Below are 72,089 nucleotides of genomic sequence, written 5' to 3' on the forward strand. Positions count from 1 at the left end.
TTGTGGTTGCACTACAAAATTACTTTTATTGACCCAAAATTTGACTGGATCTTGGGAAATATATCAAATCCTCCACTACCTGCACCATCTCCAAGCCAACCATCAAGAGGCAAGGCTTGTACACTCCTCTGCCTACTCTGAGCCAGCCGTGGGAATCCATCTCCATGGAGTATATGTTTGGCCTCCCTTCTACTAAGCATGGTAATGACTGTGTATTTGTGGTCATGGATAGATTTTCTAAGATGGCTATATTGGTGGCCTACAAGAAGAGTATCACAACAGAGGAAACTACCAAACTCTTCTTTGAACGAGTATGGGTACATTTTGAGATCCCGCAGACCATATATCATATCAAGATAACAAGTTCCTGAGCACATTTTGGTCAAGCCTATGGAAATTATTGGACAACAAGCTCACCAAGTCGACTACATTCCGTCCCCAGACTGATGGTGAGATGAAGGTCGTCAATAGGATGATAGTCCACATACTCCGAATGTACAACTCCAAGCTTCCACGAACCTGGGATGAGAGTCTTCCCTATGTGTAGCATAGTTATAATACATCTCTCCATAGCTCGACTGGTCGCAATCCCTTTCAAGTGGGTTTAGGATTTCAACCATTATTTCTGATTGATGTTTTCATGCCTCATGTGACAACATAGACAGAATCCACACATGTATTGTCTGAGGTTGACAAAGCGACGAAATTTATTGAATGCATCCAACACATCCACCAACAGGTTTACGAAATCGTGGAGAAGTCAAATTCCAAGTACAAGTAGCGACATGATCAACATTAGGTGCCACAAAAGTTTCAGGTGGGCAACAAAGTTTGGTTGCATTTGCAAAAATAACGCCTTACCAGAGCCCATCAGAAGCTCAAACCAATCCAATACACTCCTTACACCATTACCAAAGATATGGGAGATAATGATTTTGAGCTCAGTATTCCCCCATTCCTTATCCTGCACCTAGTGTTCAATGTGGACTGCCTCCAACCATACTTCCCACCATTACTAAACACATCAGACCTTGTAGAACAACTCACACCAATAGAATTAAACCCAGAACGCGTGGAACTAGCCACAACTAATCGGATTATGAACAAACATGTCAAGAACACTCGCTAGCAGAAGATCCAACTATATCAGGTTTTTAAAGATGGTCAACTCCGGCACTAAGGCAAGTGGTTCACTAGGGACCAAGTTCAGCAAAAGTTTCTCCATCTCATGGAGGTACTCAATGCAATGGGGACCATTGCTTCCTAAGGGGGGAGGACTAATCCAGGTGGATGTTAGTGGCCACCCGCCTATTCCACTTGGACACCCACCAATGTCTCTTTTAGTTTTTTAGTTTCCTTAATCATAACACAGTTTTTCAGAGCCTGAACTTCTGAAGTCATTTTGAGACCCTAAACGACATTTTTTAGGAAAACTGAGGTCAACATATGTCTTCGACTAATTGTTAAGTCCCTATATTACTAGTGTAGCCCATATTGTTATTAGTGCAACCCCCTTATTGTATTTTTGTGCCCATGTAGTCCCCATGTTGTTATTATTGTGCCCCATAGAAGCCCACAATTGTTATTAATGTGCCCTGCAATATTATTTTTATATAGGCTCTAATTATATTGGGACCATTTTTATCATCGAAGAAATGTTCATTTGTGTAATGTAAAGAAGGTTTCCCCCTTGAAGAGGCTATTTTGAGGTTATTGATCTATCTCTTATTCTATTTTGTGAGTTCGTTTCATAAAATTTGGTATCAGAGCTTTGGATTCTAGGGTTTCACTTCTCCAAACAAGTCATCATGGAATTTTCGCAATAAATTTTTTCTACTATGTTTCAAAAACTAAAATTAAAACCCATCTGAACTGAAAGCTTGATAAAGCTTGGGTCTGAACTGTAGATCTTGTCTCGCAATATTTTTGGAGATATGATCCAAGGAAGTTATGGTTTTTTCAGGCTCCTGAATTACCTCCAAAAAAGGTGCCCTTGGGAAAATCATCATAAATTTATTTCTGAGCATTGGACTAAATTTTCGTCAGAAGTTACAGAAATAGGACAAAATATACTTTTCTTTGTATCGTTTTCAGGTCCGAAGGTCGAAACAGTGACACGTGACATTTAGTACAAGTTCGTTCTACTGAAAAAAGTATATAATCATGTCATCTTGGGAGATTGGGCATAACTCTTTCTTGGATGATCCAATTTCGATCAAAATGGTGGCGTTATAAAGAGTAAATAAAGGGTTACCATAGGTTTTAATTTCAGACCTTGGAGATCTGAAATTGCAGAGATACAACAGATTCAGGATTGAGCTCCTAAAAGAAAGAAAGAGAATGACTCGAATCAAGAAAATAAAAACACCTAGTAAGAAAAATTGGAGGGATGGCATAAATAATGTGATCGAAGATATGATCAATAAGATAAATGGTATAGAAGAAAAATTTAATGGCAACATGGAATATTTGAAGAAATACATGGAAGTTTTGAAGGAAGGTGGGACAAAGTCACTACAAGAAAGGCTTCCTAATGTCGAAAAGGTAGTAGAGGAAACTCATGATGAGAACAAAAGAAACGTTAATCATGATTTCATAGACTCTAATGTTGGATTGAAGACCCACCATATTTCAAATATAGATATGAGGAAATTTGATGGCAAGGATCTAGTAACTTGGATACTATGGATGGAGCAATACTTTGATCTACATGATGTGAAACCGCCACAAAAGGTACGTATTGCTTCTTTATATTTAGAACCGAATTAGTTTTTATAGTATAGATGGATTTGTTCTCATAAACCACTTGTCACCTAATCAATTTTCATGGAGGAAATGATAGTACATTATGAGGATACAAAGAGCAACACCTTCTTTAGCCAATTGATAAATTTCAAACAAAAGGGTTCAATGATAGAGCACATTGAGGACTTCCAAAAATTGAATATAAGGGTAAATGATATTCCAGAGAAGCATAGGATTGAAGTCTTCATAGGGACTTTAATTGATAACATCCAAATGGAAGTTCGCCTTTGGGAACCTGATTCATTAGAGAAGGCATATAGGTTGGAAAGAAAAATTTAAAGCAAAATTATGGCAACAAGGAAGCTTGCCACTCATAACTATAAAGATGGAAGTGTTGCTACTCCTAGCCTTTCACTACTTACAAGGTTGACACCACAACAATTGGAAGGAAAATTAGCAAAAGGGCTTTGTTACAATTGTGATAGAAAATACACTAAAGGTCATAAGTGTGCTGAGAAGAAATTAATTTACATAGATGGGGAAGAGGAGCATCAAAAGGAACAAGAAATGTCAAAAGAAGAGGATACACTAGGAACCAATCCCAAAGAAAGAAGAAATGAATTTGACCATATCTTGTAGTGCATTGACAAGAATGACCACTCCTCAAACTCTCAAGATAGAAGGGAATATCAAGAAGAAAAAGGTGATAGTTTTGATTGAATGGGTAGTACCCATAATTTTATTCATTGTAAGATAGCCAAGGAATTGAATTGCTTCCTATATCCATCACCAGAGTGTCAAGTAATTGTTGCAAATTGAGGAACCATAAATTTCTCTAGAAAGTTCCATAATATCAAGCTATCCATGGGAGAGTATTTCTTGAATAGTCCAATGCTTTCCATTTCAATGGGTGGTGTTGATGTTTTACTAGGAGTCTAATGGTTACAGTCTTTGGGGACAATAAATTTCAATTTTCAAGAACATTCCTTGAAAAAAAATTTGAAGGAAAGGAAGTTGAATTACAAGGTATCACAGGGAAAACAAGAAAGATAATCATATCTAATGGCATGAAAAAGATTCTAAAGAGAGAACAACAGGGCGTAATTGTGCAATTATGTTCGCTAGAGGTTCAAACAGTGAAATCATATGTTTCTCCTAATCTCCAAAAATTATTGGACAATAATTCTAAGGTTCAAGTAGTGGAAGATCACACTGAGCATCAACCACAATTTCTCCAACTTTTAAAGGATAACCTTACTTTGGCGCAGAATCAAATGAAACAACAAAGCAGTGAAAGAAGTTTTGATGTAGGTGACTGGGTATTTTTATGGCTACAACCATACAAACAAATGTCCCTTAAGCAACCTAAGAAGGATAATAAATTATAACCAAATTACTATGGTCCTTACAAGGTGTTGCAAAAGATTGGTACTATGGCATATAGATTGGAGCTTCATGCATCTTCTGGAGTAGCCCCAGTTCTCCATGTTTCATGCTTAAAGAAGGTTATAGGTGACAAGCTCCCAGTTTAAACAATATTGTCAGAACTTGACAAGGAAGGAAAAATCATATTGGAACCGGAAGTAGTCATGGAAACCAAAACCTGACAGCTATGAAATCGATCAATTTCAGAGTATCTCATCAAGTGGAAGAACTTACCCCCTGAAGATCCCGCATGGGAGGATGAGAATTTTATACAAAAGCGTCCAGAACTACTCAAGCGTTGAGGACAACACTTTTTGAAGGAGAGGGGAATTTTAGGTCCCTATATTACTAGCGTAGCCCCTTATTGTTACCAGTGCAACTCCCTTATTGTATTTTTTTACCCATGTAGTACGCATGTTGTTATTATTGCTCCCCATAGAAGACCATTATTGTTATTATTGTGCCCCTACAATATTATTGTAATGTAGGCTCTGATTATATTGGGACCACTTAGACTCCTATATATAGAAAGGAGGTATTTTCATTTGTATCATCGAAGAATTGTTCATTTGTGTGATGTAAAGGAGGTTTCCCCCTAGAAGAGGCTATTTTGAAGTCATTGATTTATCTCTTATTCTATTTTGTGATCTGGTTTCATAACATCGATGTTGGGCACTCAGAATTTGTAATCCTCGGATAGATATTTCTAACAAGATATTGTGCACGTCAAATGGAGATCGTATTCCAAAGTCACAACCCTGGGAAGTTAATGTACCAATTTACCCAAACGGGGCCCATAGTTTTGATACTTGATCTCCTAGGGTTAGTTTTTGGATGTTTAGGGTTTTCCATTGTTTCTCAATAATAAATAGGCCTTCGAGCCTCGTTGTAACATAGTTCAGAGGCATGTATCCACCACATCTCTTCTCAGAGATAAGCTACCATCGCCTGAACTAGTCTTATTTCCATTCTGTTTGTAAGCATATTTCAGTTTTGATATTAATGAAATAAAGTGTTATTTTTGTTGCATCTCTGTATTTATGGTTATATATGTAATTTTTTGTGTTCATGTTTAATTTCAGATCAATTATAAAGCAAAAGGATATCAAGTGTTTATGGAGGAGAGGATCTTGAACCCTTAATGGTGGTGGAAACACTTGTGGAAAGATTAAGGTGCCACCTAAAATCATCATCTTAATGTGTTTAGTACTCAATGGGAATATTGTGACTTGTGATGTTATCCAAAGGAAGAACTAGGAGGGTCTAGGAATATGTTTTCTTTGCAAAGAAAATAACAAGGACAATTAAAACCTCTTCATTTGATGCAAATTCTTCTTGGTAGTATAGTATGAGATGTAAAAATTCCTCAATATTTAAGGAACATGGAATAAAGAGGGTGTAGCACTTTGTTTCTAAGATTAGTGTTCTAACTGTAATTTGAAATCCTTCTATACTCTTCCTTTATTAGTAATCTAGAGCATGTGGCCTGCAATTCCACTATATTTGAAGAGCATTTTTTATTTCTTGAGATAATGAAACCCTAAAAGATGTTTCATCCTTTTTTTCATACACCTACATCTAGATCATCCATAGTTGGACACGTGATGGCTCTGACTTTTAATTGACAACAACCATGGGCATATTTTGATTGTTCGTTCCAAGGAATCAAACATATGGGGATTGTGGTTTGTTTTGTATGTCATTAAACATTTCTACTATACTTTCAAAGGTAATGTTGTAATGGGACCAACAATAAAACATAATAACTTTTTCTGCTCTTGCCACTAAAATTTGCAAAGATAAAAAATATACAGTTTACACCATTAATAAGAAACTCCCTCCTAATGATCTAGTGGATGAAGAATTCACTTCATGTTCATAATATAAATCTTATATAACTAACCCCATAGTAAAATAAATCTCCAATAAAAATTCAAGCATTTTATCAACATATATTCTTGTATTTCTATCCAATGGCAAACATTTTTCCAAAGGAAGGCCTCTTGTTACCAACTAGGTCTGATCACTTTACTAGATATGAAAACTCTAAAACTTCCTTCTATGCAAGGTAGTCGTATACATCAATTTAATTTAATGTAAGCATAACTTTTATATATATATATATAGATATATATATATATACTAAGACATAATAAAATGAATTAAATCTTTGCCTAGAAAATTTATGGCTGGATACTACCTTCAAAAGTTAAATTTATATCTAAGTGGCTATTTTATCGTAGTTTTAGTATTGATTCAATATGCAGTTTCTTTATTTATGCATATGAGTCCTTGTTTTAAAGAGAGAGTGTGTATGATGCTGCCATTATTTCCTGATGGTTTTTTATATATGAATCTTTTGTTACTTTTTTATATATAAAAAATGTTTTATTTTAAAAAATGTTTTGGAGATTGTTAATATAATTGTGTATTGATTGATGTATTTATATAACTATATAAATTAAATTATTATTTATGTGGGTCTTTGTTATTATTTTTGCGACCTCTGCTTAAGTAATGTGGCCTCGGCGGCCTCGCTTCAATACTTAATGCAGCGTCGTTTAATACTTTTGCGGCGTCGTTCAATACTTCTATGTAAAATTATATTCATGTAATAGAATTCTGCAGCATCGCTCAATCTTCTGCGAACTCGCTCGGTATTCTGCTCGGTTTCTTCGGCCTCACTCGGGTCATCTGTTGCCTCTACTCTGTTTCTTCTTGTCGAGGTCTGTATCTTTTGGGCTGGGTTTTGTGCGGATGATTTGAGTTTTATTTTATCATAGAATTCGAACAAAAGTATGGTCAAAAACCATAAAAGGCCCAACCAAATGTTTAATACAGTTGAGCCATCAATAACGCTCTCACATGTTTTTCAATGTCCAATGCCGGTGCAACATTCAGTAATTAATACCAATATCACTCAAATTCAAGTTTTTTGTCGAAGTCTGTATGATTGCCGAGGTCTTTCTGCCTATGATTTTTTAAACAACGAAAAGAATATCCTAGGTCTGTATTATTGTTGAGGTATGTATCTTTTGGGCTGGGTTTTATATCCAAGGTCTGTATTATTGGGAAAGCTTCTCGGAACTATGAGATTTGCCGAGAAATTTTGTCGAACGGATTATGGGGGAAGTCTCCCTGTTATGCTGACAGATCTGCTAGAGATTTCCATCGTTGAATAGACAGAAAAATTATTGTCAACTTCCCCATCACCAGGTTCATTTGTTGATATGAGAGAAGATAAATCTTTATCGTTGACAAGAACAACAATATCGTGCTCCTAGGGTTTCTGCAACCGACGTAGGGTTTCCGCATAATTTTGGAAGATCTGTTAAAGTGGATCAAAGAGGACTACAACAAACATTCCATATACACCGCTCCAGACAACTCTGACAGGTGCATACATTCCCACTTACTCTCCTCTTGTTAAGTTTTTCTTATTTCCACTATGAGTACTTCTCCTCACCTTTCTAAACCCCCCTCTAGCAAAGGGAGACCAAGTAAGATTACCCTAGAGAGTCTTTATGAGTACATTGAATCTTTAGAAAGATGAAGAGAAGAAAGAGGGGTTCCATTTTAAACTAGAATTAACTACAATGCTTGACAATAACCAAAAATCGTTAGAAAATAAAATACTCTCACTCGAGACTGAACTCCAAGGAATGAAAGGTAGAATTCAATAAATTGAACATAGCAAACAAGCAATGGTTAAAGAAAATGACACTTTGAAAAGCGAGATTAAAAATCTAAAAGAACAACTACATAATAACTCAGCCCTAAATAACACAAAGAATAAATTAGATATTAAACCCATAAAAGAAGAAATTAATAAACTAATTGTACTCGACCATGAGCACCACAAAAGAGCCTTACACTTTATAATTGTTGGTATAGAAGAACAAGACAATGAAGACACATTAGAACTAGTTAAAGAACAATTAAAGACAAAATATCAAATCCAAACAACTTATTTCACTGAAGCAATAAGGGTAGAAAAGATACTTGAGCATAAACATATACTAGTCTGTGTCAAGGTCATTTCTAATGACCATAAATTAGATATACTTAGGAAATCCCCAAACCTAAAAGGAACATGAATCTTTATAAATTAAGATCTCATTCCAGAAGGCCAGGCTGAACTTAGGAAAGAAGTACAAAAGGTCAAGGAAAGAAGGGAAATAGGAAATCATTAGGAATCACATAGTTATTATTAGAAACAGAGTCCCAAACACGAGTGATAAATAGGGAATAGCATCACTTTGGATCCTCTTTGGGAATTGTCATGGTTTTCCATGGTGTAAAGTCCATATTCTAAGTTGGATCCCGAGTGATATTGATCTTATTATTTTAGTTGAAACTTGGGAGCATGACAAATCTAGGGTCCCTCACCTTGGCAGGTTCACTCTTTGGTCTGCCTAGAATAAGAAATCCTCCAGGAGAGGTTTTGGTGGTATAGTCTGTTATATTAGGGACAATGTTTCCTCTCACATCCGACTTCATAAAACTAACCCCTTCAATCAGTACATTTGGATCGAGATCTCTGATTCTACAACCAATAGGATCTTTCTTGCAATTTGTTATTTCACCCCTATCAACTCTACATCTTATAAAAAAAACAACCTGGATAATAATTGTCCTTTCAATACCTTAGCATCACCCGATGCAATGAGTGCTAAGTGAACTATTCAAAAATCATGAGAAATTAGTCAGTTACGACTACCTCTCATGGAAATGGTCACACGTTTGAATGACTTACTTAACGCAGTTGAATCCCAAAAAATTCCCACTTCTTCACCCCTGTGAGCATCACCCGATGCAATGAGTGCTAAGTGAACTATTCAAAAATCATGAGAAATTAGTCAGTTACGACTACCTCTCATGGAAATGGTCATACGTTTGAATGACTTACTTAACGCAGTTGAATCCCAAAAAATGATATCTAATATAATGCACTGCGTAAATCCCCCATACTAAAAATCCCCCATACTTAAGACATCTATAACCTAAGGAATGAAGGCAATATCATTTTTCTTGGGGACTTTAATGCTCGAACTGCTACTAACCAAGCTATTATGTTAAGTAACAACTCTAACCCCAACACCTTGTGGCTTGATGAGGATGGTAACTTAGCGAATAGATTGAAGAGAAAATCTGAAGACATAATCGAGAACTTATTCAGCATCAAGCTCCTCAAACTTTGTAGTTCCCAAGACCTAATCATTTGTAATGGTATTAATAAATGGCCTGTCTCTAGTCAGATGACATGCTTCCATGGACTATGTAGCAACATCTTGGATTATGCGATTTCTGACGTCCATGTCCACAACCATATTACAAACTTTGAGCTTCTTAACGAGTACGATCTTGACTCTGACCACATTCCTTTGTCTTTATCCCTCAACCTTTCTATACATACCACCCACATGCAGGAGAACAGTGAAAGAAAAGTTCACATTCACTTCGATAGAAGTAATTTCGACCTTTTCTTAAGGGATGTGGAAAGGCATTTAAGCTCCATGTCTTATAATAACAACATTGATAAAATCTATTACCATTTTACTACCCTTTCCACCACCATTAGCAAATTCTCTACTAAGACTTCGTATAAGAAAAATAATAGAACTTCCAATCCTTGGTATGGCAAAGACTTTAAACTTTCGACGAAAGCAATTAGAGACGCCCTTAATAAAATCATTAAGCTCCAAAATATAAGTGTATACAAAGCTCTCATTAAGAGGAAGAAGAGTTCATATATTAATAAAAGACAGGAGCATCTTCTCCACCTTTCTAAATTTGTGCCCAAAACGTTTTGGCAGAATGTGCTTATTTGTAAAACTAAAGATAATCATTTTAACCCCCTAGAAAATTGGGATAACTATCTTAAGAAGTTGTATGACTCTTAAGACACCATGGACACCATATTAAAGACTCGTATTAAGGATGATATTTTTTCTTTGGAAGACAATGAGTCTAGGATTAACAAGCTCGCTAATGGGAAAGCTAAAGATGTCGAATGTTACCAAGCTGAGATCTTTAAAATGGGAGAATATATCCTCATCCATCATCTACAAAAGCTTCTCAATTTGGCTGTGAAACATGGCTTCCCTAAGCTTTGCACGCAAATCCTTATTGTGCCTATCTTCAAAAATGGTGACAAAAGTGTTCCCTCTAACTACAAGACCATTATGATTAGCCATATCCTAACCAAGCTTTGTGCACTTATTTTGGAAAAAAGCTTAGCCATTGGCTTGAGAACCAGGGTAAAAGAGCTAAAGGGAAAGTTGGTTTTAGGAGACATCACTCGACCATCGACCACCTTGTAACCCTTTAAGATCATTGCAGAGGAATGTCGTAATAGTAAAACTGATCTCTTATGTTGTCTTTTGGACTTTAGAAAATATTTTGACATTGTCCCTCGAGATATGTTATGGGAGAGGCTTGAAGAGATCATGGTTCCTCCTAAGCTAAGGAGTGTTGTGATCAGCCTCTACGAGACTGTCATTTCCAAGCTTAATACCAACGAAGGATGGTCTAAAGATATTAAATGTAATATCGGGGTTAAGCAAGGTTGTCCCCTTTCCCCTACCCTTTTTGGTATTTACATCAATAAACTCGAGGAGTGTCTAGAAATTTCGGACTGCAAAAGCACCGAACTTGCTAGTATTATCATTACTCTTCTCCTTTATGCTGATTATATCATTCTTCTTGCAAGGAGCAATAGAATGATGATCTAACGAGAAACTTAAGACCCTTAACGTCTACAGCTCCAAGATGGGTATGGTTGTTAATACCAACAAGACTAAAGTCATGATCATTAAATCCAAAAAGATCACCCATGGCAGTTTAATTTATGATAACCATTGCCTTGAGCAAGTTCCTTCTTATAAATATTTGGGTATTGACTTTCCTCATCAAATCAACTGGAATTATAGCATCGAGAACATAATTACTCGAGGTTGGAAAGTTTATTATGAGCTTGAAAACAATTGTAAGTCAGTCGATCTTTACATTTGGAGTAAAAAAAAGGTTCCTATTTGAGACACTCGTCACCCCTGTCATCTTATACGGATGTGAAGTTTGGGGGTGCAGTATATCTATGGAGTCATGGAGAAAGGTTGAGATAATCCAAAAGAAATTCATAACCTATAACCTTAAGATCAAGGGAAATACTCCCTACCCTATCCTCTTGATCAAAGTTCACCTGTACCCCATTGAAAGTGTGGCTATGTTTAGATATCTAATGTATAAGAAAAAGCTTCACAATATGGAATCCAAGAGGCTCCCAAAAATTGCTTTTAACTTTAGTCAAAACCCCCACTTGCGCCTCAAGCGCGAGTGGCATCAGGATGCTCAGTCTCGGCTCAACCTTTGGGGGATTAAGGAGGAGATCACCATGGGAATCAAGGACAATATCAAAGATACTATCACCTCCAATTTTAAGGACAAGATGTGGGCTACTAAGGAGCTGGAGGGTAAAAAGAAGCTAAGGTACTATAAGGAGGCGATCAACCCCACCCGTGATAACCAGAATTATCTCTCTATGTTGATTAGCACTAAGAATAAAATGAACATCACTAGGATTATAACCAAATCTCATGATATTTGTAGTGATAGCGGGTGGTGGTCTACTCCCAAGATTCCTTGGGATGACATAATTTGTTAGCTTTGTGATACTAGGAAGGTGGAAGATGAAAAACACTTCCTTTTAGACTACCCAGCTCTTGCCCACATCCGCTCTCAATTCCCTATCATCAGCCACACCTCCAATCTTCTTGACTTATTATGCCATCCCAACTATAGCGATCTTGGAACGCTTCTTTCCCTGCTCCTTGATCACAGAAACAAGATTTTGAAGAATGGCACTTAGACTCTCTTTTCTTGAGGTCCGATAGACCACATTGGTCTTAGTGGATATTAATCATCATTATTATTAAATTATTATTAAAAAAAATACTATATAAGTTGAACATATATACAGTTAAAACAACATGTAACAAGTTTCTTAAAAATCTATGTGCGTTTTCATGGATATTATTAACTTGTAAATAGGTTTTGTTACAATATCATCGGTTGAATATTGTGGCTTATTAATACTACATGCCTAAAAAAGCCATAACTTATTAGTCTCTGAGAAAGCAGCTTGTTGACCAATTAGTTTAGCAATGACCAATGCAACTTATAATGTTTAACTTTGAAAAATAAATATTTATTTTTCAATATTATTAAAAAAACTAAATTTTCAAACATTTGATTGGACCACAAAGTGAAGGTCTTATTCCAGCCTTTGCAAAAGGTAATGCCATGTTTATAATTGCCTCACATATTTAATGGATATATTTGTAATATTCATGAATTATTTATAGATAGTTATACATAGTGTTTTTTTATTCTTATGATTAGAAGGAAGTAAATAAATATATTTACTAGGAGTTACTTCTCACCATTATTTATGTTTTCTTCACACTTATGTACGAGTAAAACTATAAATGTGTAGACTTACTAGTGTTTGCTACCCACTAAAATTTATGGAATTCCATGTACATAAACAAACAATTAATTTATCTACTTCCCATCTCAATTTATTAGTTCCTCCCAAAGGAAGACTATAACATTCAATTTTCCTATTAACCACTATTAAAAGTTTATCTACCGTTGACCAATGTAGGTTATAATTTTTTATACAATTTTTACAATATATTAACATACTTTTTAACTTAGGTGGAGCCACTTGTTTCATATGTCACTTGTTTATATGCCATTTTTTTTAATTTATCAATTTAATTAAAAGGGTAAAAAGTACATAATTACTTTCAAGATAAATCTCAACCTTTGATTTATGACTACTGCTATGAATATTTTAGAATATTATGTGAAGGTTAAATACTTGTAACCTATCATCCACCTAAAAATTATTGGTAATTAAATTAGTGGAGCGAAATAAATCAAATGGTTGGTAAATGACAATGGATTAATCCATGATCAACGGCATCATATGACATCTTTTTTATAAATGGTAGAAAGAGCATAGCTACTTTGGAGATAAATCTCAATCTTTGATATGTGACTATTAAGAATATTCTGTGAAATTAAATCCTTACCATCTACTCAATAATTAGTATTGATATCTCGGATGCAGGTGACAATTAATGACAGTAAGGTGGCCGCCAACTGGGTTGGCATGTGGCGGAAACCACATGGCTTCCCGCAAGTTTGCACAATGGTCCAAAAATGGCATTTACAACCACCATAAATGCACCTTATGTGAGCACTGCCTCCAATCTGTTAACTGCCATCTACCTTGGCTCACTGCAAACATGAATTCCTAGGAAAATTTCACCTCTGCTACTGCCTATCAACCTCTACTGCTGCATTGCCTCTGCCCTCCAACCGTGACTGCACCCAGCTCACGCACAACCACAGGGAGACGTTGCAACCTCCTGTGTTGTATTGATTTCGGCTTGGGCATCCACTTCACCCATAGCCTAGACTATCATTTTATCTTCCCTTCGGTCCTCGTTGCTCATCCCTCTGCTGAGAAGCCTGCAAGCTCCATTGTGACATTTTACCCCATTGTGCCCAATTCTGGACGAAATTCGCATAGGCTTGCAGACAGCATGGTGTGACATTGTATGTGCAGCCGCAGGGGTGGGAGCCGAGGGCGCCTGAGTCGCCCCCAACGATCTCTTGCTTCGGATACCACTTCCTCTCTGGCTAAGCAAATCCCAAGTCGTTACCCAAATACACGCAGTCGAAGAGGTATCCTTCACTCAGTGGCCTCTACCTTGCCTCCCAGCAGCTTCCCCTCCATGTCTGCCCCGTCTCCCAGAATCACTCCACCCACTCCTCAACTGCATTCCCAGAATACCCAATTCTCCTTCCACTCCGCCCTAAACAAGCCCCTCATCAAGGCCACCATAACCATTCACTTTTACGAGGAAGAGCAGAGCTCTGAGGAACAAGCCACCGAGGCTGGTGGATGCTCCAATGAAATTGAGGAGCAAGTAACAGTGAGGGGTAGCAGCACCAGGACAATTGGGATTTTGAACATTGCTGTTGGTGGGCGTACCACAGCAGGGTGTAGCCACACCAAAGCTAAACCAAAACTGGCTCAGACAAGCATTCAAGGAGCAGGGGAGTAGAGCGGAGCCAGGAGCAGCATACCAGACATGCAGGGAAGGAGGTGAACGAGGCTCCGCATACAAACTGGGTAATGGATGAATATTGTTGTCTCGTCGAGGAAGAACACTCGACATTGCAATCGAGCAACACGGAGACATCACTGCTAGCAAGTGGCAACATGGACGAGTATAGGTGCTTCATCGTGGAGGAACAACCTTTGTCGCCGCCACATCTCTAGCCTGCCACCTCGATGCCGCGTGTCCACCTCATTGTCTGCCACCTTGCTGCCACTCAGTCTGCCACTCAACATGCCACTTAGCATGCTACGTGTCTCAGGTTTTTTGGGACCCTGTTTTTTAGCTTTCTGTTTTCAATGGGGTTTTGGTGAAAAAAAAACTAGGAGTTTTTTGACTCTTTAGCTAGTTTTTTCTATTTTTGTCTCATTAGATACAATGATACAAAATTGGAGGCTTTGCTGGTTTCCCCTGCATGAGCAGCAAGATAATTATCTGAACTCTTTTCTGTTACAGACTGGTTTCCCTTCTGGGCAGTTCAGATCTAAACTCTGTTGGTTGATGCCATTACTCTGGCATGATTAAGTACAAGCTTCGGCCTTAGTGTATGATATCTCTTTTTTTATTAATAGAATTAGTATAACTTAGAAAAATAAAAATAAAAAAAAAATATTATTGATAATTAAATTAAAATTCTAAAAAGTCTATTCCAAAATAAACGTACTTATTAAATTAATTCATCAATTTATATTATAATATTTTATAAATTATGCTAAATAAAAAATATACAATAATTTAATTATTTATATTTGAAATTATATATTAAATAAAAGATAATCCAATTAAACTTAAAATTAACTATATTATAAATATAATCTTAACAATAAAAAAATTAAAATATATAGAGTTTATTATTTATATAATTAAAATAATTTTATAAAAGGAACAATTTTAAAATAGGTATAATTTTAATAATAAATTATATATTTATGAAATTATTATAATTTTGCCCACTGGGCTTTGGATTGATGGTGAATGGGTTCGCTGTTAAGGCACTCCTTGTGATAGGTCACCAGTTCAAATCCCCGTGGGTACTTAGGTTAGTCTTATCTAGAAAAAAAAAAAATATTATAATTTTAATAATAAATTATATTATTTTAAAAATTATTTTTAACTTAAAATTATTAGAAAAAATTATGCAATAAAATCAAGAAGATGTGTTAAAAAAAATCTTATATCAAAGAATCAAGAAGATGAACTTAATGTTAAAAAAAAATCTTGTATCAAATGGTTTTTTTCTATATTTATATGTACTAAATGTTTCTTAATATTTCTTAGTGAAGATTCACAATTGACGATATGATGATGAGAGTTTATGAAATACACATCATTATTAACCGATTCTTGATTGAGAATATTAATGCACTTCATACACCATGTTATGTTTCGTTACTTCAAGGACTTAAATACTTCATCATTTATGATCGTGATCCTAACCAGCATGGTCCACATAAAGTCTTCCCCTTTTATCAGACGGCAGCCAAACTGCCAACTCAAACCAACAACTACTTTACGTAGCCTACTACGAAACCAACTACACGTGGGATGACCCTTACAAGCACATGGACAATGTGAATATGAGATTTATGGCTTAGATATCACGAAATTTTCAAATTAAATCTGTAATTCATATTTATAATATTGATTTTTTAATATTTTAAATTCATAAAATTAGACTTTCTTTTTTCAGAGGGAAAATCATCATGTATATTATATTAAGAAAATATAATGAGCTGTTACATAAAAGGCCATAAACATTTCGGCCGACTGATCCTGATGATAATGCTGTAGATGATAGTAGATGGGGACATATAGATGAAGTTGTTCAGAGCAGATAAAAAGATTTGATCTGATACAAAAGAGGTCCAAAAGACCATAACATAAATCAAAACATGTTCATGATAACCATCCAAAAAAGAAGAGATGATTCCTATGAGAGAAGTTCCACATAGACCATAAGAAAAACCGGAGAGAGAAGAAAACTTATCAATCCGTAACAACCAAAGCAGATATATAAACCAGCACAGAGGCAATTGGAGCCTTGGACTCCTGGAAGATGCGGGCATTCCTCCATTTCCAGAGAAACCAACACGTGAAGATAAATAACGATCTCCATGCTGGACGTTGGTCACTCCACCACTTGAAGCCGTCCTGAACAGAGGAGAAAACTTGGTGAGGAAAACCATGAGATAAGGAGAGATCATACCAGATTTGGGCCGATGCCGGACATTGAAAAAACATGTGGACATTTGATTCGGACGCCTGACAACACATGACACATCTACCTGGACCCATCCATCCTTTTCTTTGAAGGACCTCCCATGTGAGATTCCTATTGGAAAAAACCAACCAAGAGAATAAAATTGCCTTGAGCGGGCATGTTGCTTTCCAGAGCTTGGAAGGAAAGATGGGCGTGGGAAGCGGCGGAAGAATAGTCGATGCAGCTGCATACAAATCTTTTACACTAACAGGCTGTGAGGAGTTCGGCTTCGACCATACCAATTCATCGTTGATACCTGACTGTTTAATACCTTTATCAGCGAAACTCTTTACCGCGGACACCCATATATGTCGCAGAGAGGGAGGCATACCGAGATCCTCTGCATCCTTCCAGGTTGGCGTCGTTGAGGACCATGACTGAATCAGTTTATTCCATGTGAAGAGACCTCGTGTGTGCAGGAATGAAATTAGTTCGGGAGTGAGAGAATCTTCCAAAACAAGAACGGTTGATTCCAGACCGATAAGGATACTCGAGCCAGAATTGAAGCGCCATCTAAGAAAATCGAAGAAGAGATCCTGAATCTTTCTGAAGCCGAGCCATATAGCAAAACCCCTTGAAGAGCCCAGAGACTTCCTCCTGTACCAGTATACCACAGACCTTCCTTTCAGATATTTTTGATTGATAATGGAACTCCATTTGCCAACACCGAAGATGCCACGATGAAGAGAATTACAGAGGAGGGCCTTGCCGAAAGATCTCATATGTAAAAGACCCCATCCGCCAGACCTCTTTGATCTAGAGATTGAATCCATCTTTACTAAGTGAATCTTAGAAAGATGAGATCTGCCACCCCATAGAAAATTAGCAGATAAAGAAACCATTTTGCTAACAATAGAAGAAGGAAGATAATAAAGGTGAGCCCAGTATACCGCAAGCTGAGATAGGACAGACTGAACCAGGATAAATCTGCCACCTAGCGATAGGAAACGCATCTCCCATCTTGAAATTTTTTTGTTTGTAAAAACGGTCAATCAACCACATTTGTTTGAAATATATATATATATATATATAGTTAATCAAGACGATTCTATGTATGTATATATGAATTGCTTAAAAAGCGTAGTATGAAGGTACACTTGAGGAAGAATAGATGATTGACATAATAGGGAGGTACGGTTGAAGCAAGAATAGATGATCGAAATAAATTTCAAATATAAAAGGGCACACGAACCTTCGCTGAATTAAATTAAATCACTTGACTTACTTTTGTCCACGTCTTCCGGAGATTTATAAATGAAACCTTATTTATTTCTCACATGAAACACGTTCCACGCACATATTCATAAAACTTCATCAGCACAAACATACTGTCGCTCGGTACAATCTGTGGATCGACAGAAAACATTAACGGGGAATCATTAGTTTTCCATCGATTAAAACAAATCGCATTTCCTCCATGAATTTGTGATTCGGAAGAATTTGGCTATCTAAACGGTCCCCAAATGTCAATAAAGTCGACTCTATTCTAATCAAATGGATATTTTTCTGGTGACGCACCTGTGGAAGCAGCTGGACCTCTCTGCCTGCCTGCTTCCATATTCAATTCATTCCAACGCGATGCCTGCCACTACCAAGTACTCTGGTGGGTCTGTGTTGTAGGAGGCTTGAGCAGCAGTTTCAGAGCCAATTCAATTAGCTAATATCGCTTCCAGAAATGAGAATTTGGATTAAGGCTTCCACCCTGGTAGTCCCAATCATCTCCATTATTTTAATTAATAAAGCTTTCTTCCCTCTGTCCTTGGTTGTATTTTCTGCAATCCTTTTCAATAATTATTTCGGGCGAAAACGGTGGTTGCAACAAAATATTTTATTTCCCAACGAAGAATCTTGCACTGTACAGAACGTCCCCACATCGTACGGTTGTCTCTGTGAACAAACTGGCTCTGTCTCTGACAACCCAAGCCATATTGTCTACAGAGCCGCCTCTCCTGAGTTCACTTTTTCCCTTATAAGGAAGCTGTATTCTAATTTCCGCAGTGTAAATATAAAGATTTTAATCCATTAAGGGTAAATATAAGGATGCCCATGCATGGTGAGTTTTTTTGTAAAGTGGTCTCTCATAACTACATTTAGGAAACTATAAAAAAATAAGAAATGCATGGTTACTAATGTTTGCCGCCAACTTCATTTACGCCTCTAAGTCACACGTCTCCATCGCATCGCATCGATTCGTAGATAGCATCCATTAGGGGTTAAATTTCACGGGTGCCCCTACCCGTCAAAGAATATTTTTATGATAGATTTTATTTTTAAATTGCCCATCATATGACTTGTAATATTTATTTGTACACGTTTCATTTAATTTTTGCAAATTGTATTTATAATTGTTGCAAAATTTCCATATTGTGTTATACCAACCAACTCAAGTGTCATTTTTCTAGCTAGTTAAAATGTTCAGCGTTTATTTTCTTTAAGATGGAAATAGTGAGAAAATAAATGGAAAATATGTATTTATATCTCTGTAATTACTCTCACATGAAAATAGTGAATGTAAATATTGTTCAACTAAAATTAAAAAATTCACGTAACAAAAATTGAAGCACACATACCATGTTTTCGGTTTAAGTCACTTGGATGTCAATCCCATTACAAGAACAATAGCTTTGAAATAAGCTTCATACCAAAAAAATAATGTGTATGAACTATGTAAATGTTCACAAAGTACATTCAATATCAACATGTACACAAACTAAATTTTGGATAGTTTCACTAGAATAGGTAATTGTTAGAACACAACACCAGTACAAACAAAAACATAAAAGCAACAACTTTAAATATTTAAGGTTCCTTTTTCTTTTGCATCTTTCCATATGTCATATATCCTATCTCATTCCACCATCGATGAATCAAGGCCAGTGAGGGACACTCACATCAAGGCATCCAATGTAGCGAATGATAGCTTTATTCATTGTACATCCTTTATTATGTTTTGTATTAAGAATCTTCTCTCACAAGCAACTGTACTTGCAAGAATAGTAAGTATTGTCTGCCATAACTTTAACATGTTAGGAAAATTTGTTCATCATACATCCTTTATTATGTTTTGTCTTGAGAATCCTCTCTCACAAGCAACTGTACTTGCAAGAATAGTAAGTATTGCCTGCCATAACTTTAACATGTTAGGAAAATTTGTATGCAACCCTATAACATAAAAAATCCTCCATGCATCTTTCATGGATGATCCCTCACAATTAACACAAAGAGTGTCAACAAATGGATGCAACTCTTTCAAACAAGCCTCAAAATCAAATGTTGTTTTGTTTTCTTCACTTTCATAATAAGGATGTAAGTGTTGAAAAAGCTTTTCAAGCCAACGCTTTGAATTTCGTTCTCTTCCATAAACATCCTCTAAATAATGGCAAGGGCTAAACAACTTTGCTGAGTTGAAAAATGCAAGATCGGGGAATCTTCCATTCAAATTCTCTACAAGAGCTTGAACATAATATTTTGCAAGTTGTTTGCAACTTTCTAGTGAACCTTCAATACAAGGTTTCCATGATTGTTTTTGTATATCAACACAGTCATCATATGCATGTGGAATTGCCACAAATCGTAATTCATGTTTGTGAACAAGCCCCTCCTTATCACAAATTTCTAGAAAGCCAAATTTAGAGGCATCTATAAATTTAGATAAATAACATGTGCCATCTGCAAATGTGTCACTTCTTAAAAACCACCTTTTCAAAGTGTTTACAGTAACATCTATGGCTACTCCTAAAGAACTGACATCAATGTACTCTTCCTGGAATTGCTTGTTCAACTTGTTTAATTCACACATTATATCTGCAAACATGTGTAGACAAAATTGCACTGAAAAGATCTTTGCCTTATCATACCATGAGCCTTTTCTTTCATTTTTTCACAATGTTAATATGGGAGGCATAAGTACAATAAGTCTTTCAATGACTTGTCCCCTTGAAAGCCATCTAACTCCATGGATTTGAAGAGCTTGGAGAGTTTCAAATTTCATAAGTGCTTGTAAAGCAATAAATTGACTATTTCTTTTCGTAGAATTTTGCACCCAAGAATATATCTTATTTGTTAATTTCTCAACAAACAATAATTCAGGTATTCTTTTTTAAGCATCTGATTCAGCTAAAGCTTCGCGACGAAAAATGCGATGAACAGCTACAAGATTAGGTACATCTTTCTTCAAGAAAGAAATAAAACCATTTTCATTACCAACCATTGAAGAAGCACCATCTGTGGAAACTCCTATCAATCTTTCTTTTGAAAGACCCCTTGATTCCATTAAATGTTTGATTGCATCATAAGTTGTTTTCCCTCTTCCATCACAAACATTTATGAGCTTTAAAAACTGTGAAATTGGAGGCCCCAATCCTTTTGAGTTTAAAAACGTGGCATAAACCACAAGATGCTTTTCTAAGCTACGATCTGTACTTTCATCTAGCATCAATGAAAAAAAAGGGCTATCTAGCATTTTTGAAATTTGTAGCTCTTCAAGATATTGAGATATAGCAAAAAGGAATTCTTTTGCAGCCATGTGATTTGTATATGATGTATAATCTTTATTCTTTGGCATATTTGGTGTGTGTAAGGACATTGTAAACAAGCAAAGAGATTCATATTTTGATAGTGGTAGATCCTCTTGCACCATCCAATACACTAATTTCATAGTAGTGATGACTCTTTCTTTGTTCATATCATCAATGCATGCAATGTGTTCTATAATAGGCTTCGCTTTCTTCTCATTTCCACATATCCACTTTGCCTGTGAGAGTTTATGCATGCTTGAACTAGCATGAAAAACTATAGAATCATGTTGCAATGTAGAGCAATTTATGCATGCTTGAACTAGCATGAACAACTATAGAATCATGTTGCAATGTAGAGCAACCCGTCCTAGTTCCCCATGGCCCCATCGCCTTATGCATTTCATAACTGTTTTTCCTTCATGTTTTTCCTCCCTCAACCACTTATACTTAGTTTTCCACTAATCACAAAACTCTCTTCTTACTTTCATTTTTTTTTTCTTTTGGGTGCTAGGTTCGCCCTCATGAAATTCTTCATCACATTCTTCATTATGCCCCAAGATATCAAATTCTTCATCATGCCCCAAGACATCTAAATCTTCATTTAGATCAAAATCACGACCTTCTTTATCAGGCAATGAAACTTGAGATGTACTAGACCATCCAAAGAATTTTTTTATAGAAAGTTGATTCCCTTTTTTTGAAGACATTTTTTGATATATAATACCTATATAATAAAAATAAATTAATTAGTATATATGAATTTCAATTCATGAATTAAAAACATATTAAAAAATTAATCTTGCATTGATTTCAAGAAAAGATATTAACCAAGGAATATACCTATTTATTCGTTATAACATTTAATAATATGCCTATTAATTCTTTAAATATTTAATAATTTCTAGTCTAGGTAAAAGTTTTTCAATATTTACAATAAAGTGCTTATTTTTTCTATCTATTTCAGTCATCTAATGTTTTATCGAATAAAAAAAAACTAATCTTTTATTTGGTTTAAATTCGATTTATTTCAGTCATCTAATGTTTTAGCAAATAAAAAAAAACCAATTTTTTATTTGGTTTAAATAGTGTTAAAGACATACATAAATATAAAGTTTTGCTAGCATATTAAAAATAAAAAATAAAAATGTATACATACGAATTCATTTTCACTAAAAAAATATACAATAAATTGACTCACTGTTTTTACATCTTTATTATATGAAGGTAAAATATTTTTTTCCGAGGAAAAAATTCGTAATTTTATTCATATGACAAAATTACATGTAGTAGATGCTATAAGCATATGCAAAAACTGTCCATGAAGGGGACAAAAAAGTTACAATAAAAAAACAAAATAACTATCAGCAGGCCTATGCTTTTCTGCCCTTTTTCTTCTCCACCCTCCTCCAACCCTCCGATTCGGAAGTGGGTGGAATAATGGCCAGCTGGTTTTCCGGTGTGTTCAAAGGTATCTCTTTGTCGGATTCAGATCCATCCGAACCATGAGTTCTTTTTATTCCACTAACTTCCAACTGAGGTTCTGGTTGCTGATGAATATTTTTTGGCTCCATATGAGTATCTGGGGCAGAATCATCTTGATTAATTTGCTGACCCGTGTATAAACCAGTTTCCATTTGGTTCTCTGGCGGTTCTGACTGCAAGTCCTCCTCTTCTTCCATCAGATCAGTGTGCTGCCAGCCTTTAGGCCTTTTTTGTTGTTTCTTTTTTCCTTTGGTGTCCTTTCTGGTCAGCGGGCAATTATATTGGAGGTGTCCAGTTTGCAGGCAGCTGCGGCATCTGAAAGCAGTATTCTCATAGTCGAGTGGTTGATTCCTCAATGAATTGTTGTAGTTCAATGTGATGTGATCAGGCAGTCCCTGACTCAGGTCCACCTCCACACAAATTCTGGCGAAAGTGACAATTCCTTTGCTGACTCTGTCTTCATCTATTTTTAGGAATTTCCCTAGGGAATTCCCAATAGCTGATAAAACTTTGTAATGCCAAAAGTGTAGAGGGAGGTTATGGAGCCTCACCCAAACAGGCATTGTGGAAACTTTCATAGAGTTTGCATCAAATTCATCGAACCAAGGAGTGATGAAGAGGCCAGCATTGCCCCAAAACCAAGGCCCCTGATTGATAACATTATCTCTATCTTGGGCTGAGTTGAAGCCAACAATGAAAAAACCCTTTGAGCATAAATGTATATCACAGTTTGTTGTCCATGTATTGTAAATCCAATGATGCAGATCATTGGATTTTGGCCAATAACCATTGAATCTACAAATGAACCCCCCCTAAATTTGCATGTATAATAAATGGGTGAATCTCCATGGTATATAGGAAAAATGGAAGGTGATTTTATCAATAATATGATACGTATCTCACCAGGCATGGCGAATATTTTACTCAATTATAAAATCTTGTGTTTATTGAATACACAAATAAAATCATTGCATTTCTTTAAAATATCTTTTGAAATCAAAATTACTGAAATTACATATCGATAACCTAGTGGGTGTAGGATAAAATTCACCCGTGCCATTCACAGAAAGCATGAGAAAAAACCTATTACTATATATAAAACCAAGAAAAATTCAAATTCATCACTTCTAGGGACCTCGTAACTACCCTACCAATACACAAGTATATTCCTGTTTGCAATTAGAACCCAAATTACAATCTATTTACTCCGACATATGTTGGAAAGTTATAGAAGGATAACTAGTGCAATCAATCCATTCCTTTTAGCCCTGGATTTGTTTAAATTTAAAATAGAAGTATACAAATATACTTTTCCAATGTCTATGCTTTAACCATTCACCTTAAGATATTTTTACAATATAATTTCCAAAGTCTATTTAATACATTCATTATCATAAAACCCAACCTATATCCATCTTAACTCCACATCTACCACTCTTAGGGGGATGAAATCTATTTATCCCTGTGAGCACTTGGTAGACCCAGAATTAAGATGGATCTAAGATGATAGAATTTCCCCTTTAAATAGTCTATGCTCACATGAATACCATGGTATTACCATGGGTCAATACCATGGGTTATCATAAACTTGGAGCTTAAAAATTACTATTAGTAATTTATAAAAATTAATAAAATTAATAGTTGATTTTTATTTTATTTTTTATTTTAACCAAGCTAAAATGTTTAACATACATTAAATTACAACATCCATTTTTACTCTTGATCGGATCAAATATTTTTTCACTCTATGCTAGTTTGCATATTACAATATTTGATACCTCTCGGGGGTTAGTAGATCCAGAGTAAAGATGGATCTATGCTGGTTTAATTCCCCCATTTAAATAGGCTACATTCCAGGTGAATACCATGGGTCAATACTATGTGCCATTTTGGTGAATACCATAGGTCAATACCATGTGCCATTTTTATTTTTATTAATACTAATATCATGGTATTAATAACAATCTAGTCCATGGTATTTGTCCCATGGTATTTTTCCCATAGGTTTCACCTAAATATAACGCATTTTTTAAGAATATAAAAAAATGTTTTATTTGTTTACCATACCTCTCGTTTATTTATATTTTTATTAATTTACCATACCTCTTTTACAAATATGGCATTTGGCCCATAAGATTCACTTAAATAAAACCTCTTTCTTGAGTCTTCATAAATAGAACAAGGGTTATGGACTAAATATAAAAAGAGGTTTTATTTATTTACCATGCATCTAGTTTATTTATATTTTTATTTATTTACCATACCTTTTGAGTAAGTATAAAAAACGTTTTATTTATTCACCATACCTCCACTTTACTTATATTTTTATTTGTTTACACCCTTGCATGTATATAAGTTGACTTATGGAGTAAATATAAAAAATGTTTTATTTATTTACCATACCTCTCATTTATTTATATTTTTATTAATTTACCATACCTCTTTTATAAATATGGTATTTGGGCCTTTGGCCCATAGGATTCACTTAAATAAAACCTATTCTTGAAAATGAGCGAATGGATTCACTTAAATAAAACCTATTCTTGAAAATGGGCAAATGGAAGGTTGTAACTTCTAATTTCAAGGGCTAAATTTACCTTTTTTACCCTCTCCCTTAAAATAAGGTGGGCTATTTGAGGTGATTTGTAAAAATGTACTATGATACAAAATATTCGCCCACTAAAAATTTAAAACCCCTTAATCTCGCCAAAGGGCGAACATTCGCCCCTAAAATTTTCTATGATTGGATAGTTCCGTATGTAATTCAGTTACCTCTGGTAGATGCACTTGGAGCGAAGGGGATTCCATTTTTTGTTCCACTATATAGGGACCTGGTAACTCAGGTGCTGGTGTTGTTTTCTGCTGCAGTTTGCCTTTTCCTTTGACTGCATCACAAAAGGAGCCAGAGTTTTTTGAGCTGTCTCCATTGCAACCTCCACGCAGACGCAGATTTAGGAAAATGGTTGATTCATTGTTTATACCATAGTCCTAAAGAGTGAGGGGGTCCTGTAGATAGCGACCAGAGAAAATCAGGTTTTGGTAAATGGTGGGGATCCCAATTTGGTTCCGTATTACCTTCTTTAGTTCCTGTATATTCAGCCCCTTTCGAAGCCTCATACAATGATGGCTGCCCCCAGTCTTTTTGACGAAAATGTTTATCCATTCTTCACCTACGCAAGTTGCATCAGGCGGGATGGGGATACAATCCGTTGTAATGGGCAGACTTCCAACAGGACACACTACATCCCAGATTTTTGTATATTTTTCGCTTCCTGCTACTTCCAGATTTGGCTCATTAGGGTCATTATTTGAGTGCTCTGTCATAGCTCCAGGAAAAATGTGGCCCTCTGTAGACAATACCCTTTCTCGCGCATAGGAAATATCCAGAGCAGATTGGAACCCGGGCGCATAAAGACCAAGCTCCCGGAACCCCGCACGCAGCATCCAGTTGGTGGACAAACAGATGACAGGGGGAGGCAGATGCAGGACAGGAAATGGTATGTCGTCCACAAAACTTGGCTTTCTCAGTGCCCTAGCCACCATTCCACCAAGCAGTGGCAGGAGAAGTCGTGATAGACGCTCAGACAAGGCAAACAGGAGGACAGTGCCCTCGCCGGGAAGCTCGAGAGCTAGAAAGTGTGTCTTAAGCCATAAAAACCCATCTTGTATATGAAGAAAACTAGTTGTTACCTCTTCTTGACGTGGTTCTATTCTCTGGGGAGAGGGTGCGCCTGCCGACATGCTATTTCCTTGAGCAATCGATTATGAGCCAGGGAGGAAGTCCTTGCAAGCCGAATAGGAGCGATCGCCATTGAAGGAAGCAAAGCTTCAGTTCCTGCCCAAAAGTTCTCGTAGGTTCTCCGGCTCACACTAACAGAAAAAAGTCATTATATGAAGATAAAATAATATTCACGTGGTAATTAATATTTTTCATCTAAATAATAAATTCATTTTCGTTGAAAAAAATACAATAAATTGAATCACTATTTTTACATCTTTATCATATGAAGGTAAAATAATATTCACGTGGTAATTAATATTTTTCATTTTCATTGAAAAAGATACAATAATTGACTCATTGTTTTTACATCTTTATTATATGAAGGTAAAATAATATTCACCTCGTAATTAATATTTTTCATCTAAATAATGGATTCATTTTCATTTGACTCACTGTTTTTACATCTTTATTATATGAAGGTAAAATAATATTCACCTCGTAATTAATATTTTTCATCTAAATAATGAATTCATTTTCATTGAAAAAAAATTCAGGAAAACATGGACTGGTCTTGAAATTCGAATAAATTTTTTACCAGCTTGAGAATTTCAAAACAGCTCTACTTATTAAATTTCACACTTTTTACTGACCCATATTCACAATTTCAAAGAAAAATATTTATGTTTTTTGTAAAAAAAAATAATTATATTTCACTGTCAAAGCACCTAATTTTGTCTCTACTCATGGCCTTTTTACAAGAATTCAACTAATTATGAGAGCCTGCAATTAGAAATTTAAAGTATAGCTATCGTTAATGGCGGTAAAAGAAAAATAGAATAGACATTTCAAAGTCTTATGGACTTAAAATTTATTGAACATCTAAGAGCCCAATTAATTGAAGGCATCAATGCAAGTTATGTGATAGAAGTGTTTACTAAAAGAGGCAACTACCAACCAGTATTGGCGTTGAATTTATACTTAACCTAGCAAATTTTTGCAGCCTTTGGGGATACCAGAAAATACGAAGGTGGATGATCTGAAGGCTTCAATGGAAAATGATGTGTTCACTGTCATTATGCCCAAGTAACCTCAGCATAAACTTGAAGTTAGGGCCATTGAAATCTCTGGTTAACTGAATGGAAAATGATTGTAAATGGCGGTTTTATATAGGTTTACCATTTATTTAGCGGGTGCCCTTGTGGCAAAGACATGGTACTGGGTAGTCCTAAATGTAAATGGTTGACGACTTATAATTGTGGAAATAGTGAAACAGATGGCCATTTTTACCCTTTTTATTGTAATCGGCTGTATTGCTTTTTGGCTTTTGATGGATCATAAATTATGGCAAATTAGTTACCATTCTGCAACTACCATGTCGTTTTAATCTGGTGTATTGATTATTGTTGTAGGTTTCTAATTAAAATTAGTTTCAGAAAGTTGTATTTCTGAATTGGGTTTAAGAAAGTTGTATTTCAGAATTGCGTTCTTGGTTGTTTTAAGTGGAGAAGAAGTTTATTTTTGGGTGATGAATGCATAATTCCTAATATATGAATTGGAAAAACCCATTATTTACCGAAATAAAATGTACAAAAAAACTCTCTTTGAATAGAAAGCCAAGCAGACAAGTTAATTTTTCTTAATTTTTCCTACTCATCGATAAGACCTTGAATTTTATAAATTGATTTTTACTTCTAATCAATAGTCTTTCATTTGTTACAATTGTAAATAATTTTTTTAATAATCCATGTGAATAGAGAAAAAGTTTGGCAAGAATAAGCACAAGAAGATTATGTTCATATATTAAAATCATGTTTGATCAAGAATGTAAATATATTCAATGGAGTTACTAATTCAAAATTTTCAGACAAAAACACAAAAGAATCCTGCACAAAAACCACTTACCTGTGGTGCGAAATCTATGAGCAAGAAGCTTAAGGACAACCAAACAAATTCTTGTTCTCAAACTTTACGAATGGTCTACAATCTTTTCTCAAACTATGATGGCTAAAATGGCTAGAATTTGGGACTTGAACTGGAAGACAACCGAACAAATTCCTATTCTCAAACTGTGTGAGTGGCCTGCAATCTTTTCTCAAACTGTGATGGCTAAAATGGCGAGAATTTGGAACTTGAAGTGGAGTTTGGAGGCTATGAACATAACTGGTAGGGCGGTAGCTACTAACTGGGAGCCTGGGGTCAAGACCATACAACTTGCAAATGATGCAGATACAAGGAAACGAGAAACTGAGGCTATTAATGGTACATAATTTGCGACCTGCTCTCATGCCAACATAGTTTCTTTGTTTTTGCAACCTCGAATTACTTCTTATTTTCCGCAGGGCTTCTCCATAAGGTGTCGTTTCTCTATAAGGTGCCAACAGGTCCTCTCTGCAGAGCTTGAATTGGGTATTAAGGTAATTATTGGGTATTAAGGTAATTATATAGATTTGAATGCAATTATCATAGACCATGCTTTCAAATGATAAGAATTCTTGCGCTGAAGAAATGATTTGTATTTCTCTGAATCCTTTACTCTGCAACAAACTTGAAGAATTGGCCAATGATTTGGATTTCTCTGAATCCTTTACCCTGAAACAAACTTGAAGAATTAGCCATACAATTGACAATTCAAAACAACTAAAGTTAATTTGAATGATAACTAAGGATACATACTCAAATGGCCATTTCTTTGGTCGTATAACTTGGAGTTTCTGAAGAAAAATTAGAGCGCAAACCATATTTCACTAGGCAAAGTTTTGTGGGAAGAAGATCTATTTGGATTTGAAAGTTGTGAAGTAATAGATTTTTTCGGATTTTGGAAATTGTGATTCGTACCAGACAAATATTCAAAATTAACTTTTATTCGCTGACAAGACCATTCCGCATTACCACCCTCATCATCCATGCGGCATGCCATTAATAGCTCCAGCCTCCAATTTCTCTTGTTTCTTTGTACCAAGGTGGGATGATTCTCACCCTAGTACCGTCATACCGTCACTACAGTGTGCAATATATAAAAAAAATTTAAAAAAATTAAAATTAAAATTAAAACTAGTAAATTTTGAATACGCCTGTCAATATGACATTTTAAAAAATTATTGACTGGTCAGCGATGATGTGTAGATTTAGAAACCAATAGTATTTAACGTGTAAAAAAGCAAAAAACGATTATACGGGTGTCAAATTTAACTCCTAATATCCATCGTATCACATAACTTCGAATATAATATGCAATATAATATAGAGAGTAGAGCCAAAGCATGGTCAATGTGCATGGTTTTATAAGGCCTACAATTCTGCATGCAATTTTTTTTTTTTTTTTTAATTTTTTTTTCAAAAAATCTAATCTCATGAGTGTTTAAATATAAATAGTCTAATAATCTAGTTGTTTTTTCCTTTTCTTTTTTTCCAGGGAAACTGGCTTGGCTTTAGGATCTTCAAAAAAAAACCTAGACACTCAAAATTTTGAAATTTAAAAATTATATTCTAAATTTTTCAAATTTTCTATCAAAATTTTAATTAAATATTTCCCATATTTTCTAAACAAAATTGAACCCTCGCTAGACTACTCTTATATTATATTCTAAATTTTTCAAATTTTCTATCAAAATTTTAATTAAATATTTCCCATATTTTCTAAACAAAATTGAACCCTCGCTAGACTACTCTGTTTTATAAGATGCCCATTTTTTAATCACCTCTTTTCCATATTGTTGATATTCCGGTGCAATGAAAAGCATTCAACCTTTCGATAGGGAATGAAGTGTGAGCCCCCACTACAAAGCCAACTGACAGTTAATGTCGTTTGCACCAAAGGATTACACCCTGCAGTTGGCGTCACGGTTGGCAAGGTGGCAAAAGCATGCGATGTAACCATCGGCTCTCCATTTATTATATTTTTGGAAAAATAAATATATGTAAATAAAAGTCCATTTATCAATATGTATGGTATATTTAATGTGGTATAAATTTGGAATATAATACGTATTTAAATAAATAATATATATTTTAACATACATAATATTTTTATATTTAACTTACTTTTTATTCATGTATTATTTTTTATTTATATGAGGTATAAATGTTAATCTGAAAAATAATTAGTAAGTACAATGCATTTGTATTTTTATATTTAACTTACTTTTTATTCATGTTTATTTTTTATTTATATGAGGTATAAATGTTAATCTGAAAAATAATTAGTAAGTACAATGCATTTTAATTTGCTTGTGTAACAATTATATTTAACTTATGCTATTAGGTGGTGTTATTGTTTATTTGATTTTTTCGGTGTTGTTAGAAGAATGGGATAATAATAATAATAAAATATTCTTTTATCTTTTGTCTTTTCAAGGTTTAGATTATTTAACAAAGGTCATCAACTTTTTTCTAAGTTTCATGACTGAAGTCTCTAATGGCTATATATATATATATATATGTCTTTGAGCAAAACACGATTATAGAAGGACTTGTTGACATATTTAACTCGAGCTTTACCTTCATAGACCCACTATGCTCAAAGCCCTTCTCCCACTAAATCAGCCCGACTATAAATTTATGTGTGATAGTTAAACACAAGTTATACGATGCTCTTACCACTGCTTACTCGCACCAACGATGTAATTAGAACCACACTCAGTTCCCCAGCGCTGGTATACACACACGCGCGCGCGCGCCTCTCTGCATATAGAGCACTGAGGGGAAATCACAATCACCAGAACCATTTGATAGGGTCTCCTTCCCTTCAATTTATCATTGTAAATTATGCACATTTCAAGCTATTCAATGCAACTTAAATTCAACAATCAAAACATATGTCAATGCCTTTAACCAGCATCCCCCCTAATTTTTTCAAACCAGATTACTGTGAAATGTAAACTGAATTATCATAAGCATTCCATAGCTATAGTAGCCATCATTTAGCCAAAAAAGAGACACTCATTCATTAAAATTGAAATTATAAATAAGAACATTATTCTTATCTATTATGGGCATCTGAGTCTATGACAAGGACTCTCCACCCAACCATGGATAGTTGCAGTCAAGCTCACTTGTAGCTATCACCCCAAAGCTAGATTCTAGAGACTAAGGGGTCTTGCTAAGAGGGATAAAACATCAAATACCAACAGAAACAGGGACTCCAGAGGCCTCCTCCCTCCACCCAAGAGTGTTGAGGGAATCTAGAGAAGCAAGACTCCACCCTCAAACAAAACGCAGTGGTTCCACCCACTTTAAGGAATCCCTATCCCACTGTAAAAGGTAAACAATAAGAAAGGCTTACAAGGTCCTTGCTCCAGGAATCCAAGGAACAACCCTCTACCCAAGCCATCACGGAAGTCTAGAAAAATCCCACCTCCACCCTTTGGCTATACAAGGAGCCAAGAGGCCCTTGATCTTCACCCAGGAGAGACCTCCGTCATCCAATCTTTCCAACCGCATAGAGATCAGTTTCTTCTCTTCTCCTTTACAAAAATCCTTGTTGATCCTTCTCCTCCTATTCCCCTTGTCTATTTATCGCTTAAGCGAATGGGTTCTCCTAAATCAGGACAAACCCTCTCTTTTTTTCTACCCTATCTGCATAGTCATCCCAACTCCATTAATTTTTTTCCTTTTTTCGCCTTATAAAGTTTCTCAAGCAACATGGGCCTACATACTTCTCTTTCATCCCAATTAATTTGGGTAACAAACTTATTTAAAACACACCAGTCATCCTTTAATGGTTGTTATATCAGTTCAAACTTTGTTGCAACAAGGAAACCTCATACGTCCCAAGCAAGAAACCTTCTCAACTCTAGAATTTGTCTCCCTTTGACTCAACCAATTTTAATATATTTTGTAAAACCATTTACATTGCATTTTTGTGAGGAAAACCCAGGTTGGGTTGTCACAAATCCCTCCCCCTTGAGGGAACACCGCCTTCGGTGTTCTTTTGATCATATGAAACACCAGAAACAAAATAAAACACATGTTATTTCATGGAGCTTTATATGTACATCTCTATACAGTATTTACAACCATACACACATTTCTTTAACCAACGACAAAAAATGGATATGCTACTCTCGTGGAATTCGTAATTTCCTGCCTGGCTTCTTCTGGTCGAAATTGCCTACACTGCACTTTGACTTCCTCTATGGCTCAATTCCAGAGCTGAATTCTAGAGCATGAGACTCCTCCGATCTAGAATGCACAATGGTTCTAGTTGGATCTCTCCCTCTAGTTCCACCTGTAGCACACACCAATCAATCACATGATTAGAATCTTACACATATATTTTAAGCAAAGAAGCATGGAAAGCATCATGAACTTTAACTAATGGAGGTAAGGCAAACCTATAGGCCACTCATCTAATCCTTTCAAGGATCTCAAAAGGCCCATAATACTATGGTGCCAACTTGGAACATGACCCAATCTTTAAAGAACTCTTCTTGGGTTTTATTTTCAAATAAACATGTTCCCAACTTGGAACTCTTTATGCACCCTATGCTCATCTACATAGATTTTCTTCCTATCTTCTGCCACTTTCAATTTTTTCTTGATATTTTGAATTTGTTGCTCCATTTCCTTGAGCATATTAGGCCCAAAAAGGACACTATTCATTGGATCATTCTAACTGATAGGAGTATTGAAAACCCTCCCATACAATGCCTCAAATGGACTCATATTTATGGATTATTGTCTAGTATTGTATGCAAACTCTACAAGTGGAAAGTACTTCTCCAATTTCTTGGGTTGATGCATCACATACAACCTCAACATGTCTTAGAGGATCCCATTTTTCCTCTTTGTTTGCCCATCTGTTTTTGGATGATATGTTGTACTAAATGCCAACTATGTCCCCAAACCTACAATCAGTTCCTTCCAAAACCATGAAGTGAACTTAGCATCTATGTCTGAAATAATTTTCTTGGGGATACCATGCAATCTCACAATCTCCTTTATGAATATTTGTGCCACCTCACTAACATAATTAGTGGATTTGACTTCCAAAAAATGAGCTACCTTGCTTAATTTGTCAATAACTACCATGATTGCATCATGTTTCCTAGATGTTCTACGCATCCCTGTAATGAAATCCATAAAAACTACCTTCCATTTCTATTCCTGAATGAGAATGGGTTGCAATGGCCTTGTTGGGTGCTTGTATTCAGTGTTCACTTGTTGGCACTCTATACACTTAGCCACAAAATAAACCCCTTCTTTCTTCAGATTTGGCCAATATTAGAACCTTTTAATTGTTGTAAAGGTCTTTTGGTACCCCGGATGGCTGGAATAAAGCTTGACATGAAACTCTTTCATTATAAACCTCTTTAATTCATCAATTTTTGACACATAAATTATGTTTTGGAACCTAATTAGGTTGTCATTAGTGAGGTGACCTTCCTCATCCTCACCCCCTTGTAACAACTTTTCTCTCATTTGTTGATTCTTTTCATCATGTTGTCCTGCAGTTTTTACTCATTCATCCAGGTCTATTTTGTAGGAGCTTACAGCTATCAAATGATTCATTTGAATTCTCCTACTAAGTGCATCATCAACCTTATTTCCCTTGCCTTTGATGTACTTGATTTCAAATTCAAACTCACTGAGTATGACCATCCATCTAGCTTGTCTTGTGTTTAGCTTGGGTTGCTCAAATTCAAACTCACTGAGTATGACCATCCATCTAGCTTGTCTTGTGTTTAGCTTGGGTTGCTCAAACAAATACTTGAGCCCATTGTTGGCTTATGGGGCCTGACCCAGGTTCAGAGATGATTTAACCAAACAAATCCCGGTACTACTCGCCCTTTCGGAAACAGCCCGAGGAACACGGACTGAGGTCTCACCCGAAGTAGTATGGGAGGGTTCTAAAACTAGGTTTCCGCACCCTAGATATGTCTTATGATTTTCAGTGGTCCACAAATTTACCCTACGCGCACGTCGCTACGCACATCTACCAGTACCTCGCAGCCTGCGATGTTGCCTTCGCACAGCCCTGCTCGAGGCGCGATTCGTGTTATTACCCAATTCCTTACTATTAACCTAATATTAGTCGATCACTCAGCTTATCAGTATGTGTCTAATTATATTTAACAGTGTTCAACATTCATATAAGTGTGTGTGATAAAGAAAACAATATAACTAGCATTTGCACCAGATGTTGCAAAGGAAACGCCGTAAGGCATAAGTTCGAGAAGTCAATGATAATTAGTAGGTGAAGGGTAAAGAGCTAGTACACAATTCACATTGAATTAAATAGGTCTTGTTTCTTTTGGAAACTTTTTGGCTATGACATATGACCAAAAAAAACTTCCCATTTTTAGCAGGCTATGGAATGACTTCAACTAGAAGGAGACAATACTAGATACTATTGCAGGTATTGAGGAGGAGCATAATGTTGATCTCGTTAGTAAGATGAATAAGGGAAACAAGAAAAGAGGAACTAAGAAGGGTTATCTACAGTCCTCCATTGTGGCCTTTTCCGGTAATCTTTTTGCTTCTCAATGTGTATGGTAAGTCTTCAACACTCTATCTTTGCTTCCAATGACTTCAATCTGTATATTCTTAAATGGAGTTTCTACTATTGTTTAAGCTAACATCCTCTTTTTGGTTGGATTTATTTCTATGAGCATGGTGGTATTCATTCTTTTGGCTCTCTTTAGTTCCCTTAGTTGTAAGTGCACAAAAATCTTGGACTAATATGACACTGAAATATTGATAATGGGAGTTAATAATCATGACAACTTTTTTTATGGAATTATTTGGGTTTTAATCATGACAATTCTTTTGGTTGAATTCTTTGGGTTTTATGTCATTTTATCTCCAAAATACACAAATAGTTTTGTTGGTTGGAACAAAGCTACAAGTTATAATAACAGAGTTCAACGTAGACATGTTGTAGTTAAATGAACCCCAATTGTGTAGCCAACAAATAAACTTTTTTGGTTCAATCACCCTCTACTTATCCTTTTTTTATTCATTTCACTCTTTTCCAGGTATCAAAATGATTTGCATTCTAAATTTCAATTAAAAATTGTATTTCTAATTTCAATTAACAAATTGTATTTCTAAATCATATTCACTGAGTATTTATGGGAATACCAATTGTTTAAGTTCTTGTTTATAGAATCATAGGAATTACTATGGTAATGATGGTAAAAGTTGTAGTCTCACGTACCCAACTATCAAAGCGTATTTAAAAGAAAAAATAATATTAAATAATGTTTAGTTGAGAAACATTATAGAAGGAGACTTGAACGATGAATTCTCCTCCAAGGACTTCATGAAAGTTTATTCGAACACTTACCCAACTATGAAAGCACATTTAAAAGAAAGAATAATATTAAAGAATGTTTAGTTGAGAAACATTGTAGAACGAGACTTGAACGATGAATGAATTCTCCTCCGAGGACTTCATGAAAGTTTATTCAACACGTACCTAAATATCAAAGTACATTTAAAAGAAAGAATAATATTAAAGAATGTTTAACTTAGAAACATTGTCGAGACTTGAACTATGAACGAATTCTCCTCCGAGGACTTCATGAAAGTTTATTCAACTACCTCCGACCTGTGTTTCTAAAGACCCCCTCATGACTACCAACAACAACTCTATGAAATGTACAATAGGTCCTTTGATGAATACATAAATTTGATAGTTTTACAACCTTTAACAAAACAACAAGGTGAGTTCGTTTTAAGAGAACAAATATTAACAAATATTCTAGAATATTCATAGTAATATACACAAATCAAAGGTTAAGATTTATTTCCAAAGTAGTTATGTCATTTTTTCCTTTTTAATTAAAATGGTTAATTACAAGAATTCCATATCAATAAATGTTATATAAAGTGGTGAGTTTTAGTTTTTTTGGCACATGGTATTGATAAGCTATGGTATTGGCTCATGGTATTCTAACAAATCTTATTTACAAATTAAGAATCTCGATAATAAAATAGGGTAAATCTCTATAATTAAAAATCATGTTCCATGTTTTCATATATATATATATATATATATATATATATATATATATATATATATATATATATATATATATATATATATATATATATATTCCGCTGGAAAAATCGTAATCTTTCATTAATATTGAAAAATTACATGTTGTAGATGCCTTCGGCATATGCTGTAATCAGATGTCAAAAATGTTGCTTTTTAAAAGATGCAGTAATCCGTCAACACCGCGCAGGGTGTACGAATACAAGGAAGTATCATGTTAGGCAGATATGATTATGTACATGTGGGGGAAAATCAAAATTTTCGCCCCTTTTTCTTCTCAACTTTTTTCCAAACCCCCTGTGTCTCTGTTGGACTTATCAGTGCAAGTGCAGTTTCAGCCACAGGTTGTGGGACTTCTTTATCAGAGTCTGACGAATCTGATATATGATGTCGTTTGTTGTTGCCCATGTCCATAGTGACTGTTGTAATTGCTTGTGTTGTTTCTACTTGTTCCTGTGGTATTTTGTCTTCCGCTGTTGGTTCTGTGTTCATCTGGCTGGGCTGTTTGGGATTTGTAGTCTCCATCTCTTCTTCCTCCTCGTCATCTGAGTCAGGTGGGGGAAATTGCCATCCCTTCACTTGTTTTTCTGTTTTCTTCTTTCTTCGATTGTCTTTTTTGGCTGCTGGGCATGTGTTTTGTAGGTGTCCTGTTTGTCTACATACTCGGCATCTGAAGGCAGTATTTTCATAGTCTAGACCTTGTGTCCAGCTCCTCTGTCTATGCTTCAGCTGTATCTGGTCTGGCAGGCCTTTGCTGAGGTCTACCTCCACACATATCCGAGCATATGTGTAAATTCTTTCCTCCAATCGCTGTGTGTCCCATTTGATGAAGCGTCCGATGGTATTTCCAATTCCAGCTAGTACTTGATCAGTCCAGAGATGTATTGGGAGGTTGTGAAGTCGCACCCAAACTGGCATTTTGGTAACAACCATTGTATTTGCGTCAAATTCAGGAAACCATGGTGTGATGAAGAGACCTGTAGATCCCCAAAACCAAGGTCCTTCTTGTATTATTGCATCCCTGTCAGCTGTTGATAGGAATTTTACTATAAAAAACCCTTTGGAGCAGAGGTGTATTTTGCATTGCAGGGTCCAATTCGTGAAGATCCAGTGGAATAAATCCACTGGTTTGGGCCAAAAGCTGTTAAATCTGCATATTATTGCTTGCCTTTCATAAATATTACAATAATCCTCTGTTTCTGGTGTATCTATGTTATATACTGGGGTATGATCCAGTTGTTCCACAATATATGGCCTGGCATCCATCCCTGTTTGATTTGATGTTGTTCCTTCTTTATTTTTCCCCTGTAGGATGTCTTTGAAGGATGTATTACTTGGTTTTTTCCCTGCACTTGTACCACTCCCTTCAGCTCTGTTATTGTTCTTGCCATTGACAGAAGCTCCCCCTCTCATTCTCAGATTGAGTATGATTGTTGACAAGGGTTCAATCTGGTATTCCCAAAGATATTTTGTATCTTGAAGAGCTCTACCTTTATATATCAGATTTTGTGATCTGATGGGGAAACCTAGTTGTTTCATGATCATCTCCTGCACCTGCTTAACAGTATCCGATTCTTTAACCCAGATAAATTTCGATTTTCCTTCAGGTAGTTTAACAAAAACTTGGAATCTTCTTGCCGGAGTTTCAACTCTTGTGCTCGATGGATCTGATGCAGAGATTTTGTTCTGAGCCTTTTGCATGTCCCATATCAATGGTTGCGGGTCCAGATCTGACAGGCGCTGTGTCTGATTTATCATACGGGATCGATCTGCCTTGCGGGGATCTGATTCAGAAAGCCCAGATCTCGATCTGAGCGAACTCCCCTGAATCTGGATAATAAAGGGTCGATATACCTTAACAAGGTCTAGATCTGATTGTCCAGGGTTCGATCTGAACCGGGTGCCTCCGAGAGATGGGAATGACTCCCATGCAGGGCTCCATGGCGGAAAGGAAGCCAGATCTACGCCAATAGTAAACAGATCAGCTTTCTGATTTTCAATAAAAAGAAAAACTCCATACCTTATATAGGGTCTTCGATTTTCCACCCTGCGAGTTCCATTGTTGCTGTAGACTGCTTCCTTGTCACGCTTGTTCTCGTTTCCAGCTATGGCCTGTAGGCAGCCTAGCAAAAAGCTGTTCCAACTGTTTATTTTACCCCAAAGATTGTCGGCGGTCTTAATCGTCTGGGAGTTACCCAAATTTGACAGATCTTGGCGGGCAAGGTATTCGATTAGATCTCAGATCTCTTGTACAGGTGGTTGCTATGTCGGATGCTCAATGATGGCTCTGGTTCCTCCATGCGTCAACAGGCCCTCTAGGGTACCCAAGAAACAAGGAACGTGAAACACCGCGTCCATCTCCGGATTCGATCTCGGATCTCTCTCCCGCCTCTGGAGAAGGTCTTGAATCTCATATATATCTATATATATATATATATATATCTATATATATATATATCTATATCTATCTATATATATATATATATATATATATATATATATATATATATATATATATATATATATATATATAATTTCTTAATAACAATAATTTTAAAATAACGCTATAATTTAATGATTTTTATGATTTTTATTTTAATAATGTGAAATAAATCGTTTAACAAATATACCTTAATATTTATTATGAATTAATGTCTATATATATATATAACAAAATTATTACTTTTATTACTATTTTATTATTTATATTTTAATATTAGTTTTTAATATAATAATTCACCACGACATGTTCATAGTATATAATCTAAATGGAATTGATATTAATTTTTCTAAAACATGTCATTTAATAATCGTAAAGCATTTCCATATACAAAAAATTTACAACGTTGAAAAAAAATGAATCTACTCCATTTTAAATAAATCTAAATTTAAAATGAATACTAACCTATTAAATACCTAAAAATTACTAGACAAAACATATAAAAAAATTTGATCATTGAAATGAATACTAACATATTAAATACCTAAAAATTATTAGACAGAAAAACATTAAACAAAAATTCTAATCATTGAAACATCATCAATTAATTTAAGTTTATATATTATTGAGTACTTTTCCACTTGAAGCTTCCTTATATGTCTCAGAAGTACAAGTGCATATATGCCTCGTTTTTGTTGTTGGCCTTGTAATTTTCTTTCTTTTCCTGATTGTTTACCATTTTGTCTGTCAACTCATTTGTTTCTGTCAACTCAGTGTTCCTGTAAGGTATGCTGGGAAGTTCTGAACTCTTCATAGCAAAACAAATTAAAGGCAAAAAATTCAACCAAAAACACACTATTTATTTGTAAGTCTTTTCCTGATTGTTCTGAACTCTTCATAGCAAAACAAATTAAAGGCAAAAAATTCAACCAAAAACACATTATTTATATGTAAGTCTTTTCCTGATTGTTTACCATTTGTGTTTGTAAACTCATTATTCCTGTAAGGTATGTTGGGAAGTTCTGAACTCCTTAGAGAAAAACAAATTAAAGGAAAAAAATTCAACCAAAAACACATTATTTATATGTAAGCTCTCGATTAGCAATGATCGCGGAAGCAGAAATAGGACATAGGAGGGGCCATATACTTGAATTAACATGAGCTTGATCCAAAATCAATCCCTTGTTGATAATTTTGATCAAACTGGAACTCGAAACCATATCAACTATTGACATATTCCCTCAGATGACAAAGACCAGATCAGGGCCTTCTGCAAGAGATCCATGTCATTATTTTTCTGGTTTTGGACAAAGTGATAGAGATTTCAGTGAGATTTTGAAGATTCCGAGGACAACAATTGAAGAACAGAGGTGGAAAAGTAGTGCATTTGATATTTGTTGTACACAAGTGTAGCAAATGTAAGGGAGATGTATAACTCTGGTGCATTTGGTCCTTCAATCATATACTTGCATGGACAAAAGCAAGGACTGACTAAATGCATACTTTCTAGTGGCCCTAAGCCTCCAACCACATTCATATATTTTGCATCCTTCCAAATTGATTATGCTCGCTCTTTGAAGTATATTGTAAACAACCTGGATCCCTTAGAAGAGCTTGGAGCTAGATTAGGATGCTTGAGCAACTGCATTCACATTCATTCATGAGTATGATTTAATCCAAAATATTGACTAGCATAAATCCCTCTTAACCCCTAATTTATTAAGAGCCATAAAAAAAAAGGTGCAAAACTCAGAGTGATTCACCAAAAATACTGAAAATTTCCTAGAAAAACAACATTTCCAACTTTAGAATTGAGGAAAGCCTAGTTTTCAGCTATCCAGCAAGCATAGCTATGACTGGTAACTTAGAGAAGTGCTTATGTTTGCTGATGTCCTTCTCTGCTTTTGATGATAGTAAGCGTGCCATATCCTAGAAGGATATATCATCCTTCACTCGGGTTCCCTGAAGTATTCTTTTTGTGTAGTTTCCCAGGACAGTTTCTCGTAGTGGAGACTAAAAGTGAGGTCCACAGTCCAGTGCTGTCATGTACACAAAAGATTTAGTCCATGCAATGGGTATTCACGTTGTGGAAATAAGATGTACGGGATTCAAAGTGCCCAAAAGAAGGGTGTGGTTGTGATGTTACCCTGTGAAGAAAAAGTGGTTCAGTTTCTTGTCTTCCATTTCCTGGATGTTAGTAGTTATTTGTAAGTATGCAGAAGAAAGGGCAGCAGCATGTGATGTATTCTCTCACTTGCATGCAGCAAAAGAAAGCACCATTTCCTATCATGGAGAGGCAATTCATCCTCGTTGAGTGCAAAATCAAGAATAGAAGGTGCAATAGAACTTCAAAGTTCACACGTGATAGAAAAAATACTCAAAATTTTAATATGGTAATGGAAGGCAAAGTTTCCAGCCAGCCAGGGGCCTTTTTTGGTATGGATTGCTCCTGAATACACCATTTTCTTTGTTACCTAAACTGAAAGAAATCCTTTGTGGGGACAAGTTGATGGTTTTGCAGGTATGAACTCATCAAATTGAAAGGAAATGCAAGTATGAACTCATCAGATTGAAAGGAAATGCATGGTTGATCCGTCACACTCCAAATTTTCTTTCAGAATGAATTAAATCCCATGCTAAAAAATTATCCTTGAACATGTTAATTTATTCTTGTTCCAACAAATCTTTATAGATATGATGCAATTTACATTTTCTAGATCTCATTCATTGCTCATTCATTTGATACTATCAATTAGTAGAAATTTTGAGGAAATTTGTAAACCTCATTTATTGCAGGTTTGGGAAGAGGACGTCAGAAGATACCTGTTAGAAGCATATTTAAACCTAAACAAATCCTCAAATTGACAAGCCAAGTAAGATGGAACCATTCGATTTGAACCATTGTTAGACAATTGGATTGTCTAGGTCCATTGATTTAATTACACCAATAGAAATATTTTTTATGTTTCCTTTGCGTAGATGTCATTGTCTTATACAAAGATGGGTTTCTAACTGATTTTAACAGCTTCTGGTGAAACAATGTGCAGAAGGAAGAGTCTTTATTTTTTCGCGAGAGTTTTGTTTCTTCTTTAGGGCCATGGATAATTGTTGTGATCAGAATTCACAGTAGTGCATGTGATAAGCACTCTTGTTCTGTTCTGTTATAGTGAAGCATTTTTTTAGTGCCCTGAATGCAGTTGTCAAAGGAAGAGAGCCAAAGTTTCCTGATGGCCCTAGAAGGCATGAAATTTTGTGTCCAATAGACGATATGATACCTAAAGGAAAAGCAGACAAGGGTTTTTTTCAAAAGGCCTTAATGCTTTAGGTTATGCTCTGGACTCTAGAAAGTACTCTCAGCTACCATTCAGTCTAAATTTCACCAAAATACCCATCAAGGCTTGGTACATGTTTGACTCTCTTACATACAAACTTGGAAAAGAAGGTAATCAATCCGTAACAATTTTCCTGCTTATTGTGTTCATCGCTTCTGTAACCAAGAGCCAGGGTTGAAGGCGGATTAATAGAATATTTTTTCCTTAAGAATTAATGTAATTACCTATGGGAAAACATGGAATGGTGTGGCCCTCAATAATAGGTTGTTAGTTAAGGTTCGTTTCAACTGATGGAACCAAGACTTTAGAACCTTGGAAAATTGATGAAATCATAGAGTCAAGATCTCACAACTCTATGACCATGTCAATGTACTTTATCAAACCACTGACTAAGGTTAGTTTCAAATGATGAAACCAAGACTTTAAAACCTTTGAAAATTGATGAAATCATAGTGTCAAGATCTCACAACTCTATGACCATGTCAATGTACTTTATCAAACCACTAACATGACTATAACAAATCACTGACTATTAATCACATATTTCTTGACAATGTCTATAGATGAAGTCAATATTTATGTCCAACAATACATGTATAAAAGGATTTACTTTATTAACTAATATCCTATTACCATTTCAATTTATTGATGCATGTGAATCTGTGATACTTATGGTAAAATTTATGTTAATAACTTATACCATTTTAATTTATTCATAGATGTGAATCATATGATACTTATAGATAGGCATTTCCAAATAATTAGTTTTTAAATAATTCATATAATTAATTTTTATATATTTTTTGATATTGAAAGGCTATTTCATATAATTAGTTTTATATATGTTTTGATATTAAAAGACTATTTAAAAAATCACCATCTTTTGGAAATTTATAAATATTTACTTTTTCTTGTAAAATTATAATTATTTATTTTTTCTTCTAAAATAATTAGTAAATTTACAAAAATTTAGAAAACAGAAGAAAGATTGAATTTCAATAACTCACCTAGAAGAAATGAAATATTTTTATGACATTGGGTTGTAATGTAAAGAACAAATTTATTCACCCTAATATTACACTTCTCAACTCCAACTTTAGCATACAACATAGTGTGGTGTAGAGGCATAAATGAAAATTAAATTGAGATAGAGATATTAACATGATCGATCCAAACCAATTAATCCAATTACTAAAATTTGGTAAGAGACTTCTGAAAATACACATTGACGTTACAGTACGGCTATAAATGAATTATTATTATCATGCTGTCCTAAGTGTTTTGTCATCACCTTCCCTGGGAACCGATCACATGCGTTTCGTAATTAGCCTACTGGCCTTGCAATATTTTTGCGCGTTCATTCACTCCGTGTTACTGCATTCACATTTACATCTCTAAAAACACTGGTGTTTTGTCCTACAATGGTCTTGGGAGCGCTACGCGTCAGTTATCTAAAACATCACTCAATTATTTAAAGTAAAATATTTCTCAATTATTATAGCGAAACGTGTCAGTTATTTAAAACATCACTAGGATAATTCGAATTCTAATAGGATCCTGTTAAAAGTTGTTTGTTTTAACTAAATCTTCCTCGAATTCAGATGGACTCCTTTTGATCCACCAGTTCCTTCCCTGCCTCATATGAATAATGTGCTGCATCTGATTAGGACGTGTTTGTAAAATCTGTGTTCAATAATCTGCAAAATACACTGTTTCTTTTTTGCCCAAGAAAAAAAAAAAGCTTTCTTTGTATTGATACAAAAAGTAGTATTATCATGGTTACAAAGAAGATCAAGAAATTCAACAAAGAAGATCAAAAAATTCAAGAAATATTGGTCAAGAAATTCAACAAAGAAGATCAAAATGCTTTAACTAGTCTGCTATCTATCTATCTCTGGTATAGTATAATATCAAAGAGAGTAGAAAGAGAGTAAACCATCAGTGCTGTCACCTACAGTTCGCTATAAAAAACCGCTAAAAAAATGCCTTGTTCCAGAGACTGTATCTTAAATCCTCCGCCCACCAAAGTGCTGCATCTGATTAGGACGTGTTTGTAAAATGTCTGTTCAATTATTTGCAAAATACATTTTTTCTTTTTTGCCGAAGAAAAAAAAGGCTTTCTTTTTATTGATATAAAAAGTGGTATAATGGTTACATCATAATATTGATCAAGAAATTCAACAAAGAGATCAAAACTCTTTAACCAGTCTGCTGTCTATCTATATCTTGTATAGTATAACATCAAAGAGAGTAGAAAGAGTGTAAAGTATCAGTGCTGTCACTTACAGTTGGCTATAAAAAATTGCTAAAAAAAAATGCCTTGTTCCAGAGACTATATCTTAAATCCTCCGCCCACCAAAAAGAAACATGCAGAAGATCAAAAAGCATTAATCAGTCTGCTATCTATTTATCTATCTCGTATAATATAACATCAAGGAGAGTAAACTGCTGTCACCTATAGTTTGCTATAAAAAAATCGCTTAAAAAAATGCCTTGTTCCAGAGAATATCTTAAATCCTACACCAAAAAGAAACATGCATAAACAAGATAGGGCAATAATAAAAAAGTGAAGTAAAATATGAAACCTATCCATAGTTTATGAAATTGGAGTCGCAGTAAAGAAAATCCTCCCGTTACTTCATGATCCTTCTCTTTGATAAGAGATCCTCGGAATTGGATTCCTGTTACACCTGAAGTTGTTAAAATAACCTGTCTTATTCAAATCAGTTAGTAACCCGTCTCTGAATAAGACGCCGACAAAGAAACAGAAAACCGTTTGGTGCGTTTAAATCAATGGACCTAGATAATCCAATCGTCTAACAGATGTATCAAACGGGATAGAGCAATGACAGGTGTGCACCGAGGGGAGTTTGTTTAAGAGGAAAATGCCTTACGGCCTAATGAGGCAAACGAAGGCGCAGTCGATCGAATGGGGAAAACGCAGAGATGAAAACGAAGGCACAGGGCCACGTTTCAAATAAATCTCCGCCACAAAACAAAAAAAAAATTGTCGATTCACTCTCCCTCCGTCACAGCCACCGATCTCAAACTTAATGTTTTTTTTTAAGTTTTTTTAATTAAATTGGACGGCAGATTTTCGTTCAATCGTCTAACAAGTGATCTAATGGCTAAGATTATGACAGAAAAGCATTTGAGGGAGTCGATTTCAGAGGGAAACGCCTTACGGCGTAATTAAATAGGAAATAACACAAGAATAGATACACAAGATTTGGAATCAAACTTCTCTTTATTATTCTTCTTCTTGGGTTACAGACTCAGCTCTGCCTTGCGCACTCAGGTGCAAGGGTCCGCGCACTTAGCTACAGACTCTACTAGGCCTCTGCGCACTCAGCTGCAGAGCCTCTTCCTACTACTACGACCCAAAGCACTTAGACCTTTTCTCTATGCCCGCTATCTTCCAGACTCCATTCGTTCCTCTCTGTATCTCTCCTTCTTTTTTACAACTTAGAGCCTCACTCTATTTATACAATCCCATGGTCCACAAACCATGGGTAGGCCGACATTACATCACAAAACTTAGGGCGGACAACCCTACGACTCAACATACATTTCGTGCTCCGCGCCCGCAATTCGCGGAGTCTTACGACATTATTTGACCAAAAATTGGGCTTTGAGCCCCAAAACATGTTGTGTGGGGGGGATTCCATGCCCAAAAGGCTCCCAACACAAACATCATGACTCACCCTCGAGTCACTCAGTTGGCATGGTGATCTGGGCACGGAGTCCTTCCAACTGTTCTAATACAGTGCTGATGTCTGTAGTGCACTAAGCTGCTACTTGCAGAACCTACTGCATCCGTTCTTCTGAGACCTCCGTGTCTGAATTATGTCCTTCCATCTGTACTGGCATCTGTTTCATATGTTTATAGTCCTGCACCCTTGTCCAGTTCCTCGGGTTGCGAAGATTGTGCTTTGGCTAGTTAGTCAGATAGCCGGCCCACCCGTGTAGGGCTTCAAGTGACTGCCATTTACTTTGCCTGGGAAGGGTTCTCCATTTAGTTTGACTAGCTGGACTGCGCCTCCATCTGTGACCTCCTTAACCACGTATGGTCCCATCCAATGCATTCAGAATTTTCACAGGAATTTTTCAAACTTACTGTCATACAGCAACACTAAGTCATTTACCTTGAAGGTGTGCAACCTGATATATGGCAGTCGTCCCAGGATTTTTCACGTTGCTTTTGTATCTGTTGATGAAATCCAGCCAAAAATCATTCCTCCTCGAGTTCTTCCAATTGCACAAGACTTTCCTTCATAGCTTCGCAGTCCGTCATCCCTGTGAGCATTGCTATTCGTAGACTAGGTACTATGTATTCCATCAACATGATAGCTTTCACGCCTTAAACTAACTGGAAAGGTGTCTGTCTCGTCAATTTCAAGCACGTTGTCCTGTAAGCCCATAGAACGCCAGGTATGCACAGGTCCCAATTGTTTCGTTGCGTGTTACACACTTTGGTCAGCGCAATCTCCAGTATTTTATTGAATGCCTCTATTGTCCCATTAGTTTGTGGGTGGTATGGTGTACTTTTCTGATGATACACCTGGAACTCTTCTATGAGCATGCTGATAGTTTCATTCAAGAAATGTGTTCCGCGATCACTCATTAAGATTTTTGAACAACCAAATTGGGTCAACACATTTTCGAACAAAAACTTTGTAGTCATAGTGTCCATGCAGTTTTTGACCAGCTGCTTCCACCCATCATGTCAGGTACTCCGTCACGGTGATGATGTAGTGCACGCCCATCTTTCCCTAAGGTTTGATCAATCCCACAAATTCAATTGCCCATTTTTCAAATGGATGCAGTGTCATTTGTGGATTTAATGACATCTCGTCCCTCCGCGATGGTTTTCCAGTCCTTTGACATATATTGCAGGCCTTATAGTGCGCTTTCAAATCCTGGTGCCTTATAGTGCGCTTTCAAATCTTGGTGCAGGGTTGGCTACCATAAACTTGCGCGAAGAATCTTCTATGCGGTCACACGTCCTGCATAGTGTTCGCTTGCAGTGCCCCCATGTGTTTCCGCGAGGATCCGACCTTGCTCAAATTCAAGTACGTATCTTCGCAATATCTCATTATTTCCCATTTTGTATAGGTGCCCTACGATGACAAAAAAGTTCGTCGCGCGCACCACCAATTCCTTTTTCTATTGGACTAAGTATTCCTTCAGCGCAGTCCCTGTTTTCAGAAAATGGATTATATCTTCAAAGTGTCCGTCTGCGACACACACTGCAAAGAGTTGTGCATCAAGTAGTCCCTCCTCCAAATTCGTGGGTTCCTCGCCCATCTCAATTCGTGAAAAGTGATCTGATCCTGCGTTCAGGTGTCCTGGGTTGACTATGACCTCAAAATCATATTCTTTGAATAGTAAGAGCCATCTGCATATGCGCCCCCTCAACACAGGCGTATTAACCAGGTATTTCAACGCGGAATGGTCAATATACATCTTGAAATGTCCTCTGAGTAAATAGTGTCGGTATTTTTGGAGTGCGTACACCATCGCTAACCCCTCGTGCTCGGTGGTGGAATAGTTCTTTTCTTCTTTGGACAATCTTTGACTTGCAAATGCGATCGAGTGATCCACACCCTCCGCGCCCTCCTGTGTGAGTACTGCTCCCAGCAGAATACACGACGCATCAACATGTACATGAAATTCCACATCCCATTTTAGGAAGACCAAGATTGGAGCGAAGGCCAGTTTCCCCTTCAAGACATCCAAACTCTTCATGCAATCATCATTCCAATAATATGTAACATCCTCTTTCAATAGCTTTTCCATCAGCATTGTTATTTGGGCATAAATTTTGATGAACTTCCTATAGTATCCGGTGTGTCCCAAGGTAGCACGCAGTTGTTTAACACTTCACGATGCTTCCAAATTTAGAATAACAACAATCTTCGTAGGGTCCACCATCAGTCCTTGTTTGCAAACCACATGTCCCAGCAGGTTTCTAAAGGGAACAAGGAATGTGCACTTCTTAAGGTTCAGTGCAATCTGGTGTCGGCGGAAAGTATCTAGCATCAAGCGTAAGCTTGCTACATGGTGCTTAACTAATCCAAAGACATTCCAATCATCCAGATAGACCTCCAAGAACTTGTGGATGTATTCTTTGAATGTAGCCACAACGATGCATGAAAAGATGGCTGGCACGTTCTTCAGTTCAAATAGCATAATGGTGTATTGAAAGCAACCCATTTTGTTGTGAAGGTCATTTTTCTCCTGTCTTCCGACGCGATCTTGATCTGATGGTACCCTGAGAACCCATTCGTGAATGAGTATGCTTCCTGAATGCCAACATTCTCCAATACTTCATCTGTGAACGATGTCAGGAATGGATCGTGTACACAGGCGTCGTTCAGCTTCCTGAGGTCCACGCATATTCTTATTTCGCCCTTCTGCTTTTTCTCATGTACTACCATAGGACTCACCTAGTTGGATTTTTCCACTAGCTCAATAATTCTGGCTGTGAGAATTTTGTCTAATTCTTCACGGACCTTTTCCTTATATTTCAGATTCAAGCGATAAGGCCACTGCTTAACCGGCTTCGTGTCGAGTTTCAGGGTGATCTTCATCATCCCTAAGTCACCAATGATCCCTTTTAAGTCCGTAATTTTGGTCGAGAACAAGTCTTGGTATTCACGGAGTAACTCAACAACCTTATCCACCGTGGCATCATCCCAATAATCCCCAAGCGTTGCATACTTTGGCTCCGCCTTTGTTCCAATGTTTACCTTCTTTTTTTTTAGCAGCACAGTGAAATCAGGGTCCTCAATCGATGGTCCTCGAACCTCTCGACAGCCTTCCATTTCTGGAATGTTAATATTTTGTGGGTCCTCATCATCCTCCTCAATAGTTACATTGTAACACTCTAGCGCGCAGCCCAGTTGTGTCGCCCATTCTCGCTAAAGTACATCCATTGGCTCCTAGGGTATTTTGAAGATAGTTGCTTTTACTACCTATAGCGCATCGTCAATAGTGTCCCACCAACGATCTTCAAATGTGAAAGTTAACAGAAATCCCTTGCGCAAGATATCCCATTCGCTCATACCATGGCGGAGCTTCGTCTCAGTATACCAATTCATGGGTATAACATCCAAGGTATGATAGAATAAATGTACCTATTCAGGCTGTGGCTCTTCCCCATAGACCTTAGTCCATTTCGCGAGGTGTGTACGTGGATCATCCTGTCCGTCATACTTGTCTACTAGCTGCATCTAAGGTTTCCCAAATTGTAGGCGCATCATCCTTCTGCATCTGTGCCAGTCCTTAAAACCTCCCTGACGTGTACCCCACCACCTTGCGGGCGTCGCACGCAGTGCCCATTTCAGAGCATCGAACCGTTGTTGTTCTGGCACTGCGCTTTCAAATTTATCCAGGAATTCATCCACCACTGTCAACCCATCATATATAGGCAGATCCCTTACCTTTTTTGTCACGTAGCGCAGTGATCTAACCATCATGTTGCAATTTAGTGTGGTTACCTCGTGTAACCGGTTCTGCCATTTTTCTGTTTCCTTGTCCGAATCTGAAGTGCGGAGCTTTTGCGCTCCCACGAAATCCTGCCATCTGCTGTTAGATTCACCAAATCTTGTTCTCTCACGGTTATCGCGCTCCTTCAGCCAGATCTAGCAGTACTACTACGTGTAGTGACTTTTTCTCAAAAATTATTTTGTGCTTCTTCATATTTATGATTCTGTTCATATCGATGGCCTAGTCTATTCCTAATAGCGTGGGATAGGGATTGCTATCATCGACAATCTCTATCACTTCAAAATCCGCCAGCGCGCTCGCACCTTCAATATCCACCGTTACTCCTTGCAATCTTCCCATTGGTAAGATCTTCTACTGGTTCGCCATTTGTAATTGAATAGGAGACCACTGTAGTGTCTACCCATGCATTCCCATGTTTATTTCGGTAGTACATTCGCATCCAATCCAAGATCCAGAATTACCTGATCCATTTCATACTCTCCAATTTGCGCAGTCAATCTCATTTCCCTTCCTATGCGTAATGCATGCTTTCCAAGTTTCTGGACCATGCGTGGTTCTCCTGACCCTGCGCACCTAGTGATAAGTTCTTGTAGTACTTTTGTAGCCTTGCTGTTGCGTTGCAGTTTCATGCATGTCTCCAGGAAGGTAGTGAGCATTGAAGGTTCCATCCCTGGTTCTATTTGATCCTTACTACCTAAAGTGGAGGCCTCCATGAAGCTCTTCTTAGCTTCCATGAATGTCTCATTCACGTGTTCTAAATCAAATTCGGGTTCCTTTGTAAGAGCCTTGTGAACCCACGCACTTTCTTCTGACTTCTTACCTTTATCATCGCCAGTGGTGATACCGCTTCTGAGCACTATGTTTACATTTGGGTCTTCTTTGTGTGGCTCAGACCTCATCATTTGCAAATTCTAAGTCGGAGGAGGCTGGAGTACCCCTTTTTCGCGCAGCCTCACTATCAATGTATGGCAGTCTTCTACCTCATGATCAAACTAAGTACAGTACAAACATGATGTCCTTGTCGAATTTGTACAATCGCGAGTATAGTGTCCTAGCCCTCCACAATTGTAACAAATTAGTTGTCCGCGACCCCTTCCTTGTCCCATTCCACCTCGACCTTGGCCGCGCCCCTGAAATCGTGCATGTGCCATTCCTGCATTTGGGTCCAGGGCTCACGTTTCGGTCTGTACCCTGTAGGTAGGAGTCTGATCCATCATTAATTCGTAGCTTATGCAGGTGCGTTCATCATGGCCTACTGACCTGTAGAAATTACAAAACAATTGTTGGGACGTCTGCATATACTTCTGCAATAGATGACAATTATCCGTAGTGTGTTTTCCTCCTATCTGACAGATTGCGCACCATAGTGCAGGTGCCGTGCTTGGTCCTACTTGTGCCTCAGGTCTTAACAACATCGGCCCTCCTCCTGCCAAGTAATTCACGAAAACTAGGCAATGGTCCTTGCCATGCCCCTAGCCTTTGTATTTTATACACCATACCTCCTCACGCGCCTCTGGCCAAGGTGTCTTATCCTATTTCAAATTCTACAATTCCAGACACAAATTTTGTAGTTGTGCGTGGATTTGTTGGACTCCCAGACCAAGATCTTGTATAGGGGTCTCATGCAATTTGATGCAGGAGCATCCAACACCCTTAGTCAAAGGGAGGAATCCAAAGCGGAAAAAGAAAGCGGACGTGGACCAAGGGAGCAAAACAAGGACTTTTCTGCTTTAAAACAGAAAGAAAAAGATGGAGTAGATAAAGTCTCGAGGAGACTTATTAATGAATCTGCCATGTGTTATATGCATGCATGTAATGAGAGCTTTAAGGGCTTTTTGGCTAAAGGATTGATCGGATCCTTCCATGATCCGATCCAACAATGCTTCCTTATATATATATGTGATTGAACCTGCATGTTCGAGCAGATAGAGAGTAATATAGAATAGAGCTCATGTAATAGAAAGTGAACACAATGTAGTCGAGAGGAGAGCCGTGCTAAGGTTGAAATTCCTTAACTTATATACCGTTCTGTATATAATAATATATAAATGTGTTTAAGTGTTGAAATTGTGCGTTTATGTGTCTGTGGGTTTCCGCGCGCATATATATTTCAGTTATGCTGTATATACCTGTGAATATGTGTAAATGGCTTGAAGCCAACGTTTATAAATATGTTCATATGTTGCAGGTTGATCAACCATTGATCACGAGAAGGATCGATGGCAACCCAGAGATACAAATGGAAGTTATGCGTGAATGGCAAAGACAGTGGCGAAGCTATTTTTTAACACAGAATTCCTTCAAATGGCAGATAAATCAAGTTAAAGGGAGAACTTGCCAAAATGCCCTAGAATCGTTGGATCTGAAGGATCAATGGTCCAAGTCCTTTATCGCATCGGCAAAACTCTTATCGAATTATCAGAATGGGCAGTTGAATCATAGCGATAGAAATATGCGATTAAATTACAAGCGTCGGATCGATGGCTTAAGTGCGATCAGTGATCGCATATCAGAGTGGAAAAGGACTTGGACAGTGGAATAGTAAAGGCCGGTATGCCGATGGCGATATCACTGATAAAGCCAATCGGTGATTGGAGGTCGAGTTGATTACTTATCAGAGTTCGGAGGTCGGTGTTGGAATAGGGCTGTGGAGAGCAGAGTGGACCCACCGATAGTATGAATGCGGGTTTATTATTATTGAAGTCCGGCATGTATGCTTGGAGCGGGGTTTCTTTGTAAATCCTGTTTTTCAATGTTTTTTGATAGTTTGAAGACCTGGGTTTTTAAAGGAAATCCTAATACACTTGTGGCTCCAATAATGTATATGGTTCCAGGTAATTTAAAAGAGAGCTTGATAATGTTGAACGGTCCATGGTTAAAGGCTTAAGGCATAAGAATTCTTCTGATAGGCTTTGTGGGCCATAACCCACAGGCCTCAAGATTGAATTTTTAAGGAAATGGGATTTTGATTAACCCCCAAAATCTCATTCCCATCATTTGGTATCAGAGCCAACGAAGATTCTGCATGCAAGAGAAGAGGAAGGATTCTAGAGAAGAGGAGCAGGAGGTATAGTTGATAAAGTATGGAGAGTTATGGTCTTACTTTCGCACAAAGAATGACAACGGAAGGTGAGAAAATTTGCAGCAAACCTAGAGCATGGAGTGCTCATATGGTTCCAGAGGAAAGAACCTGAAGGATGCCAAAAGACCGAGTGAGGAGGGCTTGGAGAGGTATCGTGTAGCACAAGAAGACTATTTCTACAAAGGTTTGGTTGCAGCTCACAAAGATCATGAAGGCAGTTCCACTGAAGAATGCAGTGGATAGAATTGCTAAGGACAAGGAGAAGCATATGACCAGGAGGTCATAAACTTTTGTGCCTCGGGAGTCTGATGCAGGAGCATCTAGCACCCTTAGTCAAAGGGAGGAATCCAAAGTGGAAAAAGAAAGCGGACGTGGACCAGGGGAGCAAAACAAGGACTTTTTTGTTTTAAAATAGAGAGAAAAAGATGGAGTAGATAAAGTCTCATGGAGACTTATTAATGAATATGCCATGTGTTATATGCATGCATCTAATGAGAGCTTTAAGGGCTTTTTGGCTAGAGGATTAATCGGATCCTTCCGCGATCCAACCCAACAATGCTTCCTTATATATATGTGTGTGTGTGTGTGTGTGATTGAACCTGCGTGTTCGAGCAGATAGAGAGTAATATAGAATAGAACTCATGTATCAGAAAGTGACCACAATGTAGTTGAGAGGAGAGTCGTGCTAAGGCTGAAATGCCTTAACTTATATACCATTCTGTATATAATAATATATAAATGTGTTTAAGTGTTGAAACTGTGCGTTTATGTGTCTGTGGGGTTTTGCACACATATATATTTAAGTTATGTTGTATATACCCGTGAATATGTGTAAATGGATTGAAGCCAGCGTTTATAAATATGTTCATATGTTGTAGGTTGATCAACCATTGATCACGAGAAGGATCGATGGTGACCCAGAGATACAAATGGAAGTTATGCGTGAATGGCAGACATGGTGGCAGAGCTGTGTTTTAACACAAAATTCCTTCAAATGGTGGATAAATCAAGTTAAAGGGAAAACTTGCTAGAATGCCCTGGAATCGTTGGATCTAAAGGATCAACGGTCCAAATCCTTTATTGCATCAGTAGAACTCTTATCGAGTTATCAGAACGGGCAGTTGAATCATAGCGATAGCGATATGCAATTAAATCGCAATCATTGAATCGATGGTCTAGATCGATGACTTAAGTGTGATCGGTGATCGCATATCGGAGCAGCAAAGGACTTGGATAGTGGAATAGTAAAGGCTGATACGCTGATGGCGATATCACCAATAAAGCCAATCAGTGATCGGAGGTCGGGTTGATCGATTGTCAGAGTTCGGATGTCAATGTTGGAACAGGGCTGCAGAAAGCGAAGGAGCAGACCCACCGATAGTATGAAAGTGAGTTTATTATTATTTGAAGTCCAGCATGTATTCTTGGAGCGAGGTTTCTTTGTAAATCCTATGTTTCAATGTTTTCCTATAGTTTGAAGACCCGGGGTTTTAAAAGGAAATCCCCATACACTTGTGGCTCCGATAATGTATATGGTTCCGGGCATTTTAAAAGAGAGGCTGATAATGTTGAATTGTCCATGGTTAAATACTTAAGGCCTAAGAACACTTCTGATAGGCTTTATGGGCTATAACCCACAGGCCTCAAGATTGATTTTTTAAGAAAATGGGATTTTGATTAACCCCCAAAATCTCATTCCCATCACGATCTCATTTCCATCTCCAAAGCTTCAGCCTGGGTGGAAAGCTTTTGTTGTGACAGCATCGTCCTTAAATGCGGTGTTAGTAATGTTACAAACCATGCGCGGTGATGCCCATCCGTCAAAGTCAAGTTGGCTTCATGAATCATACTCTTCAGTCTCTGGTCCAGATCCCATGGGGTCTCGCCCAGGAGCATCGCGATCTCCTTAAACCCGATAATTGATTGTGTCTCCGACTTTGGCCTGCTAAATTCCCTGTTCAGCGTGGCCTAGATTTCTACGATTCCTGCATTTGGATGGTCATTAGAATGCTTAATGTACCATGTTAATGCGCGATCCTGCAACGCGCTTACCAGCGTAGCCTTCTTTATATTGTCATCCATGACTCCTTGTGCTTCCCATACCACCCTTACCACAAACTAGAATTGGTCTGGATCTTCATTCCCTACTCCTATGAATACTGGCAATTTGATCGCACTCGCCATACTGAACTGTGGTGGTGGTGGAGGTGGGGTGGGTGGAGATGGAGGTGAAGAGGGTGAGATGGGTGGCGGTGTAGGTGGAGGTGGTAAGCGCGGAATTCACTGCCTTATCAGACTGACCGCGCTTCTCAGAGAAACTTTCGCGAGCTCTTCCTCGCTTTCCCGCGAGGGTGAAATTAAGGGACTAGTTTCTAATTCTTCACTACCTCCGTTTCTGTAGATCTTCCCACTTCGTGTAGTCCCAAACATTAATTTATTCGCATAACCCGCTTTTCACACAATAGCATCTTAATCCAAGTGTTCAAAGATTTAATATACTTACCTTGCGGTCCTTTAAGGAAGCGTCGTTTTGCCTCACTGTAGCTGACGGTCGTATCTACCGTGAACTCAATGATAAATCCTCCTATAATTTGATCAAGCCAATGGTCCACAGCTCATGTGATCTTATCTCCTGACGCTTCTAGTCTACGCACTAATTGCGGGGTCCACACGATGGGTTTGTCAAGCCTACACCTTCCCTGACTGTCTACTAACTTCATGATCCACTCATACAACTCAGAAGGAAAGGATGCAAAGAAAATTTTGTGGATTTCCGTATATAAGTAGTGCTCCAACCCTTGTTCTTTAGATACTCGCGGATTCATGTTTTCCTGCACCTCGAACTCATGAATCTTCTTGTCCAACCACCCTTCAATTTCTTTCTTGGTTGGATTCCAGTGACTTGACATCAGACATCCCTTATGTATATCCTGGTCCCAGCAATGGAACCATTTGTTGTCTTATGGGGGCCTGACCCAGGTTCAAAGATGATTTAGCCAAACAAATCTCGGTACTACTAGCCCTTTCGGCAACAACCCGTGGAGCACGGACTAAGGTCTCACCCGAAGTAGTATGGGAGGGTGCTAGAACTAGGTTTCCACACCCTAAAGATGTCTGATGATTTTCAGTGGTCCATAGATTTACCCTGCGCGCACTTCACTACGCGCATATACCAGTACCTCGCAACCTGCGATGCTGCCTTCACGCAGCCCTGCTCATGGCATGATTTGTGTTATTACCCAATTCCTTACTATTGACCTGATATTAGTCGACCACTCAGCTTATCAGTATGTGTCTAGTTATATTTATCAGTGTTCATCATTCATATAAGTGCGTGCGATAAAGAAAACAATATAATTAAACAGGAAATAACACAAGAATAGATACACAAGATTTGGAATCAAACTTCTCATTATTATTCTTCTTCCTAGGTTGCAGACTCAACTCCGCCCTGTGCACTCAGTTGCAGGGGTCTGCGCACTCAGCTGCAGACTCTACTAGGCCTTTACGCACTCAGCTGCAGAGCCTCTTCCTACTACTACAACCCAAAGCACTTAGACCTTTTCTTTATGCCCACTATCTTCTAGACTTTATTCGTTCCTCTCTATATCTCTCCTTCTTTTTTACAACTTAGAGCCTTGCACTATTTATACAATCCCATGGTCCGCGGACCATGGGTAAGCCGACATTACATTACAAAACTTAGGGCAGTCAATCCTATGACTCAACATACATTTCACGCTTCACGCCCACAATTCGTGGAGTCTTATAACATTATTTGACCAAATCTTGGGCTTTGAGCCCCAAAACATGTTGTGGGGGGATTCCATGCCCAACACCCATTATAGTCTGTTATAAGGTAAATTTTCTTTCGAGGTAATGCCTCCACATCTTCAATTCATTAATGAATGCAACTAACTCTAGATCATGAGTCACATAATTCACTCCATGCTCATTCAGTTTTCTTGACTCATAACATTCCACTTACGCTTCCTACATTAAGACTCCATCGAGCCCTTCCTTGCAAACATTTATGCATACTACAGCATCCATATCATGATCTGCAATCCTCAAAACTAATGCATTTGTGATAAATTGCTTCAGTTGCTCAAAGTTTGTTGCACATTTAATTTTCCTCCCCCTTAACCACTCTTGCTTCACTCTCCCCCTCTGCTCGGAAGCAAGCCATAGTGGAACCTCAATCTCTTGTTTAGTAGTCTCTTGTACCTGCTCTTTCATATCCAGTTCATGTTCCTAATGTTCATATCTCTCCAACTCAAACAGAGGTTTACAACTCAGGCATTAGTTGTCTCATCATCGAGGAGCCTCTCGAGGATGGGGCAATGCAAGAGAAATCCAACAAGGATCCTGGCAACACCGAGATTCTCAAAGGAAAGCACATTGTTTAATGGTCAAGCTCTCTTGATCTTAAATTCAATGAACAATCACAGCGTAAAATTTTGCTTTTTGATTCATAGCTCCACCAATCGTCTTCCTTAGCGCAGTCCAAGCAGGCTTCTTTGGAAAATTGCAATGCTTACAATGTAATGTTTTTGGAAACATGCTCCAACTCAGCAGATTTCGATCTCTCACATGTATGGCACCAAGAACTTTCTTGGATTACACCATATCTACCAGATCTACGTAATTATTGTATAGTACCATTGCTAATATAAATATTTTAACTTGTTAAAAGAAAAAGTCAATTTACCATTAGCATTTTTGGGGTGCAGTTTTTCACAACCCATGGTTTTTCCAATGGTATTTTAATCTAACGTAGCCTATTTAAATACATTAAATTCCTTGATTTATTAACCTTCAAGAGCTACTCTGAATTGATGTTAGGTTAGTATTATTATTTTTTCAACAACTCGACTTGCACCTACTTCGATCTGATCGTAAACAAATTCTATTAAGGCATGTCCTACATTGCTTTTTTAGAATAAAACCACTTTTCTACATCTCTATCATTTTTTAAATATGATACTATGATTCATATCGTAAAAAGGTTGAATAAAGGCTAAGAGTTCAATGAACATATTTAACTTATTTTTCTATGAGAATGAACTTTGTTTTTACATATATGATAACCACAAATGCTATTTGAGATTAGAAATTGTTCGAGAGGTTAATTAGAGTGATTTGGGAGACATGATTTTTGTGTGACAAGTAGAATATTAAAATGTTATTTCTTGAAATTATATACGGATTTGCAATGACACTGAAAATTTATGCTTTTTCAATAGATTTATACTGCAGTGTACCTAAAAAAATTATTTAACTGGGAACACACAATGTATTGTATTTTTAAGGAAATAACCATTTTAGTATGAATATTATTATCAAGTCGTACATCTCTCGCATTATAGTGATTGTAGTAGCTCGAAAATGGAGGGGTTGCTTTTAGAAAATAGTATTGCATCTCATTCTAGTCCCTAGGATTCAACATTATAATACCAACATATGGGTACAGATCTTGATTTTTCCAAAATATTAAGGAAGACGTTCCACTTTGATGGGAAAATGCCAGACTTCTTTCATCTAAAAAAATATTGTAGTTGAATACAGTGCAGCTAAAGACAATAACGACCCAAAAGATACCTAGTTACATCATAAAATAGAACTTAAATAGGAATCTATGGGTGCAATGGAAAATAGTAGATTGATTGCATGTGAAAAGGATTCAAGAGACCAACATCATGAAATATTGCATGTGTTAAACCAGGTGGTGTGTCACTATCTTGTCTTAGTGAACATTCTCATCATGGTCACCATCTAGCAAGTTCTAGTTTGGTAAATCACATTGGTTTGATCCATGCAGCTTCTACTAATCTTAGCGCTCACTTATATTATGGAAATCTTCATCTACCATTGCAATTTAATACAACAAATTGAAGATAAATTTTATAGTCTACATCATCATATGGAGGATTTGCAATTCTCTATGCAACATCGGTCTATTATTCCTAAATCAAGTAACTCCACTAGTTCCTCTAAGTATGCAGTCCTAGGCCTAAATGAGTCTATCATGAAAATGGAAATTGATATTGCTCAGAGTGACTCTGCATTGGCTTAGTTTTCAAGAGCAATGATAATTAAAATTTGTAAGATTTGAGGTATATTTGAGACTATTTATCTTTCAATACCCTACTTTTGATTTAGTTTTCTACTCATAGTTTGATAAAAAAAAATGGTTTAAAAGTATTTTGTTTACTTTTTCCAACGAGAATCCATTTCTATTGATATATTTTGATGTACAAGTTGCACTTTACATACAATTTTTAAATATAAAATTCTAATTATGATTAAGTTTAAAAAAATCACATCCAAAAAAAACTTCTAGCAAAATGAAGAATAAAAAACAATAACCAAAAAAAAGAAAAAGAGAGAGAATAAAAAAAATTAGGAAAAAAGAGCATGATTGACGCAAAATACTATGAATGTCTTATCTTGTAATTAAAGTGCACTATGAAAAAGAGAGAACAATCCTCAAGCAAGTGGATTCAAGTCATCATTCATTCATGGTTACAATAAGGAAAATGAATTTTCATAATAGATTATTGTGTCTTCCATCAGTGTCACAACAAGAATGAAAAGAATCAGCTAACATGATTAACAACAATGAACTTTTTACAACAATTAAAAATGAAAACTTTAATATGAAATGCACATATTAGAGCATAACAAAAATTAGAAAGTTGCAACTCCTTCCATCCAACTAACACACCTTCTCTACATACCTATAATGCTATAAAATGGTGGGATCCATTTGAACATGAATCAAGGGTACAGTAGGGAAGTAGGAATCCCTAATGTCTCAAAAACTGGAAGAAACAAAAGTGTGACATTTCCAATAGCTCAAAGTCCCTGAAGACGTTCAAGTAGAGGAATCAAGGGTTTGCCATTCCGTGTGGCTCGATGTAGGGGATACCCAAATATTATATGCACAAAGTTTATTGATCATATGAAAGAAGTGATATCCCAATCCTAAATTTCAAAATAAACTTAAGACATGTTCCATGTTTAAAGAATGCGGATCAATTTAAGAATGAGCATGAAACTTCAAATAAGTTAAAACCCAAACAACCTAGGACCTTTGTTATGTTTCCTACCAACCCATACAAGTGAATAACAATGATGAGGCTAGAAGAAAAAGAAAATCTTGAGGTAACTCAATCAAAAACATAAAAAATACTAAAAACTAATGAGCCCAGGTGTTTCTACTAATGCGTTTTAAATTTTCACCCTAACATTAAAGAGACTAGCGTTTATTTTCATGAATTCCCTCTATATGCTAATTATGTATATGAAGCACGCGATCAAATCATTGGTCAATATTACTCCCAAAATCTGCACTTGCAAAATATCTAAAGTGGAATTAATTTTCTAACATTTAATGGTTTTGCTCTAAAACCCTCACGATGCTACAAGGGATTGTCCTTCTTTCAATTGTTTGTGTATGATATTTCAAAATGAGGAAAAGCATGTGATCACCTGCCTCAATAGATTATAGATTATTAATCCGTAGTTAACTAGATGATAATTTCACCTAGAAAATGGTGGGTTTTCTAGCATGATTTTGAATAAATCATGTAGAAATTTTAGTAAATTTTGATTACAACTGTCAAACTATGGAATCTAAGGTCTTGGGGTTTTTTACCATGGTAAATCCATTTCTAGCTTCTATATCATGATTTAGATATTACAGTGAAAAACAATCAGATTCTAGTGGAAAAATATTTTCTAAGTGACCACTATAGACAGCTTTGATTATTAAAACACGTACATCCATCTGCAAGACAACACCAAGGTCAGAGGCATTGCATCCATCTGCAAGACAACACCAAGGTCAGAGGCATTGCAGGCCAAAACAACCCTACATGGCTTTCCTGCTAAAACAAATTAAATTATTATTAATAATTTGACCCGCCTATAAATGCACTTGCAAAGGCAAGGTCATATAGGTGGTAGAAATGTTACACATAAACCCTCACATGGATTCCTGAGGCCATAATTACAAACAACAGATAACTGGATCTAAAATAAGTGTCTCACTCAAGCTACAGTTCGAATACCTTTCCAGCCATTACCAAATTTTATACATTATACAAATATCAGAATGTAGCCTTTAATCACAATAATAAAACCACGGGTGTGATAGGATTTGAGGGGATCCACGGGGTCGTCCAAGGTCATGGCCTGCGAGAGACTCCGTTTGAGAATTTCTTAGATTCCTCCAACTTTGCTTCAAAATTCCTTGCTTCCTCCTGTGGAATCTGGAATAGCCAAGTGTAGAATCACCTGTAGTTTGGAACTTATAAAGTGAAGTCAAGAGAAGCACAATAAATTTGAAATATTTAAAAAAAAAAAAAAATTGGAAAGTTAGAAATCTTTTTAAAAAATTCTTATAAAAAAAAAAAAATTCACATTTTTCTTAAACTAAAAAGAGTGAAATCTTAAAAAAATATTCGACGTTTTGAAAAAACAAAAACAAAAAATATTTTAAAAATTATAAATTTCTTAAACAAAATGTGGCAAAAAAATATATATTAAAATTAAATAAAAAAGTTAGAATTAGAAGTAAAAGTTTTCTTAAATTTGAGAAAAGGTCGTATTTAAAAATTTAAAAATATTATTAATTTTTGGTATTTTTTTCTGAATAGTTGTATATTCAAAAATATGCTATTAATATTATATGGGTTGGAAATTTTTTTATTTTATTTTCTAATTAATGTTCAACCCATGATTTACTATTCATTACAAACACACTCAACCTAAAATTTATCTTTCATTAAAAATATTCTCGACATTCTAATTTATATATATTAAGATATTATTTTTATTTTTAATATGTAATATAGTTTTAGGTCACTTTGGCATCATTCACTCTTAGTGTAAGTACATCACATTATTAAAAAAATCCACATATATCCAAATTAAACAATTAAAATTTGTCATGTCATATTAGGTACGTGTATCTCTTCTAAATTTTAAAGGATTTTGATTGGGTTACACATTATGATGTGGAAATTCAATGTTAATTTTTTTTAATCAAAATTCCTCTAATGCATATCAGCATATTAGGAGATTTGGGAGGAACAAATCATGGAATTCGTCAATATCCTAATATCTCAATATACATGTTAACCTTACCACGTGTTAGATATGACAACTACCACCACATGGCAGGGTATGATTGGGCATGAGAGTAATGAGGTGGCAAGCCAAGTTGACCACTGGCATATTAGTGTTTTATGAAGGTTTTCAGTTAGATAAAAAATTTCAAGTTTTAATATTCCATGCTAAGATCCAAGGGCCAATGCCAATATCAACATCTCAACAGATCTAAGAGTAAATAACATACTAACATATTGATGGTTTTGAGGGTTAATTCCTTACTGATGTAATAGGAGTTTTGCACCTTGCCCCCATCCCTCCCCCCTCATCTATGTCAGTGATGAGGCATACCATCGATATCGGATATCAGAGCTTTAAGAGAATTAAACCATGTGGATTATGGATTTTTTCTATGTGGAGAGGACTCAATATAGTGAGCATGGCAATCAACATTGACCCATCCCACGCAAGGAAGACATGTAGCTAAGAGATGCCATGTGACAACGATGTGGGTATACAAATGATGACGTGACCCCTTTAAAGGGTGAAAATTCAAGGGCGCATAAATTTTTTCTTGGAGCTAAGATAGAGGTGAATTTTATATCATTGGAAAGCTCTATATTCTTGGTTGTGTTAAAAAATGGTATTAGAGCAAAGGTTCAACATTTGGATTGAAAAAACTCGGAGTAGAGAGAGTTAAATTTGAATATTTGTTTTAGTAAACCACTGATTTTTGAATGTTGTCAATTTATCTAACTTGTGATTGAATGTATTAAACAAAGTCATATACCAACCTACACTAGTGTTGAGGTACCCAAGGTAACTTAATTAATATGTTTACTATTATTTACGATTATTTTATATTAACAATTTGTGTGTCATTCCAACACACAAGACAATACATTTTCTAATAAAAGACAAAAGGAATATACATTAGAATGGTTCAATACAATACAGACAAAACTTCTCATAGCAAAGAAGTAGATTCTAATGAGAGTAGGCCAATAAAGACACCTTTGACAAGATGGAGACCCTTAGAAGCATGAGGGTTGAACTTAGATGTTGTAAGACTAATAATGAGAAGATTATTAGGGCCCAAGAAAATCAGGAGGAAGCTAATTTTATATCTTAGAAAGTCATACAAATTAATTAAATTTTAAATTATTATTATTAATTAAAAAGTAATGATATATGAGTAAAATATATATATATTTAAAAAACATGTAACAAGATTCTTAACTATAGATATTTTCCCCAACATTATCATGGAGATTCTTAACCTGTAAATAGGATTTGTTACAACACCATGGCCCATATCATGGCTTATCAATACCACGTGCACAAAAAACCATAATTCATTTCATATGACACTTGTTCATATAACAATTTTTTAGTTAAACATTTTCAACAAAAGGGTCGAAAATGCATAACTAGTTTGGAGATAAATCTCAACTTTTGATATGTAACTACTACTAAGATATTTTAGAATATTTCATAGAGGTTAAATCTATACCATCTACCTAATAATTATTGATAAATAAACTAAAATTCTGAAAACCCTATTCCAAAATAAACATACATATTAATATATTTAGGTGTAGTCTAAATTATAGATGAAATAGCATTTTTCACTGGAATCCGATGATACAATGTGAAGCAAGAATGTGATTTTTGGTTGTTTCAAATACATTTTTGAAGGCATAAATGGATTTAGCACTCTAAAAAACTTGTGGGGCACTCAAATTTCATAGACTAAACAACATACATTCAAATTTTAAAAAATCTATATCGTATTTTTTTTTAAATTAACCAAAAAAATGGTCATTTTTTCTGTAAGTTAAACTACGATATATATTTATACTAGCATTTGCAACACATGTTGCAAAGGAAACGTTGTAAGGCAATGGCATAAGAAATAATAGTATAGAAAAAAAGAAGTCAAAATTTTATACAATGCATAAGAAATAATAGCATAGAAGAGAAGTTGTGTGATTTCAAAATGGGTTTCTCTCCATCATAAAAAGAATTAAACACATGTAAGACTACCCTAGTGGACCTTAAGTGGTAGAGGAAAACCTTGAGAAACAACATTATATAGTCAGTAATGGGGCCTAGATTCTAGCACCAACATTTTGATCCCTCTTTGTGCAACCAAAAACAGATGTTTCATGTTGGCCCAACTAAACAAATGAAAATATTTCATGTCTTCTTTTGAGTTCTTAAGTAAAAACTATTTAAAATTAAGATAAAATTGAACTTATATTTATAATTTTATATTTATTTTTCATTTATTAAAACTTATTTATATTTTGTTTTTAGGGTGCAGTTTAAATAAACTTGAAGTATTGTGTAAATTAAGAGATTTAATGTTCAAATCCCCTGGTACAAGTAAAAAAACAAAAAACAAAAAAAAATGCAATTCCAAAAGTCCCAAATTAAAAAATGCAATTCACTACAAAGAAAACAATGACACGCCAATACAAGTTTAAAAAAAAAAAAATTAAAAAATGCAATTCCAAAAGTCCCAAATTAAAAAATGCAATTCGCTTCTCTATACAGTGACTCCCAATATTTTGATAATCCCAGTCTTCTTCCCTTCTCTATATAGTGATTTCCCAGTATTTTGATACTTCCAATCTTCTTTCATCCCTTCTCTACATAGTGATTTCCCAGTATTTTGATACTTCCATTCTTCTTTCAAAGTACTTGGATGAAAAAAATCATATATCAAGATATCAAGAAATTGAGCCCATTTCCATTGTTTTCTTCTTAATAGTGAAACTGAATTTACAGCAATGGAAATGCTGGTCCCTCAAGAAAATTCCATAACAAAAGAAAACTTCTAACTGAAACATAAATTCAAATGCAAACTATTTATATTTATTGTAAACAAAAAAATTATACATAGAGTGCTCCTCAGCTGAATAGATAGAAACGCATGTCATGCATGGAAACCTAGAGGCTGCAATTGATCTTAGCCACCCTGAAATACAATATTTCATAACATAGAGGCTGCAAGTTAGCTAAGCCATCTAGAAATTGAAGTCTTTCAAATATTAAAGAAAAAAACCAAACCTCTATACAGATCACACTGCAACATAAACACTAAAAATTAAATACCAAGAAAAGACAATGATTTGAGTATGGTTATAATCAAGAGAAACTTCAACATAGAATTATCTGAAAACCACAGCAAGGCAAGGAAGAAACCTTCCTTTCCATACACGAACAAAGGTTCATTTCTCTGCTAGTAGAAAAGATGCATAGCATTACCTGAATCTGTGAGCCAACTTCATGCATCAATAGCCACAAAGGACTAAAGTGTTGACTTCACTCTATTTTAGATTTTGTTTATTTCAAAACTACTAACCTATAAAATCAATCATATGGAATGAGATTCATTCTAATCTTCTATTATTCATTCCTGCATAATGCTTTGACACATCATTGGTTTCAGGAATGTATTTGACAGTTCAATATTTGATGCACTGTTTTATTCGAGGGAAGCGAGCTCTACTCTAGCTCTTGCTTGTTATTCCAGATAAAGCAGCCTTCAACAGGATGAATCATGCTTTAGCATCCAACATGAATTGTTTATAGGTATTGACTGGACAACTTTCCTTGCTTCACAATATAATTCTGTGAAGGGAAATATCTGTGAGCCAACTTCATGCATCAATAGCCACAAAGGACTAAAGTGCTGACTTCACTCTATTTTAGATTTTTTTTATTTCAAAAATACTAACCTATAAAATCAATAAGATGGAATGAGCTTCATGCTAATATTCTATCATTCATTCCTACATAATGCTTTGAACCATCATTGGTCTCAGGAATGTATTTGAGAGTCCAATATTTGATGCATTGTTTTATATGAGAGAAGCAAGCTCTTCTCTTGCTCTTGCTTATTATTCCAGATAAAGCAGCCTTCAACAGAATGAATCATCTGCTTTAGCATCCAACATGAATTGTTTATAGGTATTGACTGGCTAACTTCTTTCCTTCACAATATAATTCTACAAAGGAAAATCTTCTCCCTTGAAGTATCTGTCTAGAATATCCTGCATTCCAGCTGCATACATTATCTGAAGCAGAGATTTATGAACAATTAGTCAGAACACTCTCAATAATATCTCTATACTTTTTATGATTCCTATTTTCTGCTTCCAAAGATGGCAAAAATAATGAATTAATGACAGCATTAATTCTTTTTGCAATGGAACATGATGCAATATAATTGAATTTTTGAATTATTTATGAGGTATGTTTGTCAATCAAAGAAATTGCTAGAAACAAAGGGGTGAAATTGGATGAAATCAGACACCTGGCCATCTATTGTAGCCCCAGAGATATGGGGAGTCATATAATGGTTTAGCATGGAGCACCATGGATGATCTTTTGGAGCAGGTTGAGCAAACCAAGAGTTAGCAATGTACCTGTTTCCATCACTGCAATTGGCAGTTAGCAATGTGGTTGTTTCCATCACTACAATTGGCAAGTAACTTGTTATAACAAACAGGAACATAGTTTAGATATTTAAAACACAGAAGAACGATTCATTGTCTTTTAATTGCCTCCAAGAATGACAAAAAGACTACCAAAGTAGAAAAATACAGTTACATTGTTTTATTAGCAACGTATCATCATGCTCTTTCTGAATCTGAGCTAAATGTTTGATGATGGGACTTGTATGTCCATTATTGACATTGGGAAGTAAGAATTACATGGTGTTCTACCTCCTTTCACATGGTCTAATATAGAACCTGGAAGTCCACAAATGAAGTGGAAGCCCATTTACCGGAGATTTACCCAAATACTATATATTCACCAAATCAGACAATCAATGACTTGAGTATGGCTATAATCAAGAGAAACTTCAACATATAATTATCTGAAAACCACACCAAGACAAAGCAAAAACCTGCCCTTCCATACAGAAACAAAGGTTCATTTCTCTGCTAGTAGAAGAGATGCATAGCATTACCTGAAAACCATGTTAGCGTATTGTCTTCCACTTCCAATCAAAGTCAAGAAGGAACAGAACCATAAGAAACACCCTAAAGTAATATTTTTTGACAAATTGCCAAATTCACTAAACCGTCAAAACTGTGTTAGCGCACCCTCTGCAACTTCCAATCAAAATCAAGAAGGAATAGAACCATACGAAATACCCTGCAGTAATACTGTCGAACACATTGCCAAATTCACTGAAAGTTATCCAATACACCAAAAATCCCATAAGGTCAAAAATAGATATACATATATATAATTGCAATACTTAAGCCACTAAATGGAACATCCAGCTCCCCCATAAACTTTATGTAATGGATGAGCTCATATACTTCCTGTCATTAAAGGACAAGTAATGATTTCTGTCATGGATGCCCCCCCTATATAATTTAAGCGTTCTCCATTGAGATTTCCGCAAATGGATGGGCTCTCAAACACTCTGACATTAAAAGAAAAGCAAACCATTTATATTAAAAATAATATTATATGAGTCAAAAAAATACTTATTAGGATAACAGTGATGTGGTACTTATTAGGATAAAAGCCACGCATACCATTTATATTAAAAATAATGTTGTATTGAAGAGACTATATGATTCGAACAAATACGTATTAGGATGACAATGATGTGGTACTTATTAGGATAACAATGATGTGAGAGCTTAAAATCTTGTAGAATTTTCTCTTCAGGTTTCCTCCAAATAAACCAACAAACGTGGATATTCTTCTGTAAGACAAGAAGCACAATGGGTCACTATCGTATTACCCAAACTAAAGGGTGAAGTTGTTGCATAAAGCGGTAAGTAAAACCCTATAACCCTACAACTGGATAATTAGTTTAAAATATCCAAATCCCTTACATAAGGATCAAGGGAAGTCGTCATGTCATCAAGATTAAAAGGTGCAGCTCCTCAATAAAGAACCATTATTGAACATCGACGATATCCCTAAGAATTTGAACAATCAATGTCAAGTTATACAACGAAAGGCTTGGGCTAAGTATGTGGGATGCTAGAAAATGAATAAAAATACGAGTTAATCAATCAATATAATGTTATTACAAATAAACCAATTATGTCACATTCCTACACAAATCAGAAGCATCCTCAAGCAAGCCTAATTATAGGCATTTCTGAGTAAATACCTGAAAAATTTCATGGATTGTTAAACCAGTCTATTAAGCCATACCTTTAAACAAAGTCAATACTGCATGAAGAAGCGATAGCAATTTAAAAAAATAGATTCAAAGAAAAATGTACAAAGATTCAATTCGGCAGAAAGATATAATATAGAGGAATAAGCTTCATGCTAATCTTCTATTATTCATTTCTGCATAATGCTTTGAAGCATCATTGGTTTCAGGAATGTATTTGACAGTTCAATATTTTATGCACTATTTTATTCGAGGGAAGCGAGCTCTGCTCTGGCTCTTGATTGTTATTCTAGATGAAGCAGCATTCAACAGGACGAATCATATGCTTTAGCATCTAGCATTAATTGTTTATAGGTATTGATTAGACAACTTTCCTTGCTTCAAAATATAATTCTGTGAAGGGAAATATCTGTGAGCCAACTTCATGCATCAATAGCCACAAAGGACTAAAGCACTGACTTCACTCTATTTTAGATTTTGTTTATTTCAAAACTACTAACCTATAAATCAATAAGATGGAATGAGCTTCATGCTAATCTTCTATCATTCATTCCTGCATAATGCTTTGAACCATCATTGGTCTTAGGAATGTATTTGAGAGTCCAATATTTGATGCATTGTTTTATTTGAGAGAAGCGAGCTCTTCTCTGTCTCTTGCTTGTTATTCCAGATAAAGCAACCTTCAACAGGATCAATCATCTGCTTTAGCATCCAACATGAATTGTTTATAGGTATTGACCGGCAAGATTTCTTTTCTTCACAATATAATTCTGCAAAGGAAAATCTTCTCCCTTAAAGTATATGTCTAGAATATCCTGCGTTCGAGCTGCATAAATTATCTAAAGTAGAGATTTTATGAACAATTAGTTAGAAAAATCTCAAGAATATCTCTGTACTTTTTATGATTCCTATTTTCTGCTTCCAAAGATGACAAAAATGATGAATTAATGATAGCATTAAAGCTTTGTGTAATGGACCATGATGCAATATAATTGACTTTTTGAATTATTTATGAGGTACGTTTGTCAATCAAAGAAATTTCCAGAAACAAAGGGGTGAAATTGGATGAAATCAGACACCTGGCCATTTACTGTAGTCCCAGAGATATGGGGACTCATAACATGGTTTGGCATGGAGCACCATGGATGATCTTTTGGAGCAGGTTGAGCAAACCAAGAGTTAGCAATGTACCTGTTTCCATCACTTTAATTGGCAGTTAGCAATGTGGTTGTTTCCATCACTACAATTGGCAAGTAACTTGTTATAACAAACAGGAACATAGTTTAGAAATTTAAAACACAGAAGAATTATTCATTGTCTTTTAATTGCCTCCAAGAATGACAAAAAGACTACCAAAGCAGAAAAATACAGTTACATTGTTTTATTAGCAACGTATCATCATGCTCTTTCTGAATCTGAGATAAATGTTTGATTATGGGACTTTTATGTCCATTATTGACATTGGGAAGTAAGAATTACATGGTGTTCTACGTCCATTCACGTGGTCTAATATAGAACCTAGAAGTCCACAAATGAAGTGGAAGCCCATTTACCAGAGATTTACCCAAATACTATATATTCACCAAATCAGACAAACAATGAATTGAGTATGGCTATAATTAAGAGAAACTTCAACATATAATTATTCGAAAACCACACCAAGACAAATCAGAAACCTACCCTTTCGTACAGAAACAAAGGTTCATTTCTCTGCTAGTAGAAGAGATGTATAGCATTACCTGAAAACCATGTTAGTGTATTGTCTTCAACTTCCAATCAAAGTCAAGAAGGAACAGAACCATAAGAAACACCCTGAAGTAATATTGTTCGACAAATTGCCAAATTCACTAAACCCTCAAAACTTTGTTAGCGCACCCTCTGCAACTTCCAATCAAAATCAAGAAGGAATAGAACCATACAAAATACCCTGCAGTAATATTGTCTAACACATTGCCAAATTCACTGAAAGTTATCCAATACACCAAAAATCCCACAAGGTCAAAAATAGATATACATATATATAATTGCAATACTTAAGCCACTAAATGAAATATCCAGCTCCCCCATAAACTTTATGAAATGGAGGATCTCGTATACTCCCTGTCATTAAAGGACAAGTAATGATTTCTGTCATGGATGCCCCCCCATATAATTTAAGGGTACTCCCATTGAGATTTCTGCAAATGGATGGCTCTCAAACACTCTGCCATTAAAAGACAAGCAAACCATTTATATTAAAAATAAGATTATATGAGTCAAAAAAACACTTATTAGGATAATAGTGGTGTGTTACTTATTAGGATAAAAGTCAGGCAAACCATTTATATTAAAAATAATGTTGTATTGAAGAGACTATATGATTCAAACAAGTACATATTAGGATGACAATGATGTGGTACTTATTAGGATAACAATGATGTGGGAGCTTAAAATCTTGTAGAATCTGCTCTTTAGGTTTCCTCCAAATAAACCAACAAACGTGGATATTCTTCTACAAGACAAGAAGCACAAATGGGTCACTGTCATATTACCCAAACTAAAGGGTGAAGTTGTTGCATTAAGCGATAAGTAAAACCCTATAACCCTACAACCGGATAATTAGTTTAAAATATCCAAATCACTTACATAAGGATGAAAGGAAGTCGTCATGTCATCAAGATTAAAACGTGCAGCTCCTCAATAAAGAACCATTATTGAACATCGTCGATATCCCTAACAATTCGAACAATCAGTGTCAAATTATACAACATAAGGCTTGGGCTAAGTATGTGTGATGCTATAAAATGAATAAAAATACGAGTTGATCAATCAATATAACGTTATTATAAATAAACCAATTATATCACATTCCTACACAAATCAGAAGCATCCTCAAGCAAGCCTAATTATAGGCATTTCTGAGCATATACTTGAAAAATTTCATGGATTGCTGAACCAGTTGATTAAGTCATACCTTTAAAAAAAGTCAATATTGCATGAAGAAGTGATAGCAATTAAAAAAAATAGATTCAAAGAAAAATGTACAAAGATTCAATTCGGCATAAAGATATAATATAAATGAATGAGCTTCATCCTAATCTTCTATTATTCATTCCTGCATAATGCTTTGAAGCATCATTGGTTTCAGGAATGTATTTGACGGTTCAATATTTGATGCACTGTTTTATTCGAGGGAAGCGAGCTCTTCTCTGGCTCTTTCTTGTTATTCCAGATAAAGCAGCCTTCAACAGGATGAATCGTCTGCTTTAGCATCCAGTATGAATTTTTTATAGGTATTGACTGGACAACTTTCCTTACTTCACAATATAATTCTGTGAAGGGAAATATCTATGAGCCAACTTCATGCATCAATAGCCACAAAGGACTAAAGCGCTGACTTCACTCTATTTTTGATTTTGTTTATATCAAAACTACTAACCTATAAAATCAATAAGATGGAATGAGCTTTATGCTAATCTTCTATCATTCATTACTGCATAATGCTTTGAACCATCATTGGTCTCAGGAATGTATTTGAGATTCCAATATTTGATACATTGTTTTATTTGAGAGAAGCGAGCTCTTCTCTGGCTCTTGCTTGTTATTATAGATAAAGCAGCCTTCAACAAGATGAATCATATACTTTAGCATCCAACATGTATTGTTTATAGGTATTGACTGGCCAGAATTCTTTCCTTCATAATATAATTCTACAAAGGAAAATCTTCTCCCTTGAAGTATCTATCTAGAATATCCCGCATTCCAGCTGCATACATTATCTGAAGTAGAGATTTATGAACAATTAGTCAAAAAACTCTCAAGAATATCTGAACTTTTTATGATTCCTATTTTCTGCTTCCAAAGATGACAAAAATGATGAATTAATGACAGCATTAAAGCTTTGTGCAATGGACCATGATGCAATATAATTGACTTTTTGAATTATTTATGAGGTACGTTTGTCAATCAAAGAAACTGCTAGAAACAAAGGGGTGAAATTGGATGAAATCAGACACCTGGCCATCTATTGTAGTCCGAGAGATATGGGGAGTCATAGCATGGTTTGGCATGGAGCACCATGGATGATCTTTTGGAGCAGGTTGAGCAAACCAAGAGTTAGC

At 36.0% G+C, this 72,089-nt stretch overlaps 1 protein-coding gene across 1 annotated transcript; it reads right to left on the reverse strand.

Annotated features, from left to right (window-relative positions):
• Positions 1-16,349: 16,349 nt before the first annotated feature.
• Positions 16,350-17,396, reverse strand: LOC149231490 (uncharacterized). The gene has a single exon (XM_089381651.1). It carries the CDS (start codon positions 17,394-17,396, stop codon positions 16,350-16,352), a length of 1,047 nt encoding a protein of 348 aa, XP_089237777.1.
• Positions 17,397-72,089: the final 54,693 nt, after the last annotated feature.

The sequence above is a fragment of the Pinus tabuliformis genome, chromosome J, assembly GCF_031772625.1.
Source record: "Pinus tabuliformis cultivar Carrire ecotype Pingquan chromosome J, CPIR1, whole genome shotgun sequence".
NCBI lineage: Eukaryota > Viridiplantae > Streptophyta > Pinopsida > Pinales > Pinaceae > Pinus > Pinus tabuliformis.

Excerpts from the sequence above, each read along its gene's own strand:
- LOC149231490 (XM_089381651.1), bottom strand. The coding sequence starts at position 17,396 with ATGGATTCAATCTCTAGATCAAAGAGGTCTGGCGGATGGGGTCTTTTA.